This window comes from Bombus bifarius, unplaced genomic scaffold, assembly GCF_011952205.1.
Source record: "Bombus bifarius isolate JDL3187 unplaced genomic scaffold, Bbif_JDL3187 scf7180000007966, whole genome shotgun sequence".
NCBI lineage: Eukaryota > Metazoa > Arthropoda > Insecta > Hymenoptera > Apidae > Bombus > Bombus bifarius.
Genome location: NW_022884352.1, coordinates 6,167,735 through 6,239,823, shown reverse-complemented (window position 1 = coordinate 6,239,823; position 72,089 = coordinate 6,167,735). Strand labels below are relative to the sequence as shown.

The 72,089-nt window shown below is 40.5% G+C and overlaps 1 protein-coding gene across 2 annotated transcripts; it reads right to left on the bottom strand.

The window, feature by feature from the left end:
- Nucleotides 1-34,960: 34,960 nt before the first annotated feature.
- On the bottom strand, nucleotides 34,961-69,435 carry LOC117205209. Of its 2 annotated transcripts, none has more exons than XM_033443396.1 (8): nucleotides 69,074-69,435; nucleotides 63,172-66,045; nucleotides 62,598-62,828; nucleotides 49,420-49,533; nucleotides 48,439-48,525; nucleotides 37,971-38,171; nucleotides 37,067-37,252; nucleotides 34,961-36,407 (listed from the first exon to the last, which is right to left on the bottom strand). In XM_033443396.1, exons 2-8 carry the CDS (start codon nucleotides 63,479-63,481, stop codon nucleotides 35,701-35,703), a joined length of 1,836 nt encoding a protein of 611 aa, XP_033299287.1. In that variant the 5' UTR covers nucleotides 63,482-66,045; nucleotides 69,074-69,435; the 3' UTR covers nucleotides 34,961-35,700. The 2 variants fall into 2 exon arrangements, with proteins under 2 accessions (XP_033299287.1, XP_033299294.1); XM_033443403.1 differs by lacking the exon at nucleotides 69,074-69,435 and adding an exon at nucleotides 68,810-68,897.
- Nucleotides 69,436-72,089: the final 2,654 nt, after the last annotated feature.

The window sequence follows — 72,089 nt, the reverse complement described above, 5'->3', positions numbered from 1 at the left end:
CTGGTTTAGAAGATTGCCAGGTTTATCGAATATTTATGGAATTAGAGAACATTTCTACTGATATAGCTGTAACATTAATTTTGCATTACAATAGTAACAAAATTAATAAGATGTTCGATATAGGTACGATGGAGGAAGCGATAACAAATTTTTAACTGCTATGCAATAATTTTCAACTCTCTCAATTATGCTCAATAATAAATATACGTGTAACTATTTTCAAAGTTCCATCATGCTATATCTTGAAAAATAAAATTCTAAAAGATCCCTTATCGAATTTCGAACCTACGATACTGCGTATTATAAAGAAAATTCTAAAAGATCATTTACTGCACATTTCTTTCCAATGCATTCTATTATGTATATTTGAAAGCCTGCAATATCTCTTACTGAACTTCGTAATGTATAATCTATAAAATTTAATTTTCGAAAATCCTCCAAAAATTTAAGAGAAATCACAATGTTCCTTCGTGCGTCGAAAATTTTGTTCGCTTCCAATTTTGTTTGCATCTCATGTCAAATATGGAAAAATATTTCACGACGGGGAAACAAAATTATTCCGGTCGTCGAGGTGATTCTTCGGTCGTTCCACTGATGGAGAATGGCTGACCGCTTCGAGGCGGAGATTTCGGCGGTTTCGCGGAATATTTCTAGGAAGAAGGAACGTTTCATTCTACGAGGCAGCACCGACGCTTTGAGATTAAAGGTTGGCCTGCGCCGAGCAACCACCGAAACGCGGAAAGACTGCGGATGCAGTTGCAGCGAGAAAATTAATTGCGCTGCACTTGTGCGGCCACGAATTACGACCATGTGTATCCGTTTCCGGCACACGTTGATGCAACAAGATTTGTTCATCCCGTTCAAAAGCATCTGCAGTTGCATATACGATATTTCACGAATCGCGAATTTTTCAAACACAGAGAATGGAGTTACAACCATGAAGATCATAGGTGAACACACGATGAGTCCGTTTTTATTCATTCGTTGGTATTGATGTTGTTTTACGATTAAACAGGAGGATTTTAACATAACACGATTAAAAACCAAAACAACTGTTAAGTTTAAGAATTTGGTCTTAAAAATTGCTAATGAATGGACGAAGTTTCGTGAAGGTCAAAGATTATTAATATAAGTTATATTAATACTTATACAAAACTTATTAATATAAGCAATGTTTTAATACATTTGATATTCTTGTATTTTGACGTGCAATATTTTAAACATTTTGAAAAGAAGGGAAAGGCATGTAGCACCATAACCAAATATAAATATAATTTTGGGAACAGGGGGATGATTAACAACATATTGAATTTTAACATAATTTTTAAGATATAGAAAATATCAATTATTGTGTTCTTCCTCTGTAATCTTCGTATCTGACGTGGTTTCTAATCTTTTCATGGAACACTACATGGAACATATTTTATAATGAAATATTCAGTTATTAATATTCCAACTACTGTTCGTAAGATGAATTATATCTCTTATCGATATTAACTCGTACTATGTAAATGTATTTCACGACGCGAGTATTGGCAAATAATTTGTTTAAATACATCATATAATAAATAGCATAAAGCGAGATACGTGGAGTATCCATTTCAATTTCAATATTGAATATATTAAACATACAAAACAATGTGCAGAAGTTGAACAAAATTCTTTGAGAAATATACAAATTACATTAGACTGATTTTCCAATATAAACAAATCAAATGTTTCCTACAATTTTGTGCAAAATCCAGATATCAAAAGTATTCGATACTTGATTTTCCTAAAAAATAAAGGAACAAGGATTGTGAAAGCGAAGTTCGAAATTGCAATCGGAGAAGAGAATGAGAAATTTTTCGCAGGAAAAAGCCGCGAAATGAAGGATCGGAAGGGTAAACAGAAGGGGAAGAATTTAACAAACTGATTATACAATCAACATCCGCTGGTGATTCAATAAGTCAGAGAACCACTGGGTATTGATGCTCGATCAGCTCAGCCCCTGGAGGTTTAATTAAATACAACCCCCACCCCCTCGACTCTAACGTAGCCTCGCTGTGTAGCGCGTGTAAAACGAGCGATATTTTTCACGAAAACCACCTCGCCAGACGATCTCGTATCTAGCCTCGGATATCACGAGTCAGACGTCCAGACTCGATCGAATTATTAAGTCTTTTCGTCTGGATATTCCTCCATTTCGTAGTTACTTTGTGTACTTTGAAATTCGTTGGTGAAAAGGAAGCTTTATTCTGCTGCTTTATTTCTGCAGATTCATAATGTCGATAAAAATGTAAATTGTAAAGAAGAACGCATAAAAAATAAGACAAATTTCGGAGGATGTTTTTCTGAATATTCTGAGTACTGCTGATAAACTCATGATCGAACTTTCGTCTTTCTGCGTGTGTTTCCATCGCGTATAATAATTCCCACCTTCTCATATGAACTATGACATCCTCGATTTATTTGCACTTTGCTTTATTTGCACTATTATTGAACATTATTCGAAAGAGAAGCAATAATAATCGTAGTAGCTGTGTAATAGTATTAGCGAAAAACGTTTCATACTGCATATTGGCAAATCTCTTATTTCCATTTGAAAATAACGAATAATTTATTCCATGGGGTGTTAAATATAAATCCTTTAATCCCAAATAAATTATTTAAAATTTTGCATAAAATACTGCATGAGATATTTGTGCTATTTAAAGATATACATACATGTATCTGAAACATTGCTTAAGAATTAAGACATTGCTTAAAAATATATTTCTCAGAATGTCCAATTCACTTTTCCGCGACCAGTTACATATATGTGTCATTAAGAAAGTAGTCTGTTTCTCAAACGACGTTAAAAAGTAACTCCAAAGTGACATTTTTCGAAAATTTTAATACATGAACATCGACTATAGCTTTCCACGACCACCGATACGATAAAGCTACCCTATAATGGAACCTATACCAAATCAACGAGGCAAACAGTAACATACCGATATAGGAAGGGAGTTTTTCCATAACGGAAGGTGTGATGGGCAAATTAAGCTGATCGTGTTACGATACAATCCTGTCGTACCTATGGACGCGTGACGTCGGTAGCAATGTTGCTGGCGATATGACAGGCGCGCATGGCACGGAGTGTTGCAACACCCCCCGCGTCAAGAATTCATGCAGCTCCGATGGGGGACCATAATTAACCGAATACCGATACTCACCAGCTTACCCGACTCCATCTGCGACATACGCCGCCTATATATATATACACACACCTATATATACATATAGACTCGTGCGTGCATCTATATACATATGCGGCCGGACGCGTAATTCTGCGTGCACCTGTTCGCGCGCGCCAACTATGCACCTGAACGCGCGCCACCGCTGGAAAAGTGCCGAGCCTATAGCCACTCGATCACTACCACAGCTTACTGTACCTATATCGAATTATTTCGATCACTTTAAATAATTTATATAATAGTTTAGGATTATATACGATGGCTATAAACGGTATCCGATAAAGTGTCTTTCTTTTTTTTTTTTTTTTATTGGGTTCTACGTATTTTATTTTCATCGTATCAAATTTTTGTGGCGATATGAAAGTACTGGTAGGTGATAATATATTAATATACTTGGAGCTAATTAATTAGTACGTAAATGATATAATAGGTACAACGGCGAGTCAATGTGTTCTGTAGTCACTGTATTACTAATTTTAAAATTATATATAGGATTATAACAGTCGTCTCAGTGTATCGATCTTAGTTCTTTCTTTGTCTATGACATTTTCAAGAATGTTACTACAATAAAACACGCGTCAAAAAACCTCGAATCTTTAAAATACCGAATATACCCCTGCTTTTACCCTCGCAAATCAATCTGCGATTGCTAATCTTAAAACCGCCCTAATCCTCGTTATTCACCCTCATCCACCCTAATCGCTGGCAAAGTCCAAACACAAAGTCCCAATTGCACCTTCTCGAAGCAGGAACGAGGACGAGAAACGAGGGAGAAAAATGGAGAGCCTAGACACCGATTAAAAATTCCGTTTGCCCTCCCTAGGCAACGCGTTTTTCCGCCGGTGTGTAACATCTGCCGAGTTACAAATAGAAGAAGCAACCACCCTTTGAACGAGAGAAGAAGAAAGGGAGAGCGAAGCGTCTTTCTCTGATGCGCTTCCTCGAAAGGAAAGAGGACCGAGTTTCTCACCCCCCGGGAACGTTCCTTCACTCACCCCCTCGTGGAAAGCCTCGCCACTCGGCGACCAAACGGAAAGAGAAGCTTTCTATCGGCGAGACGGAGAAGGGTGAAAACCCCCGCCCCTTTACGGGTCTGCCGGCGGTGGCGGCGGTGTCGTATCTTGGCCTCCGTGGCGCGCCGCTCTATCGACGTACAGCCACCCTCGACTCGCTTCCTCTTCGCCTCTCTCTCCTTGTCTTCCAACCCTCCCCCCGACCCGACTCCTCGCTATCTAGCCACCTTTCTACCACCCTTGCCTACACCTTGTGTGCAACCCGCGATCGAGATAGAAAACAACTCTAGGGTCCCTGGACCTTGCAAGTTTCTTGCGAGGATTATCAGCATATATGAATATACATATCCTATAGGATTTTTAATTGATTTTTGTGGGACACGATGAGTTAGTGATTCTTTACGTGCGTTGTTGAGTCTTTTCAAATGTGCATGTTGACAGACGTTGTAATAGCAGTGGTATAAGAAATATGACTTTCTGCAATCGAGAAAGTAAATAGGTTCAAACGAATAGCAAATAAATGGATGTTAAGAATTTTTAAAGAGAAACGGTATATAAGTAAGTCGTTGACTTGTTCTCAAGTGTGGATCTTAAGGGAGGTTTTATGATAGTACCGCCATAAGAATGTATGTTTTTAAGTATCATAGGTTTTTGATAATTGAAAAACAAAGTAGGTTTATTACGTTTTTAAGACGCGACAATTGGACGTTAAGGGATTTTCCTATTTTGGTGGTTTGAGGTTGTTGAGAGATGCATGCGGAAGAAATAGAGAAAATGGTGTATGATACAGGTGTTTACTGGTGTGTGGGAAATTTAAAAATGTAAAATCCCGCTGTAATACTTGGAACAAATCTCTGTGTAGGTTCCAAATCTACAAAATGGATTTTCTAAAACCTTTAACAAGTCTACTAAAGGTAAAAAGCAGTTAACTACTGTACATTGCTTGTAAGTTTCTCTCCCATAAACTGTGACCGTAAACTTTTGGCTAATAATGTAAATGAATATCAAAGTGACAAACGAAAATTTTGTTCACCCCATGTATCGAAGTGATTGAACAATAATAAAGATGAAGTACGAGCGAGGATGAACGGCGATAAACGGAAGTCACGAGAGCAAGATCAACGGTAGATGAAGAGAAAGAGAGACAGAAAGGGAGAGAGAAAGAGAGATTGCCGGTTGAATTGGTGAATGGAAATGTGGCGAGATGAGATGTATTATCATGAAATCGCGTTATTGAGATCTCTGTGGGTGAATTAGCCTCCCTCGATAGTTTGCGATGCACGGAGCAACGTCTGTATACATTCCCGAACATCGGGGATTTCCTGTCGGTTAGTTTGACACGACGGAAAATAGGTATCGCGGAATGTGGGAACCAAGGAAGACTGTTGCACCTACCAATCTACGATTAGGCTACGTTATATCTCCGACGAGTCTATTATCCATCGCTTCGTATCTTCTATATAATTAATTAATTAGGGGATAGAGGTGTTACGAGTCCAACTTCAGTGCTAAGTACGCTAATTAGAAAATATTTTGATAAATGTTTAGGAATTATAGTATTGGATAATTCCATTTTATTCTTTTTCTTTATTTTTAGAGAAAAAGTAGTTTAAAGAATTTTATTTCTTAATTATCTGATTACAATGGTATATTGAAGGGAACTTAATTGTATCTCGAACCTCATTCGTTATAAAAATAATAAAAGTCATGTGAAATTAACTTATTTAACTTTTATGCGCCGTGTACTTTAAGCCGTGAACAAATTCTCCCTAATTAGTAGTATGAGCACTTGCAAAAAGGGTGGACTATAACCCTTGTAAAAGCTTTCGTCACACGATTCTAATTTCACTGATGAGAACTATTTGCCATAGCCTACCTTGTTGCATATTAATGTAAAAATAGAAATCTTGGACGAGCGATCTTGGCAATTAATTTTCGACGACGAAACAAACGTGTTCTCAGTTCGAAAATCACCACCGCGTCTTAAGAAAGGCTGACACCCTGATTATTATAATCATAATCGTCCCTCTAAACTGTCAATTGCTAACAGGACATTTAAATATCAATTTACAGATCTTTTCATTGTCGTTTAACAATAAGCATAGTTAGAACTTAGAAAAAAGAATTACGCTTTCATTACTTTGAAACTACCAATATCTAATACAAGAACTAAATTGTATATCTTCGAACTATCTTCTAAGAATATTTCGAGTTTAAATACACCTTTGATACAAAGAATGTAAGCGAGCACCGTTTCCTGAAACAGATTCACACCGTCATTGCTAAAATCCCATAATCAACCACCGACTTCCACCAAAAGAATTAAATATCGATATATAGATTGCTGGATTGTCGTCTAAATGTAGTTAGAAGCCATCGACAAAGGCGAATGCACGTAGAATGGTATCGATATAAGCAACACCTAAGCGAGTACGTGGAGCGAAAGGGTTTCGCCCTTCGGCTAGGTCCAGCCACCTAGAGCGTGTCGTGGGCTTTCAGGGGCCGAGGATTCGAAAGAGGAGGAAGACAGGGTGGAAAGGACGGGGTTAGCTGTCAGGGAGATAAATCGGTCCCGGCTTAATTAAATCTTCTTCCGTGCTACCCGGCCAAGCCAGTGCCTGCTGCCGGACACCATCCTCGGAGGGTCCAATTGTTTCGAGGATATCAACCCTGATTTAGGAGCACGCGTATTCCCCAAGTACATCGCGAGTACTACCTGACCAGCACTCGTGATCCTTATGGAACCAAGCTACTCTTTTCTCTCGACAAACGTCCGCCTGTGTACTGCGTTTAAACGACGTTTAGTTTCTACCATGCGTAAGCTTGATCCCTGATTACGAGATTAAAGAGAAGCCAAAGGGATTAAAATGAAGATAGTACGAACAGAAACTAAATTCTTTACGTGACGTTTGGTTAAATCAAGGCGGTAGTGTGCTGTTGCGATTTTCTTTGGAAGAATTCGGTAGTACGAGTCCAATAGCTTTCGCTACACGAGTCAAGTACCTACCAGGAATGAAAATTCGCATTGAAAGTTACGTTTTATCGAATTAGAATCTTACAATTATATAGTTATATAAAAGTGACGAGTCTGGGAAATGATTCAGTAGTATAGATCAATAATGTCTAATCTAGGAAAGTAACATTTGATAGGAATGAAACGTGAGTTTTTGCAAGTTGTATTTACAATTATTTATATTGGATTTACTTAATAGTATGAATCAGTCGTGTCTATTTCAGGAGGAAACTAACAGCGTGATGCGAATTAAGATCAGCAAGTTACTGAAGGTATTTAAAGAGAAATCAGTAGTACAAATCAGTCACGCCTGATCCATGAGTAGAATAACAAATGACACGAATGAAAATTAATCTTCAAAATTATGTTCGAGTTCATTGGAATCTTCATTAAGCTACTGAAGAGTGTTGGAAAGAATATTGGTAATACTAATCAATCTTGCTTGATCCAGGAGCAAAATATCAGCTGACACAAATAATAATCAATCTTCTGAGTTACATGCATTTGATGAGCAAAATAATAACCGGCACAAATAATAATCAATCTTGGTTAAATTACAGAAAGAACTAGAAGATAATCCAATAATATGAATCAATTATATCTGATTCACGAACTAACTAACCCTTGGCATTAGTAAAAATTAACATCCCAAATAATACCTAATGATATTAGATTTCAATCAAATTGAAACTGAAGCACCTTGAAGAAAATTTAGTAGTATGAATCAATCATACCTCTGCCACAAACAAAAATCCACTTTTATGTGTAACGGCATCGAGTATAATGTTATGTTTACCTGCATCGAATACGAATTAAAGAAGCTTTTAAAAAAATGAAGTAGTGCGAGTCAATCGTTTCCGGCTCTCAAAAAGCCTGGCTACTTTTTCCATCGATAGAAGCTGAAAACAGGTGAAAGACGAGGGTTTCCCGGATGACAGGTAATAAGTTCACGCGTCTTAGGTAACGCGGTTCATCTCTTTGTGGAACAAAGTCGTCGAAGAGGTGGAGGTTTGACCTCCTCGAAGCGTGTCGTTCCATAGGCAAGGTGTATCGTTACTTGGCGACGCTTTGAGCCAGTAGCAAGGGGTTGGAGGAGGTCGACACAGGCGGCAGAGATGCAAAGGGGGTTGCTCTTAGCCGCGTTAATGCCTTGAGAGGGGAGCGTTAATTAATAATTGCTCGAGGGTGCCACCAGGTCCCTGAGGAGCGACCTAGACGAAGATAGAATCAAGCACGAGGATCATACGTGTTGGAAATCATCGTTCCTGAATTCAGATTACCGATCGTTTGTCGATCGATCTTTTACCTTTTGTCGATTGAGTCTTATGCTTTGGTATCTTCCAACTTTGTAATTTGATATTTCTTATACCGCGAAGACTAAAAATTTGAGGGCTGTTCAGTTTTATTCCAGTTCTTGTCCTAAGATTAAATTGTAGGTTTCGGTATCGAGAAATCATTTTCGTTTGGAAAGAAAGAAGTTTTCCTTTCTACTAGAAAAAAAGATAAAAGAAAAAAAAATAAGATTGGTAAATAATTCCCAAACACAATTTATACAAATATCTCTACAAAATACTATTGCAGGACTAATATCAATAAAAGAATTCCATGTCGAGTATGAAAAATTCACTAAGAAATAAGAAAACAGAGAAAACAATTTCTCGATGAACGAATAAACTCCTCCAAATATTCTACCCCCAGATCGTCTAAATCTTCAAGAACTTACACCCCCGCCAATAACTTCGATTCCTGGAAGCTAAACAGCTAGATTTCTGTTTTATTTGTCGGTTCCAGGACACGGCTTCTCCAGTGTCCATGAATTCTGCCCACGGCACTTTATATCCGCGAGCTTCCAATAAACCGCGTCTTCCCGCTCGTTTCTCCTTTTTTTCTTTCCTCCTCCCTTCAGGAAAGAAACCGTTTCTTTTTCCTCTCTCATGCCTCGTGCACACGTTTTCCAATCTAACGAGCGCGTTTACACGTCTAAACGGCCCCATCAAACCGAAACAAATCTTCCTTGGAATCCTGACTCGGTAATCCTCGCCACGACTAGAAAGGGCAGAGGGACAAACGCGAGCCACGATTGTGTGCGAGTCTTCTCTCTGGGCCTACGAGCGCGAATCCGTAAAAGGGGTGGCTTGCCGAGAGACAGAGAGACAGAGCGACGAAGAGGCAAAAGGACAGAGAAACAAAGAGAGAGAGAGAGAGAGAGAGAGGGTGGCTTCGTGTATAGTTTCTCTCGGGGCTTGAAAATGTGACGACGACCCAGCCGGCCGAGATATTAAACTATAAATCCTTATCCCGCTACGCGGACCCGGACCACCCCACACGCTCGACCAGCAAAGTTATCCTCTGTGTCGCGGTACTCTTGCGTGTTCACCGGTGGATTCGTGCACAATGGATAACGCCTTTAAGTCTTTTATGTTAGAAGATTTTTTATTTTGGACGATTTGGAAAGATTTTTTTATCGGAGAGTAACAGCCTCGGTTCTAAAGTGATCTCTAGCGGAATTACTATGGATCTACGCGTGATAGGTAGATTTTTGGAGGTTCCAAGGCAAGAAAGCATTTTGGCTTTGAATAGTTTGAGAAGATTTTTCGGTTTTAAAAGAAAAGACTGGAATAGAAAGTCATGTCACAACTCATTTCATTCTTGTTGTCCAATATTTAAATATACCAATTTTTCAATACTATAGCCATACAATAATAATGCACTGTATAATTATTATTTATCGATGGATAATATTTACCTGTAACCCTAAGATTAAATTATATTTTGTCCAAAAATGAATTCTAGTACATTTGAACTTGATAAATGTAACATTTCGTTGCGAAGTCTCTCGATCGGTCGTGTAGCAACATACATTTCAAAAGGGCTAGATCTCCCCGATTGGTCGACAAAAGTGTTAACAACGAAACGAGGACGAAGTTATTTCGAAAAGGTGAATCTTCCTTGTGGACATTTTCATTTTAATCCAGGCAGCACCCTTTCGATCCTGGCGTTTATTGGCCAAATCTCTGGCAGCACACGCACGTCATTAAACCGCGCTCGGACTATCGATATCTATGCCGGACTCTAGTGCGTGGATCGTGTTAAGCGAATAAAAAGCCTATTGCTCTGAAATAGTCCGCCCGGTAATGGAGGAAGTAATGTCCGTGACGAAATGGTTTCATTCCGCATCCGGCAGGGACGCTTTATTCTCGTTACAAAATTGTGCGTTCCTTCGACGGGACGGATCTAAAATTGACGTTGACGATATTCGAGTAATTGTTCCGGGATATTTCTTTTTTATGACACGAGGTCTCCTTGGATCGAGGAAAAAATATCGCTGGACTGCGGATGCTTATGTATTTACGAAAAATCTGAAGTTATAAATTTATTAAAATCTTCGAAATTGTTACTTCGTCTCGAATCTTGGAATATAAAGGAGTTACATGTTGTATATCGTCGTACGAAAGTCTCGTGAATTGTGAATAATAAAATATGAAAATGTATGCATCAGGACATTTACCGAAGACGAGGAATTTATTGATTTCATTGATTTCATTTGGAAATTTGAGATATAAGAATTTATGTATTCCCATAGTTTAAGAATCTCGTAAATCACAATTAATAGAATTAAATATTCTTCTTATCTATATTTTTTACTTTCCATCAATAATGAATGCTTGCATTTTGTATTATTACATTCCCATCTTTGCTTAAGTACCATCGTTTGCTTGTATTTAGAGAAATATGAATTTGTATAATCTACTATCTAATAATAACGTTTATTTCTAAATTTTCCATAACGAAAAAGTTTCTTCGTTTGCAAGGAGCTTACTTAAGAAGATAGACGATGCTTTAACATACAAGTGAATGTTAAAATACTTCTAAAATCATCAAATGTTGCACGAAATTCAAAGGCCAAGAATAGTTTAAGTTTCATAAATAGAGACAATTTATTTACGATGATTAATGATCCAGAATACTTTAGATCGTCATTTCGAATTTGTTTGGTCGACCAGGTCTCAAACTCTGAAAGCGTGGGAGTTGAAACATTTAGACGCCGGATGCGAGGCTCTCGTCGACGGTATAATCTCACCGGAAGTCCCTAAGACTCGCAAGAGTGCCGCAGTACGGTTCGGTAGGGTGGCCATCTGCGGATATTAAAGGAAATGGCGGTATGATTAGTCGAATACGTGCGCTGGTTTCGTTTTAAGGAAACACCGTGTAACCTCTTCGATATAATTTTCCCTATTCCACGAAACCTTCTAATTCTCCAACTACGAGAGATACATCCTGATCTACACATTCTAACTTCTGCTACAAATAAATTAAGACAGCCTAATATCTTTGGCTGATAGTAAAAAGTCACGATAATTTCTGTTTTTGTCACATCTATACAGACTGGAAGATACAGACCAGATAAGAAGGATTTTTGAAACTCACAAAAAGTTACGTTACAAGAGTAGTAACATTTAAAATATTTGAATAAAAATCAGTGAATTATATTTATAAACAGCGTATTCAAGCTTAGACTGCCGGCTAATTTTTCATCGTACAGTGAAAATTTATATTCGTTGATTCTATAGGAATATGAAAGTGTAAAAATACACAGAATGCATGTAACATCGAACGATATATAAAATATCAAAAAAATTTCTATTTGGTTTCCATCTTTTCACCTGTGATTACAAAAAGTTGAATTCGCACGAATATCGGCAGTCTAACAATGAGTATCGCTTTTAGCCATTAGTTTCTCGCTAATTCACATATCTGTCTGATATCCATATGCTGTTGCTAGAAATCGAAAAAAGTGTTTAGATACTTATGCAAGTCTGAAGGATTTCCCAAGTTTGAAAATAGCAAATCGTCACTATGAAATCCGCTTCTGATTTAACGGGACACGCGAACGAAAAGAGGAAGCTCTCGCTAGTCAACGGAGCGAGGGAGACATATTCGTGTGTATGCTCGATTAAAAGTTTCGTCACGCGGCGGTCGAGTACTCGTGAATCGAACTAGCCACCCACCTCGACGCTTTAAAATTCGATGGCTAGAAATTCAGGCCTGACTGTCAAACAATTTACCCTAGCGCAATTTTAGTCAAACGCAATGGTCGGAGAATCTAAAATTCATTCGATTAAATTCAGTCGATATAACGAACACGAATCGGGTGCCTCGATCCTAGTTAAAACATTGATCGCATGAATCTGCTATACATATACATATTTCTCGCATGGCGTATCTGTACGTCACCTCCAGGCAATTACGTAAATAACTCTTGCGTCATATTTGTCGCAACAAATCTTTCGTAGATGAATGTATTCAGAAATAGACAATTTGTAAATGCATTTGTTAGGTTGAATAATAAATCCATTCGCGTTTCTTTAAAAAAATGCGTCAAGCGTTACTACTATCATATGAAATGTATATACAACGAAGTAGCAATTCGTTTAACTGATCACCGTATAAATATAATATATCTGTCATTAAAAAATTCAGTCGTATGTACATTTATATTCTTGCTACATACGAGTATATTATATTTTATATATTATTGTTATATCTTTATACGAATGGTCCGAAAGTTACATCAATCAACCTGATAAATCGTAAAATACAGGAAAATGACGATGGAAATAAAATATTTGTTTCCTGAGACTTGAACCTTAATCGTGTACTTATGTAATGAAATTAAGGAATTAATGATGTTATCTTCATGATGGTATCTTACTGTTATAGCTGCATATTATATTTATATTCTTTAAACGATCTTTATAACATTCTTTAATACGCATACACTATCGAGAAGCGAAGGAACTTGTTACTTAAAATCTGATCGCTGTGTTATAGTTTGAGTTCGGTACTTGACTTTTATAAAAATCAGCTGCTACTTTCAGCAACTTTTCTTATATCTCAACGCTAGGATGTTTATAATGGCGATTATCGGAACGCTGGACGTAAAATTTATTTGGAGGGGATAAATATGAAAAGTTAGGCGACAGAGAGTCGGAAGAATCGCGACATCGTAATCCTGGGCATTGCCGGGACCGCAAATGACCAGCCGGCTGTGTAACTGCTCGGCCTCTCCCATTTTCAGAGGGTTGTTTGCTTGATTTAGAGGCTTGAACGTAGCTCGACTCGACCGAGGAACAAGCCTTTCTTCCTGCTCGTCAGCGGTAACTGCGCTTCGAACGAAAATACCATTCTCGATATCTACTAAAAATGTCCAGCCTAACGATAAATTTCCTCTTACGACCAGCTACCAAATAAAACACCCCGAACCAACGATGTTTTTTCGCTCTAAGGGTTGTTCTCTGGAAGGGTTGTAACTTGAAAAAGTTGCAGTGTGTAACAGAGTATATTATAATTGAAGGTATAGAAAAAATAATGATTTGGAATTTATACTCATTTGTGTCATCTGCTTCAATAAATAAATATTCGTGGAAATTAGATTTTTTCTAAAGAAAAATACTAATTTCTTATTTAGGCAATATAGACCCTACAGACAGACACCTGGTCATCGAATTAGGATCATTAAAATATTCCAAAATTTTCCGTCTCTTTCGTAGCATTTATTAACTTCTTAACCTGTATTGGTTATAGTTCGTATGCTTAATCTTGTATGCTGCAATAATCTTAAATTTGTATCGTCAAATTGGGTAATACAAGAGCCAAGAGTGAATTCGATACGTATGATTCGAGCAGGCTTTTGATATTTTTATTAGCATTCAAATCAAGTGAATTACGCGTTTATGAAAGTATTAGGTTACTTTTTGATAAAAGTAACTCTGTAATTTGACTCTGTCACATAGTATATTATGCAAATTGAATAATTGCTATGCATACATAATTGTCCACAGTCTACGTATTTAATAATAACTTGAATAATTATAGCACGGTGCAATCATTGGAGAAGTAGATACAATTTTCCCGTATAATCGTAATTCGATGATCACATTGCTTCAAAATTAAAAAGCTTGCAAAAAAATGGAATTAGTCTCCCTAATTTTCTCAATGATAGTTCCCAGGTAATTTTCGAAAGGAATTCGCAAATGTTCTATGGAAAGCGCGTTTTCCACGGAACGTACACAAGGAAAATGGATCGACGTGCAAACATTTCGGTTATTTACAAACGGATAGGTTCCCGGACCAGTTCTCCCCTCTCCTTTGGTTTGTCTTATAATATTAATAAGGGTAGTTTCCGGACTGGCGTGCTGCGGAATCGTGGAAGGGGCCTGGTAAGAGCTATGCTCGCTATGTCCGGCAAGGGTGGTATGTTGTAGATAGTCGTCCGCGTAGCCCCCTAAGGGATGAAGTCTGGACCTTGTTAGAACGAGAATGCTAATTTATTAGGGCGCGCCTGGAGAACGGGGAATGCTTGGTGCCGGCGATTTTCACATGCTTCTTCGAAAGAAAATCAAACGATTCTCACCCACGAACGAGAGCAACAAGCACATTCGATAGATCTCGCCTCATTGAAACTTGGAACTACTTATGATACCACATGATTAGTTAAAAAATTGAATTTCGATTGTTGAACAAAATAGGTGTCCCGCGAGGGATGTTAAATAAATGAAAATTAAAGAAAAATATGTGTGCACTTGCTTCGAATACAATGGAGTAATTTAAAATGTTAATTAGTGGAATAACAATAATGTCGATCTTATGATGATTTAAGTAAATGCTCAACGTGATATAACAAGCTACACTGTCGTTAAATAATGTAGGATACAAGATGATTCTAAATTGATCCACCAGTAGACTGTAATCTGCTACCTTTGTAAGAATTAAGACTAGGGTATAAGAATATTTCATAAGAATATTTCGAAGATTTCGTTTGCATATTTTGGTAAAATTCATACAGCGTTGCGACAAACAGTACCATACTCATAACATAAAACATAGAAGAATAAACGTACTAAATTCTAATATCAGAATTCTACTAATAACAGCCTTTTATACCCAACACACCACTTCAACTCTTGTCGATCCCCACGATACTCAAGCTCTAAAAGAAGAACGAAGAAAAACCAAAAAGCAAAGTCGAGTAACAGAAACTTAAGCCACGATCGATGTTGATGGGCCCAAAGTTCACTAAACCTGAACTTAAGAAACCTACTAATAACCGAATATCCAAGTTTCCCACTTTTAATAAACCGTCTCGCGTCAGCTCCTCTCGACCCTAACAATATTCCAGACTCCCTAAAAAAAAAAAAGTGAAGGAAAAGCAGGAGGCAAAAAGAAGTAAAAGAAACTAACAATAAGACAGGATCGATTTCGTTGAGCCTAGAACCCGGTAAACCCACAAACGCTCAAGAATCCCCTTGATAACTAAGAGTTTCCAGTCAGCGAAGTTCAGCTCGCATCAACGCCGATGATAGCCAACTTGCCGAAAGAAAAATCAAACAAAAAAAAAAGCAAGAAAGAAATACGGAAGAAAAGAAAGTAAGCCACAATCAATGGTGATGGGCAGGATATCGGAAGTTATACTTTTAATAAAGAGCGATCCTCGCATCCGAGAACAGCATTCACCGACATCAGCAGTCTCTCGGCATCAGCGATCCCTGGCTCGGTGCTTGCGGGGGTGGGGGATGCGCGAGCGAGCGCCACACGTGTCTTGAGGGTGGTAATTACGCGGCATCTGCAGCCAGCCCACACCAGCCTGCCGTCCGCCAGTTCTGCCTCCACCTCCACCGCCTCCTCCACCTCCGCCTCCGACTTACTCCGCAACCTTAGGTGGGCTGCCGGGTGGATTTGGCCGGAGAGGCGTCGAGGGGGGTGACTGGAGGGATGAGGCGAAGGGGTGGCGAGGGATGGGTGGCCACAGTATTGATTTTGTCCAAGACAGCCGACGCCGCCGCCGCCGACGCCGCGGCCAACCAGACCCACCTCTGGTGGTACCCACTCGGCTACAACACCAATCCCCACCCCACATTCCACCCCCGACTACTCTCTCTCTTTCTCTCTCTCCCTCTCTTTCTTCCTCTCTCTCTCTCTCTCTCTCTCACTCTTTCTCTCTCTCTCCCTCTCTTCTCTCTCTCTCTCTCTCTCTCTCGTATTCCTTCTCCTTCGAGCCACCCTCCGACGATTCTGTCTCACCCTCCTCCGAGCTGTCTCTCGACAGGGCTCGCCTACGACTCCGCGTCGACTACGTATGTACGTGTACGTCTGTCTCTTCCGTGTTCCAACTAGATGCTGGATGTAAGATGCGAGCTCGGTCGCCTGGCTGACTGTCTTCGTGGAACAGTACCTGCGGTGAATGGCGAAAAGGTAGCGACGCAAGCGATCAGAAAGGTGTCCTTTCTTTAGGTACCACTTTTATACTGCTCTTGGAGAAAAGTATCTACTACTCGTGGTAGCTTGGCACGGCTCTCATCGGATACATTCTTCGGTTATCACGGCGCATATCAAGTATCAATCACAATGGAATAAATCACAATGATTTTTCTCGTTATATTATTACGATGCTTTGTGTTCATAATTATATTGATAGATAAGCTTAAAGACTGTGAAGCGCTCGTCACGCTTCTTATACTTGTTTATTCAAGTTGCTAAGATATAAGGAGAAGAATTCGGGGTGGAAATTTACTTGGATTTTTGAGGCTAGCTGGGGAGCGACGGGAAAGAGAATTGAAATTATTAGTCACGTAGATTGGATGTCTCTCGCCGATGAAGGATTTTCTCCGTGACAGGTCTTCGAATTTCTATGCATCGATCTCGCTCTTCTTTGAATAAACAGAAATTGTTCGAACGCTTTAAGAAAGACTAGGATAAGATTGTAACGAGAGATTGCACATATAAAGAAGAATTTTTTCATGTTTTTCTGAAACTCAAGATATCCCCTGCCAGTTACTTTGAAATTTAAGAAAATGAATGAGAGGAAAAGATGTTTAGCTCGAGGATGATTTAAAACACGTGTAATATTCCACGTTCTCTCCTCTGTTACGAGGCAAACCTCCTTAAGATTGTTATCTACATGTGACATCGGATGCAGACACAATGCACCCTAATCGCCTCACAACGTGATAAAGTTTTTGAAACTAAACAATTACTACGTTCCAAAGGTATCTGGAAGCGATGGAAAGAGAAAAGAGGTAGAGAAGCTGACGAATGTCTTTAGAATTTACGAGCCCTCCACCCTTGGTCCAAGTAACGATAGTTTAGAAACTTGACGATGGCTGGGCGACGGGGCAGCGTGAGAGCCGCGGCATCTGGACGGTAGTTAAAATGCATGTAGTCCTCCGAGAGTCTCGTATTCAAATACAGGATCAGTCCTTCTTCGACCTCTCCGTAACTGATCCCGATCCCGATCTCGATCCCGTGTGCCTCAGGAGAAGAAGAACTTTTCGTCTTGTTGGGAGGGTTCCAGGATCCGCTGCCTCGACTTGGATTTTCCCACACGGGTCCGGCGTAACCCGTCCCTTCGCTTTCTTTGGTCTTTGTGCATCGCTCGTAAAAAATCAATCTCGACCTGTAAAACAACGACCCTCGAAATTAGTATCTATTCTAAACGTCACTTTTACAATTTATTACGTATATATCGGAATTTGTTTATAAAAGGACAAAGGCTTGGAAGAAGTAAAGTACGTGAATTATTGAATCCGTTTACTGAAGATGATCGTCGATGAAATCAATCTTATACCAATGAAGCTAGTACCTTTCATATAGTAGAATTATAGTTTTCCATTGTCCATCAAAGAACAAGTTAACTAAAATTCTTTAATAAATACTTTATAGCGATAATCGAAAATGTATGTAGACACTCCTGTCCATATATTGTGGGATTTGACTTGCTGATTTTAAACGTAAGTCTTACTAAAGCGTGTAAGTCTGTAACAAAATCTTTAGAACACAGTATAATTTAATATTGCGGTTAACAAGTGTCAATTTCATTTTGCCTTGCGATTTATGATCAATAGTATATATGTCACAGTTCAAAATTGATTAATTTAATTTAAACCATAATACAAGTGTCGAATATATACAGCGACTCCAAAAAGTATTAGCAGGCACCCTTATTTTCCAATAAGCCGTTTCTTTTTTCATATCGAATTCCATATCTCATTAGCGTCAAATTTTTGTAATATATGAGTGCTATCGAATGATACGAAATTTAATCTACTTGAACTTAATTAACATGTAAATGGTCTCGTCAATAGATACAATGGCGTGTTAATACTTTTTATAGCCACTGTATATCTCACGGGACAGAATGTCGCTTTATTTTTTTACTTAGATGCTTGATCCTCGATAAATTAAATAAATGAAGACCTCGATATCCTTGCGATGACATCAGAAACGAACCCTTACAATCGAATTTCTCTCACGTCCAGCGTTTTTACTTTCTGAACAACTGGAATCATCACCGTATCCCTATCCGACCAGCACGTAAATCCGTAAAAGGAAAATAAAAAAAGAGACGTATGCGAAAGACAGTGACTGGACACGATCGAAATAGCGGGCGAAGGGGACGAAGGAAAGCAGCGAGAGCTGTTTCGTCGCTGCCCGTTTTTATCGTCGATTCCCGACTTCATCCCATCCGGTCGGGTCACCCTCTCCTTACCATTCGATATTGTATTCATAGGCGGCGTTAAGAGACAGAGATATCGGGGTGATTCACGAGCGCGGAACCGGTGGAATTCATATTAGGAGAAAAATGTCACCCTTCTTTCTGGTGCCGTTTCGCCACCCTCCGGAACTAACCAGCTAGATGGCCACCGCGGTGGACATCGTTTCGCTTGTCCTACGCCGCATCGAGATATCCGCGATACAAGCCGGTGTATCGATTGTTCCTCCACCCCTTCCCCCAGCGACGGTAAAATAATAAATAGAATCCATGTAGCGGTTGCTCGCGACCAGTCAGTTACGCGGCTCGATGGAAATGGTCCGATGTTGGGATTCGCTGGCTCCTTTGTGCTAGAATTGGCTCTTAATAGAAGGAAATGGTCGCTGGAATGCGCCTCTTTTTAGAATTCCTATGGACAGTTTTTTATAGGATTCTATTTACAGGACTTTTTCGAAGGAAGGCCGGAGATTGGAGAATCACGAAACTCGGAAAATAACTGGAATTTCAAAATTCCTGCAAAAATACTCGACGTACAGGCTCGAGATGCTTTGGATAAACTTGACCAATGTGATTTTTTTGCCTCTACTTAACACGAAATATTCTTTCCGGTCTCGAATATAATTCATCTCTACAGTTTCTAAGATTCTATTCTTCGTTAGAGTTTCACACATTTACTCTCATACCTCACGGCAAAAAAAAAAGATTGAGAATTAGAGAATTCTGAATCTCAACAAAATAACCGAGACTCAAACATTTTTTCAACGCGCCGAACTATTTAAAACACACTAATCTTTGCCTCAGAAAATTCCAAATAGTTCGTCCGAACTTCGTTCATAGAAATCGCTTATTTTTACTTCGTTTCTAACGTCACTTGAACTTTCAAATAAAATCTACCTCTATAGTCTTTTCTGACCTATTCTGCTACTGAGTAACAAGGACCAAAGACAGAGAAATCAAACGAAGGAAAGACACCTTAGAACACGGAATTGGAATGACTGGAAGGCGGAAACGCAGGTAGAGGGTGGCTCGAGGCACACGGCTCGTGAAATAAACGAAACATAAATGTCCCCGAGGCTTTCAGTCGTATCGAGTTGTTGTTACGTCGGGGAGTTCATGAGGAGCAAAGAGGATCACGCGATCCAGATAAAAGAGCAACGCCAGTCCACAGGACCCTCGCATGTATCCAGCTTAGCCGAGACCGCAGTTTAAGGAGCTTTGGCTTTTGTTTAATCCGGAGTGAGTAAAAACGAGATGAGGAGATCCAACGGCCCTCCAGTCACTTCTGGTCCTTGATTCGCGGCGAAATCCCTCTCATTGAACGACGCCGCCGGTTTAAGGATCAAGAACCGGAAGTTGACAGCACCTCTCCATTCAAAGATCCGTTTTTCTCATCTTTTCTTCTTTCTTCTGTAATCCAGGAATAAATCAGACTCGAGCCTTTATAGATTTTCATGAATAATCGATTAACGATATATAATACAAATGAATAATATAAATAATCGTAGATTATTGATTGATATAGATTATTTTTTTATAGTTACCTAAGTCACATTTATATAAAATATTTTTTCGTTTTGAATGGAAATTTTGTTTCGTGTAATGGAGCGGTGCAGTTGGTATTTAAATGTATTCGGCATCTACGCCAGCCAACTTTACTTACATCTATTTAATTCTCACAGCTATAATCCCCATGGCTACGTGATATGCCAATTTTACTCAGCTTGCTGATTAATAAACTTTTCCATGTCTTGCTCTATCATCTGTTCCATCACCTGTTCTGTCTTCTACGGAACGTCGTCAACATTTTTTTTACCTGTATATCACGTATACGCTATACATATGTTACAAATATGAAATGTTCTGTGTAATAGTATCGAATGGATGATGAAAAATTTGAGGAATAGTTATGCAAGTTAAAGCGAAACGATAATAAAGATTAAAATTATCAGGGTCAAGAAATGATAGCATTATCAAACAGGATCTGTGGCCTGTAACTTATAACTTGTCAATTATAATTAACATTATTAGTCGATAAATTGTTGTGCAGGAGGAGTTAATATTTACCTCCTATCGTGATAACGAAGATTGACAGCAAGGGAGAAAATCGACGAAGCGATAGATTAGACCGTGTCCATCGTAATATCTCTATTTATTGCGGCATCCTAATTGTATTCGTAATCGGCGCAGCTTCCAAAATTCCATAGCCTATTGCTAGCTCAACGAGCCAAAGCTCTCAAGCAACAAAAAAGTCCGCGATTACCTTAAAAATCGTGAAAGACACTTGGCGGTCGTCGGGTTGGTCTGATTAATCGCGGTGGAAAGGGTGGCTCGGTCGAATATTCCGTGACATGACGGCTCGCGTCGTGTTTTCTCCTCAATTACGTCAATCCACTCACGACCCCCGCGTAACGGAGCGACTACTCGAATCGAAGCCCTCCGGTTCGGTCCTTAATCGGTCAAGTGATCGTAGACTCCGCCCGACAACCGGCTGCTCGGCTGGCTGACCGACGGTTAGACGAAGACAGAACGAGCAGAGGCAAGGGGTGTGCACCCTGGACTGGGTGAACGCCGGCGAAACGGAGGCAGAAAGAGAGAGAGAGGTCAGGAGAAATGGCTAATTCCGGATATTTATGTAGGGGGTAAAGTAGGGGTTGTTACGGGCCTCGAGATCGCCGCTATAACCCTGGAGAGCCAGAAGCGACCAACTGACCAGAAAATTAACCCTCCAGTCGATCGGATGGAGTCGAACCAGCGGAACAGGCCGATGCCTTGACTATCTCGCGTCAAGCCTTCGACTTTTTCCACTTTCCACGCGAAACCTCGTGGTCCCTTTGAATTATCGACCAAACCCCCCTTTTGGATGGCGGCAGCCTTCCTTCTGGTTCCGCTATCAGGCCATCGTTTGTCCAGCAAAATGCTATCGTGTCCCCCTTGCTGCCATGGGGACTCCTTCGATTCTACTGATTTCTTGATAGGCTGTTGGGGTTGGTGCGCTCGTCGAAACGTGGAAACGGCGCTTGTGGCTTTCGCTGTACGATTTTATAGAGCGAGAGAGAGAGAGAGAGATGAGTTTCGAGGAGTTCAAGATGCAGCAGAGTTTTGGGAGGATGGATTTCTCGGAAGTTTCTGTTGGTTATACGAATTGTTCTTGTTGAGAAGATAAATCGTTTTTCGATCAAGTTGTTGGTACTACTGCATTTATCGCGTTCGTTTAATCATCTTGCTGATCGATACTGTTAGATTTTAGTAAAAAGCAAGATTTAGATCACCAATGTTGTATGGTACGTTTCAAAATATTTCCATGTACCTGTCAGGTTTAGGGTTTCAACAAGCAGTTGATACGATAGAATTCACTGATTCTCCGCAATATTTATCAGGCTCGTGTCCAGACAAATGAATCGAACGAGCACAAGTTTTAGAGTATTAACTAAAATTTCAAGTACATAGAATTCATATGAACAAAGTTTTACTGTACACATTTTATTCAACTCTTTACACCTTGGACTATTTAATTCTTATATATTTGTGCTTACAGTATTATAAATATATTCGCGACTGATGATACCATTTTAGTAAAAGTATTAGGATGTAACATACGAAATATCCAATTTCTTTTTGTCCCTGTTCCAGACCCTTTTTCCTATCGAATCTTGATATTCCTTCATAGATCGTTTGAAATAAATTTTCTAATTTTTTCTAATTTCCTAATTTTCGAAGTTTCTAATTTTCAAACACAATGCATCTTCGAACTCGGTGGTTTTAGATTACAACCTAATACCGCCTTAATATAGCTTCAAGGCACAGCTTGATTAAAATAAAGATCTTTATGATAGAAAAAAACATGAACAAGCGGCAACTATCGCGCAGAAAATCGAACTAGTCGCGGAACAGCGTATATAAGGCAAAACAGAATTCATTGAGACAAAAGGAAGAACAGAACGATTACTACCGAAAACCGAAGGAAAAGCAGACACGGGTTAATCGGAGGCAGACAGTGCGAATCAAGCGGATCGTCCGGATAAACCAAGGCGACTCGCGCGCAGACACGACCGTGCCAGACCAGCGTTCCCCAATAAAAGTCAACAAAAGACTAACGATTCATTCGGCTAATGGAAAAGTCCGAAAACAGAAGCGTACCACCCACCCCCTCGCTTTGCCCCTTTTCTCGGCCGCCGCCCCTTGTCGCCCTCCACCCCGTTTCTACCGTTCATAATTAAGCAGACTTTTAGCAGATTAGATCCGCGATTTCGCGCACGCCTCGCTGGCCGTTCCGTAAGTTGTCACGACGAGAGCCGCGGATTCTTTTTCAATCTCGACGAAATACCATCGCATGATATTCGTTCATCTTCTTCTATCATCTTCGCGCCAGTTTCTGACGTGATTTTTCTTGTTATCTATTTCCTTCGAACCAGGAACTTTCCTTATTAAGGAATTTGGAGATTTTTTACATTTTTTTGTTGAAAAATTAAGGTATTTTTTGCAAGCAATTTAGCACATTCTTTTGTTAAAGAATTTGGCGATTTTCGTTCGTAAATAAAAATTTTATTATTTCGGGAGTTTCTCAAAGGCTGGAAACTCTTTTTAGAACGAGCAATATTTTGAACAATTTTTCGAATCTACCGGATTAAACATTGTCTAAGTCTTCTTCAATTATTTAATATTAAAATACTTCTTCTCAGCTATCGAGAAGTATAGAAATCAGCGAAGATGAACTTCATATCTTTCCCGTATCGCTGCTTCGAATTGATACTGGCACAACGAGAAGAAAGTTCTACGCTATCGATGCCAAGCAACGATATAGTTCTCATATGTTAAACCCTACCATAACCTTCTTAAAAATTCCGCAAAAATCGCCCAATAATTCCACCGTCTCTTCGAGGGGTTTCAAGACGTGTAGAATGTTCCATCCTCCGTTCTCTACCCCATAGAATTAATTACCGCTGCCTGGAAGAAGGGGCCATTTGAAGGAGGAACCAAATCTCGAAGAGGAGTTGTGGAATCGTTGTCCCGCAGTCGCGAGATCTGTCTTAGTCGACCTTAATCCGTTCGACTATCCGCTGTAAGACACTAGACGAGGAAGAGGAGCGAGAAGAAGAGAAAAGAAAGCAGGAAAAAGAGGCGTTTGCATCCCCTTAATCTGCCCTCGAGTTCTCTCGAAGCGAGCTAAGCCCCTTGTCGGCATATTGCGACGATTCGCGGCTATAAAAACGCGCGAGAGGGTCTCGCGAGAGGGTGTCGGCGAAACGAAAGGGGTTGTCGGCTTGGCCGAGTGACAAATGGCTCGGAATAATACCAGCCAGCCCGAACGAGTCGGCACCCAACGCCCAACATCCGCCGCGCTGGTTCCCCTCAAGCTCGTCTCGGAGGAACCGTGGCTGGCCCTCCGGGGCTTACTCTGACAATATCGTTAAACGATCTTCTTTGTTTTCGTTCCGTTTCACCGACACCCTACACCCCGCCATCGATCTATAACCGTGTTGAATGCTGATGAACTTTCTTGTCTTTTGGAAATTGATTTCAGTCTTTGACGATAAATAGAGGTTGGCGAACTTTGCGGATGTTTGGTATGTGAAAGGATGGTACATTAACTCTTTTTCGCTGTGGATTGAAAACGATGGTGGTCTGTGATAAATATGTTGCAAGATTTTAGAAAAGTTATTTCATCTTGGATATAATTATTTACCTATTGTCAATATATGCTTCTCGTATGAAAAATAGGAAATGCCATAATAATTTATGTATCGCCGTGACGATTATAAATTTCAACGATTTGTAAATATGAAATTGGGGAAAATAACTAGAAATTGATTTCGCCCTCTAAGCATGTGCAATTACCACTCACTGCCTATACACCAATTTGCTAATTAATTAAAAATTAAATCCAACAGTAAAAAGAATTTAAAAAATAGGAGAGGTAAATAAAATATCATATTTACTTAATTAGCAGAGTTTTCCAAGCAGAGAGTTGTATTTTGAAGATATTCTGAGACGTTGGAGGATTTCTGAGCTGTGATCGAGATAGAGAGGATTTTTCAGTAGATCCATCCCTGCCGCATCACCGTTTTTTCATTAACTTCCCCTTAAAGAAATTCGATTCTTCGAGGGAAAGGGACAGAATGGACGATCCAGATTCGACTGCACGGCGGCTGGACGGAGGGGAAGAAGAGGTCGGCGAGGACACAAAGCTACTTTAAATAAAGGAACGCTCCATCCATTGAACCTATTGTCAACCTCTGACGTTGACTGAGCGAACGGCAGGTCCACAGAATCCATCATCTCCATAGAAAACCTTAATTATTTTCTGATGAAAGAAACCCTCTCTCTGCTTCGATTGCTCTTTTGCCTTCTTCTTCTCCTCCGCCCTTCCCTCTTCCTTTTTTCGTTCATCTTGAACTTGGAATCTCTCCGTTGAAGTATCGAAAAAGTCATGAATTGTTTATAATATTATTTCACCTTGTATTCCTCTGCAGACGTCTCTTCGGTTGAAAATTCTTGCAATTGCCTCTCTGACCGTCATAGAGAATCTAATTCGTCTTTTCTAAGATCTCCTGCACTTTTGAAAAATCAGCCTTATTATTCGAACTGGTCCACCAATTGCTCTAAAAGTATTTTTCTGTTAACAGTAAATATATCTTTCATGTAGTTATTTTCTTACCTCCTAAGAAAATTGTTTCCCTGTAGAAAATAATTCCATTATTGAATTGATTTATAAACTACTGAGAAATATCGAAGGAAATTGTAAGATTGTTAAAGGGTAGAATTATGAAATTTGAAAATTGTAAAAGACAAGTCTGCACCTTAAACCGCGTAACTCATCAATTAACCAATATTATCAATCGCTGCATTACTATACAAGATATTTTTAAAATTCTTTTTCTTCCTTACAAACGCTGTTTCAAAAACGATTCCTTCCACAAATCCACCACAGAATCTCCTCTAAGTCATACATCCGTCAACGCGATAGTAGAACAACGTTGACTTTCCCTCGGCGATAAAAATTTCTCGGCGCAACATTTCCCGGATCCGGCCTTTGGATCGAAAGTTTGAGGTCCCATCGTGGCTCTGGAGTGTTCGCGGGTCGTGCGTAGGTGGCACGACAAAGCAGAGATGAAAGAGCGCTCAGCCCCTTTCCGGTGGCATTCAAATGTGGCCTTTCTAACCATGCAACCCCATATCTCCCGCATCCTTTCCCTTCTCTCGGTGGAAAACGTTTCGGGGAAAGCAGGGGCACGTCGACCAGCAACAGCAGCCCATCTCCACCGGTCCGCCAAACAAATGACGCTTGAAACAAACGAAAGACGGCGACGGCGTTTGTCTTTTGTCCGTGCTGGCACGCACGGAATCCAACCGTGCCTTCGCCGGAGGGGGCGGAGAATAAAAAAATATCGCCGCCGGATTTTTGTCTCGGTTAGCCAAACGATTCTGCTTAATGGTTCGCGCAAAGCTTTCCAAGAGGGAGATACCAGCCTATGGATTCTTCGATGCCACCCCCTTACGTTCGGGTTTCTAATTTTTGACGGAGCACTCGTGTGTTGCAGATGAGACGTGAGATTTTCAGAGAGAAGCGTGACTTTTCATTGAACAAATTTTTGGTCTTCTTTTCTTACCGTTAGAAATTTTTCTTCAAATCTCTTCTATGTGCGTTTCCAATAAAACCTGAATTTTTCAGGGAAAAGGGATTTTTGTTACATACGGCTTACAATTAAACTTCCAGCGAATCTTTTTTATTTTGGTGATCTACAAGTTATTTCTTCAATCTACTCTCTCAATCTTGACAGAGGATTTATGTATCGATTCGCAGCACTCTGAGAACAACAGAGTTAATAAGTCAACATACACTGACCGTACTTTTCAATGTTTGAGAAAACCCTTTTTGAAGATTGAAAAAAAGATTGATTTCTTCTACTACTATTCCAGTACATCTACTATAAATATATATTCACAAATGAGAAACTACGAAACAGTTGGTAGTAAATCTTTAAAAGCATTTTTATATAAAATTGTCACTTTCAGGTCGTTTAGTTGCATCCAGAATAGCCGCGAATTCAAGAATGAAGTTTCGTAGTAGCAACGATTAACAAACGAAAGACTGAAATTTGCCTATTCGTTGGATAGTTAAGACGTCAGCCTGGAACGTCTTGGGTAGCAAAACGATCGGAGACGTTGATCGTTTGAGAAGGGTGAACGGAGACACCGTTCACAACGGGCTTCTCCCTTTCTTTCAATACCTTAATGTCAGCGAACGTTACGAGCTTTTGTCTCCAACTCCCCCGCCGCCGGTGCAAAGGGGTTTTCACCACCGCTTGAATCCTACTCGAGGATGAAGCTTTATTTAGCAGATGATATTTACGACTTCCAATCCCGCGCGACCCTCCCAACTTTTATATTGTCTTTGGCGAAGTTTCGACGCTGTTGCCTCGGTCCATCCCCCCATTCCTCTCGTTCATCGATTCGTCTTCGGGCTTCGATCCCTCTTTGTCCGACTTCGTGCTGCTTCACGATTCGAGAGCTGTGTCAGACTATGACGTGAAAGTAGTCACACTTTGTGGATGGAAAAAAATTCGAACACTATGGAACTTTGCTGGAATATGTACGCCAAGGGTTGAAGCATTCTGTGTTTTTGCACAATGGACGTTAGATCATTTCTCGAGTATCGCGGTGGAGTTGCACGATAACCGATTACAGTTTTAACTCTGTACACGCTTTTCAATACTTGAGAAATTTCTGTGATAGTTCTCTTAAGTCCGAAAGTGAGCTTGATACTTATTCTCTGCTACATTTTTAAACTGAATCATCTTTCAATAATAAATAAAGAATTCATTCACTGTTCGAGATTTATACAGTGAGAAACACAGGTAGGAAAAGTTATCCTACCAAATTAAGCTTAATTCGTTTAGAATTATTATCTGAAGTAATAATTTTGAAAGGGGGGAACGTATTTGATTTTTAAACAAAATCTCCGATTTTCGATTCGACTATAATGCTTTCTTTATGTTTTTTATATTCTATATTTTCCTATTTCATCGTGTTTCTGACGTTAGCAATTGATCGAAACCCTACTATTTCGATATGTTGTCAGCTAGCTAGTCAAAACGATGCGAAGCCTCGAAAAAGCACGACAGAACCGTCATCCGATCCTCCATTTCCGTGAAGCGTTTCCAGCACTCGGGCTGGAAACAAATATGCGTGCACGTCTGTCTTATCGTCGAGCCACCCTTCATCCGAGATTGTCATCCGGGTTACGAGCAGCTGTAAACACCAGTAGCAAACATAATATAACGAACGCTTCGGGCTATGCGTGAAACAAACCTTCTCTCTTATAGTTATTCCTGCGTACGGATTAATCCCTTTCGAAAAAGGCTCCTGTGCCTTCCTGAACAATTGTCGATGAAACTTGTCGAAGAAACTTCAGTAACCTTCGTCTCTCGATTTGTAATACTTGAAAAATCACTTGGGGAATTTTGACGAGCGAAGAGAATAATATTTTAGACTAGCAATTATATAGAATTCAATTGTTTATATAGATTCCACAGTTGAAGTATTGGAAATATACATATACTATGGAATACATAGTAGTAGTGGAATATAAAATTTATAAGATATATGTAGTGTAATGATAGTGCGACAATTTTCGAAATGGGACACGCGTATTGTCGTTATTGACTAAGATAATTAAAATAAAAGATCACGGAAGAAACGAGCAAAGTAAGTCATTGGTCCCTGTATCGTCTCATTAGTCATATTTTCTGCTTCGTATGCTAGAAACGCGTATGTAGTAACAGCCGGCATTAGTCAGACGCGCCATAAATCCTGATACGAAGAAAAAACTATTAGTAGCATGAATAGAAGAATTATTTGTATTTACTAGTTATGTTTCCAACCATTCATGATGGAAACTAGTAAGTAGTAACAGATTATTCGGGCCAGACACAGTACTAAGCAAATCTACCTTCCTAAAACGAATTAGAAACACGATAAACGCGGCGAATGGATAGGAAACTTCCACAAGAAAAATCGTTTGCTAGCCATCTTTCCAACCACACGTGGTAGAAACTCGCAAGTAGTATCATATAACACAGGGCAGGCGCGTTACACAGTAAATCCACCATACTAAAGCGAATTGAAAATACAACGGATAGCACAAATAGATAGAAAACTTCTACAAGAGGAATTATTCGGTAGCCATACTTGCAACCACGCGTGGTACGAAGAACTCGAAAGTAGTAACGGGCGGCACTGATCAGACACTATGCTTCGCCTACACTGAATCACTCTCTTTTAAACGAATTAAACACACAACAAATGGCACGAATACGTATAAAACTTTTATAGGACCGTTTGCACTTTTACGCGCACTGTGGAAGGTCGTAAGTCGTAAGTAGTAACAGGTGGCACTAATCAGACGCGTCACTTAATTTATTGGGTTCTCCAGAAAAACCGGACAATGAATCGACCTTTCCAAAATGAATTAAAAAGCAAACATACAAACCCGAACAAGAAGAACGTGTTTGTACTTTTGATCTGTAAAACAAAGCTACATTTCTGCATTGTAAACGGAGAATGAATTAACAATCCTGGCAAATGAACAGCGAACCTATCGAAAAATCAACAGAACCGAATCCAAATTCCGGAACCTTTAACATTTCATACCGGATGGTAAAATCGCGTTGGAACGCTGATCCCTTTCTTGCTGAAACACCCACAGATCCCGCCACCCCCGATAAATTATATGTCGATAAATTAAAGCGTGCCGGACGTCCGCCGATAAAAATCGAAGATGCGAACCGACCAAGCCGATGGAGGAGAGAGCAAAAGGCCGGTGGTAACAGCGATTCATTTTTCATCGACCTAACCGAATTTGTCGAACTCGGGAGCCGCGCCAAGGGTGGGATCTAATTTCAGGGCCATTACGATGTATACGAGCTTCACCACGCTCCACCGACATACTCTACCCCTGTGATCGCCGTGAACTATCATTTGTACGAATTACATCGACCTGCCTCCACTATATCTGCGATCGTTTATTATTATTAGCATCGAGCCAACGCGTCACGCTTCCGGGACCAAAGGATCCTCCATTAATCCTTCCGGAAATCTTTGAGGAAACTTGGAGATATAGGAAATCGAAGTTTCCTTGTTATAATGCAGCTTTCGCGCAGGTGAAACGTAGAAAATTATTGGGGTTGTTGGAATATGATACTTAGAAGATCTCTGGGAAATATTTGGAAAATAATTGACCTTCTTGGAAAATAATTTTTAAAAGACTTTTAGGGAAAATATGTTCGGTGATGTTGAAATACATCGAATTCGATAGTTTCGACGATATTTCGTCTTTTTATAAAGAATTTTTTATACGATGAAAGTATTCCGATATTCCGATATTCCGATATTTAAATATTAGGTCATAAATTATTAAAAGTATGTAAATATTAAGTAATATATAAAATACATATGTCTGTGTCTTTTTTTAATTAAGATAAACATACTTCCACACGTCATCAGAATAGATTTAGTTTTAATGGAAATAACGTTTCGCTGAGATTGATGCACTAAAATTTATAAAATTTTCAAGGCTAGTGCGATCGAAAGAAGATTTCGAAAACTAGCGGTAAACAGTACATTCATTGGTAGTATCCTTGGGAAATTCCATTTTTCTCATCTCTGTAGGCAATATATCATCCTGTATCATACGTGCATACAAACCTAAGAACCACATCGGCATTAATTTAAAAAACCAGCAAAGCCTCGAGATCGAAAGATCTGCCCTTTTACATTTCAGGAAAGTAGAGCATCCGGAAGAAAATAACTCCGGCGTGAATAAATGATAGGAGCCGAAAAAAGTTGGCGGGCATCCCTTCAGCCGACCAGTTGGTTGTACGTTCGCGAGGAGGAACTGTCCTTTTAATACTTTTTGTCCTTGCAAACCCAGCAGCAGCGCTCTCCTTGCCGTCAGAAGGGTGCATGTTCTTTTTCTTTTTCTCTTTCCCTCCTTCTTTCCTCTTTTTTTTATCCCTTGCCTGTTCGTTCGTTGTCAGCCTCTCGCAGCCCGAGCACTTTAGATAATAAGGCCAGGATGCTCGGGCTCGGACGAAAGGGTAAATTGGGTATTCGTCCGAGGAATTATCTCTCTAATTTCTTTAACGTAGCAGTCTCTCACCTTGCTCTTATGTATGCGTATAATTTTCATCGTCGCGGATCGGGGCTTGCCTCGAATCCCCGCCATCGCCAGCCAACCCACCCTACGATGCTCTCTCCTCAGGATGAAAGGGTTCATCTACCTGATGGAAAAGATCAGAAGAAGTCGAGAAGCCGCGTTAAATAATTCCTGATCCCTCCTTCGCTGACCCTTCCTGTACGCCTTTTGCACCCTTTAATCAGGCGCAACTGTCTCGTCTGCATCACTAGCGATCGGAAATCTTTAGCCGTCTTGAAAATGTATGAGGTACTGCGATTAGAAGAACTGATGGCTAATCGATTCTGTCTTGATCAGTGTTTCTGCTAGATTTTGATAGTGGTGGATCGCTTCAGTACATAGTTTATGTAAAGTTAAATATCGAAATCAGTGGGAATGAACAAATTAACCAATGTTAGGTTAACATTAACATTTCTAGGATCATCCAACTTTTATATTTTATTCTCACTCCTGTTTCAGCCAGTAAAAAGAATTTCCGATATTTTAAGAAACTTAACGTAAAATTGAACCGAGTAATCATGCACACTTTTCATATTTTGTCCAAACTGTGAAAATATTTCTTAACGTTAATAAAATAGAATTCAGTCGAAAATGATAGAGAAAACGAAGCAGAGTTATGACGATAAAATCCTAATATTCCGTTAGAAATAAAAGATATCCTAACGCATCCAGACAACGGATCTACGTACAGCTTCAATTGCACACTCTACAACAAACAGTATCTTTCGAATGCCCAGATACCGACCAATTTATCAAAGTCTCCCAACTTTCGTCACCTCGTCGCATTTTACAGTATACAATCCACAAAGGGCTCATTGCCAGTAGCTACAGTCTTCCATATGGAACAAAGACAAAGTTTAGTACCTCTGAAGCGGAAAACCCTGACCAGTCACGGTTTCTCTCGTCTGGATCGAGATCGGTGAAAGAGAGCCGGCCGAGAGCCGCAGGCGGCCACACCGCGATTGAAAGAACGGCCCCAATCATCGACTCTGGAAATGCATTTTCCGTCTCTCTGGCTTCTGTGCCCGACGCCGTGGCGGCGGTTTTCGGGCATAGCTTCATACGGGCTAGCTCCGGTCCGCACACCGGGCAAGAGGAGAGGGCCAGTCTTTGTCGCTATTTCGGGGGGATGAACGAGCCGGGGACACGAATACGTGTTCGATCGATGAATCACTCGGCGTGCACCGTTGACGTTGACGCGGAACGAGAGCGCGACACGCAAACACACAGAGTGAAAGGGAAAGAGAGCGAGAGAGCGAGATCGAGCACTCGTGACGAACGATGCAGCAGCACCAAACCGGTAGCTGAAGGAGAAAGAGAGAAAGAGAGAAAGAGAGAGAGAGAGAGAGGAAGGAAGAGGAGCAGAGCTACTAGTGGGTGGTAGTAGAACGGGGGGACGGGTTAGGGGGGGTTGGATGCACCCTCTCTGGTGTATGTACGGTGGCAGCTCACCGGTTGCGGGTGTGGAGTATGCAGGTGCGGGTGTATTAAAAAGCGGGGGTGGCTGCGGTCGCGTACCAATCACCCGACGGGGATGAGGGGGTGGCTCCGTGAGCGAGAGGGGGATCGAAAGGTGGTCTGGTCCGGCTCGATGGACGGGGTAGGCACGGCAGAGAGAGGGATCATACAGAGAGACGGTTTGTTCCGAGAGAGAGAACACGCCCGTGCCACGCAACCCCCGTGAAATTTTAATCGTGTCGTCATTGGGGTAGTTTGTTACGATAACCCGACCAGCATGGACGTGTACGCTAGGGTCTTTCGACGAAGGGAGAAAAAAAGAAAAAAAGAAATAAAACGTCCTGAAAAGATCGAGAGAAGAGGACCAGAGTTTCTGTATTAGTCTCTTTTTACAGATGGATGGAAAATAGTTGAGACTGTGTCGTAGTTTTCGGGAATGTGATAGAAATCTTTAAAGGTAAGATTTCTTTTTACATAAAATTGTCGTTTCTTGTGTTACATATTAGGCGTTAAGTATCGTTTAAGAGATTTTGTAAAAAAATCTGTATCACGCATCTCTATGATACTCGCGCCATTTTTATGCGTGCATATAATTTACACTTCTTATTCATTAATGGGACTTCATCCTATATGTGAAATAAATAATGTGGAATATAGAAACCATTGCTGGGTGTCCAAATTATTTCATCATGCATACATAGCAATTATTTAATTTAATTCATTTATTATTAACTCATGTCACAGAGCCAAATTCGTCAGGAAATTCCTTTTATGAAAGAATATTCGCATATTTCCATAATCAGGTAATTCGCTCAACTTCAATGTTACTGGAAATTTCTATAGACTCGTCCCCAACCATATTACTTGATTTGCAGATAAAAATTCAAAATGTTTGATAAAATAATCAGATCATAAGATGCATACAATGCATAAACATGTAGATAAAAATACGAACTATAACCAAGGAATAGGAAGGCGAGACACAAATATGTATAATACCTTAGCAATTAGTAAAATTTCATATACATGTATATGTATGTAGGATTCTAACAAAAATACGTCGTACTTTTATATGCATTACAACATAAGTAATACAGCGTGTAAATAGTACGGTAAATAATAAGTGCATTAAAACACGAAAAATCCATACTAAAACTCAAAGTTAAAAAGCTAGATGGTCCTAATTCGATGGCCAATTGACTATTGAAAACTAAGTAACTCTAATGACTTTTCACCGTTCCATTTCGAATCTCCGTGCTATTTTTACCGGGCTCGTTGCGGATATTTACCTGTATCGTAATTAGCAACGTGGACGAGCGACGTTTTCATCGTTTGGGAACGCGTCGCTGCACCAACGCCGCTCACGGTTGAATACATCGTTTGAAAGATTCATGGCAATGCGGTGTGCCGGGCATTATTGCTCATTTGATCGGGCGGCGCATCCGAAAATAATGTAGAAAATTGTTTTGCGGTCTTTTTATCTCGATTTCAACCACGTGACACGGACACACAGAGAGAGAGAGACAAGGGTTGGAAGCGAAGGGCGTGTTGGTGAATGTTGAAGCTATATGCAGAGAGGGACAGAAACAGAGAAAGAGAGAGAGGGTGAGAGAGAGGAAGGGGTCGCTTTGTGTGTCCCATCAATCACGCGGACCTTTTCACCGAGCGGATATCGGGCCTGGCCGTTTTTGCGTGCGGTGCATCCCGCTCGATTGCAATCGTGGCGAATTATTGAATCTGCTGCATATCTCGTCCGTCCGGATTAGGTTGGGTTAGTTGGCGCGCGTCCGCGACTTCGCCGATTTTGCCCCCGCGAATCGGCCAATTCTCACCCTTCCACTGGAAAGGATATCGATCCGCGAAACGTGACGGGTGTTTGCGAAATTTTCCTGTCCTAATCAAGAATCTTCCAATAAATCGATAGAGTTGCCAAACGACCCGGTTCGTTTTCCTTTCCTCGAGTTTTCGAAGAGTTCGAATTTCTAAAATTTCCTCTGTGATGGAACTAACGAATTTTCTCTATCCCAAAACCTCGTGAAAGTAAAGACATCTGCTAAAACTTACTAGGAACCAATTATCCTTTCCCCTTCTCTTTAAGTTTCCGAGGAATTCGAGATTTTTTGAAACTCTGAAAGTTTCCTTCGTAGTACTGTGTAAGAAACATTAACAGAAACTAATTTTTATAGATCACTGTGTCCTACGAACGGTAATTGTCAAAGACGTTTTAAAAGTAATCTCTAAAAAGTAAATAGATTTCCTATGTTCCAAAACTTGGCCGAAACAAGAAAATATTTAAGAAGTTAATAAACACGAACTGTTATGTAACGTTGTTCCTTGCTAGCAAAACAGTCCTACAATAATAAAAATCACGATCTCAAATCTAAAAAATGTATCTTGTAAAATCAACGAGTTATTACGTAAAATATCAAAGCTTAACAGATAAAAGCAGTACTTACTATTTGAAGACCAGGCCAGGCTGGTGTCGAAGAGAATGCTGCGTAAGAAGATGGTCATTCATGGAACGGATGATATTACTTTATTTGATGATGTACTTAAACAGTGAAAGAAACTCATCGTCGAGGCCAGTCACATCGACTCGTACTTGATCTTCGTTACGTACACTTTCTGACGGTCGATTAATGTCTCTCATAAAAAGAGGCGAAAAACAAAAAGGAGATGGGGTAGCCTAGAGGCACGTGACTCTGGCCTGGACTCTTTAAGTCAGTGATATTTACAATGTCACGGATTCACAGTTACCGCGACGAGAAAAAATCGAACGATATCTATCACACACAGACCTTGATAATAACCTAACTCGTCGGAGTTGAAGTTTCGCGAGATTCTATCAACCTTGTGTCCATTGAAATGAAAATCAGAACTGGTGTGATAAAGATCGTTCGAAAAAATCGATTAATCTCACTCGAAATGACAATGGGTAGCGTTTCACACGTACGCGAAATAGTAACCTAAATAATAATTGGACGCCGCTTATATATTTACATACTATACGAACGTAAACCCTGGTTAGTCCTCGAGTCCATGATAATTCCTGGTTCCAGGACCAGGCTCTGAGCTTTCCACGAACCTTGTTCAGGCTCATCTACATCGATACAAATCTCTCTTATAATCACCTGGCCGTACGACTGTCTAATATTAAAACAGACCCTAAATTAATCGAGGCAGATCTGGTTGAAATTTACAACAAGACCATCACGTAAAATTTCGATATTTATCTATCGAATGAAGAATATCCTCGTTTAATACGGTCTCCAGACTTGTCTAGGCTTAGGGCTTCTCTCTCTTCTGCTTCGCACGCCTTCCCTCTCCACGTCGGTATCGTCTTCTTTCTTCCTGATGGTAAGATCTTGTCCTACGTTCTCTTTATCCTGTCCTTTCTTTGTACTGAGATCCACAGTGCCTTCCAGACGGATCTTCAGATCTCTGCGAGGAATCTCATCGTTCGTGATCTCTTGATCGTTCGAATTTTCTATACTAGGTCTTAGGTGAACGGAGGCATCTTGAAATGTGACGTCAGTAGTGTCTTCCAGGTCGCTTCTAATGGGAGAGATCCTTGGAGAATCCTGTTCCGGAAGAGACTCGTCGCTCCTCACGCGATCTCTGTTTGCATCATTCTCGTTCCTATCGTCCACTTCTATGCTTCCGTCAGGACTGTCCAGACCTGATCTACGAAGAACATCTTGATCGTCGTCTCGACGTTTTTCTTCCTTCAACGCGGATTCTGGACTGCTACTGCTGCCACGAAGTTTCCTCATTTCTTCCACTCGCGCCTGGTCAGGTCTCTGGAGCCGTTGCTGGGCCATTCTTAACGCTAGAGCATGCCATTCCGGCTCTAAGACGTACTGCTGCGTGTGGTAGAGTGGATTGTAGAGCCAAGAGGATTGTGGCAGCAACGGAGCGAATATCGATCCGAAGATAGACCCAGTGGCCCCCAGAAGATGAAGACCTATCATTAAAGTGATTATATCAGTTCTATGAATTCTTCATTTTTTTGTTAATTTATCGAGATGAATTAGAGATTGAAGTTCAGGCATAAGATTTAAATTGGAGATCGAAGTTTAAGATAAGAGGTGATATTTGAGTTGCGTAAGTATATTTTAATAGGCAGTTGTAATCCTCGACTTGTGTAAAACAGATCAAATCGCTAACAGAGAAGATATCTTCTTTTCGACACGATTTCTCGGCATGTTGCTCTTTTCATACTGTTATAATGGAATTTGTTGTTAAATCCGAACTCTTTATTATATTATTATATAATTGACATATTTTTGGTTGATCGAATTTCGATCGTATCTTTAATAGTACGTTGCGCTTTAAGGTACACCTTTTTAGGTGTACCTTGAAGAAGTAATTTGGAATGTCCAGCAAACTCAACTTCTTCGGGACTCTGAGGAAGTGAACTGAAGCATTCGAAAATACGATCGAAACCCGAAGAACCACCAATGTGCCATCACCGTGATCGTCTAATCATCGTGAAAGTTTAAAATCTAAAACTATATGACTTTTTATTTATTCCCTGTTTATTAGCGATTTAAAGGGTTAAAAGAATAATTTTCGTTAGTTTTATAATGTTAATTTAAAGATTTGGTTGAAGCGAATCGATACCTTGAAAATGTGAATGATGTCCAGAGGGGCTAGGCGTAGTAGTGGTGGTGGTAGGTTCCGCCGGAGGCGTTGGTGCCGCAACAGTAGCCGTCGTGAGTAATCCAGGTCCAGGATTACCAGGTGACGTGGTCGGGGTCACCTCCCTGACGGATACGCTGATTGGACCCAAATCATTCCTGGACGGTTCTTTAAGAAACCCATTGACCAATCAGTTTTCATCTCTTTGCCAAACATCTATAAATCATCTGACACTATTACCAAGGTCTGATATCCTTTTTACAGATCGTACAAACAAGATCATTGGAAGAAATAATTTGATCAAATCTAATTCTTTCTATCATTTGAGGGTAATTCTTTTTTTTTTTTCTTTTGCAGCATGCCATGGCCTTTTATGTAAACTACGGATGTTTATGCAAATTTATGAATTTATCATCATATACAAGGATTTATACGAGCTATTCAAAAAAGTCAAATAATTGATATAATCGATATTAATATAAACTATTACGAATAATCATACAAAATATATAATGAGTGATCCCATCATCCATATAGTTTACCAAAATCATTGCAATCTTGAAAAGTCTTTAAAAGTACCCTTTAGAATACCACGAATTGATCATTTAAATCGCGCTGCTAATTTCAGTGCTAAAACAATTAAAAGAACACGCAGGCAAAGATAGTTCGTATAAAAATCAGAATCACACGGAGCAAACTATCTCCTAATTATTTCGCGCAGTATATTTTTGTACATTACGCGTTGTCGCGTTAAATATTCCATAAATATATAAAGATGCGCTTTATGTTTTCGCATATTATGTACATCGCTGCAGCTTGCAACAATCCACAAACACATAAAGATCCGCAGTTTATTTATAAGACGATAAAGTTAAAAACGGCTTACCAGAGTTAGGTCCAGGAAGTCTAGGAGATCTTTGCTCGATGCTGTGGTGGAAGGGATTGAAGGCCGACGCACCAGCTGCCGGAGGATGTGTATGCGAATGGTGACCGGGAGGCGGCGGAAGACAGTGCGGCGGAAGAGAGCCCCGAGGTAATCCACCCCACCCTTGGCTGGCTCCTTGCTCCAGACCCAGGTGTTGCAAGCCTGTGCAATCCAAGAGATCTAAAATAATGTCTGTCAGTCGCTTGGCTTTTTGGCCAGCACCTTGGCCACCGTTTCTTCGATCGATAAAGACCAAAGTCGTTCTCAAAACGAGAAAAAGCTGTTTTCTTTTTTTGTAAATTATTCTTCAATTTTGTAGTTTTCCAGACGTATTTGGTTGTGTAATAAATTCATTCATATTTCCTTAGACGAACCTGAGAAAACGTATCTATGTATTATTTTGTTCTATTATCCTCTGCAAGTAGATTAAGCGAATTATAAACTGCGCTCATTTTAGTTCGCAAAGATTTTGTCCTTTTACGAATTTTGGTATTCTTTAAATTATTCGACGATTATTCGCGAACAATATTTCTGCAAATATTAGGATAATTGATGTTCCGATATTTATAGTACAGTAAATATTCCATTATTATAATTTGGAACATTGTAAACGTGCACTGTGTACCACGAAGGAGATGTTCATATTATCATATGTTCGTAGGCCGCGGCTAAAAATATAGATTAGATAGTGAACGAATTTATTACGCAACGTAATTACCATGTTATACTTTTATTTTCAAACTATATCAATTAAAGGTTTTTGTATTTTCAAAGAGACAATTTCGTATCCAATAAAAAATTGAACGCCACTTTTAAAAGGAATCAATCTTGGCCCAGGATGAATATAGAACGTGAGGAACGACCGCAATAAATAGCAACGAGACTGAAAAAGAAACGCACTCTGGAGGAGATGTGGAAATGTTATATAATGTCAGGTGGATAAACGATCGGCGGATGACAGATAGAGGTACAGAAACGCTTCTCTTTGACGTAGCGAACGTTTGACGTGGATGGACAGTTAAATTTATCCAACAGAGAATAGAGAAACGATCGATCACCTTTCTTTTTTATTTCAATTCTAGCCGATACCGGGTGACCATGGGAATCGTTCACATATGCAGCTATACAATTAAATTCAGGACATCACAAAGCTTAACCTGTTCCAACGCAATTACCCTTCCTCCAAACTTCCATTGCCTTCTTCTTAAACAGACGAAAACCAAGGTAAAAGAAAAAAGAAGAAATTAATCCTAATTATATCTATTACATCGAATCATCGAAAAACTCATCCCCCAGAGGATATAAAAATAGATAAATATTCGATCTTGGAACTAACACGATAAAAACGAGGAGAAGTGGAAGCGTTAACAGAAACGATCGAGTAAAGAAGTTAGGAAACCGCGGCGGAACGAGTTGTAGCTCGCGAGCAGGGGTGGCGGACGTTTGGGGGTGGAAAGGAGTAAAAGTGAAGCCCGTAGTCATCGGTATGGTATCGGTTTTTCGAAACACCTTGATCAATAGCAGATTATACCGTCATCTGTGCGGGGCAGTTTAAAAATTCCGTGAAAGCTCCGAAGCCACCGGCTTCAGGGGTAGGGATCACAACGGGGGTGACAAGTAGGGGAAGTCTGTTAAAGAGTGGGGAGGGTTGTCTGGTCACTGGAACGTGGGCGTGGCGTACATAGCTCGCGACCATCGCTATTGGCTGCCATTGAATCCCCTCCAACAGTTGTATGGTTGGTAGAAGGGATGGAAAAAGCTCGGTAGGGGTTGAAGGGGTGATTTTTAAGCTCTCTTTAAGCCGAGCTTGCCAGAGAGGACACCACTATCTCGCGTTCTACCACATCGTCGTGGAACTACGAGCAACCCAGCTGGAAACTCACAGAGGAAAAGAGAGACGGAGAGACAGAGAGGGGGGTGGAAGGTTGTAGGATGCAGCTACTTTATGAGGGGATTAAGAAAACGATAAGAGGCGCGCGAAAGCTACGCTGTGAGCGAGCTTAAGGAGGCCAAGGGTTTCCTGTACCTGATGCGCCGTAAGTGACGACTTTGCTTGCCTATTCTCTGAAAATCCACCCTCGAGTCTTCGCACAGGAATTCATATTTATTTTAAACGAAGATATCCTTAAACCTTCGAACGTATTAATAGAAACTTTCATACCGAGGAATGTATTTCTGTATGCCAAAAGGTTCCACAATCGTATACTTGAGAGTTTGTAAACTTTTATACTTGAAATTTTCCAAATCTTTATATTCCTAATATTTTCCTAATCTTCTGTGTTCGAGACTCCGCAAAATTTTATTTTTTTTTTTTTATATTTGAGACTTTGCAAAATTTTATACTCGAAAGTTTCCAAATTTTTATATGTGACACTTTGGAAGATTTCGTATTTGAAAATTCGCAAAATCGTCTCATCCCTTAGAATTGAGGGAATTTCGGTTCTCCTAATCGCTGATAGAACGGAACTGGAGAGTTTCGGTATTTGACAGCGGCGCGTATCTGTTTCAACCAGCTCGTAACATACTTTCAATTTAATAAACCCCCAAAACGGCTGGCACCCTTTTCGGAGGGGGAGAGAGTTCGCGTGCCAGGTTGGAGGGTGGCGGGCGATAATTCCGAAAACAAATGAAGACTAATGAGGGGAGAAGCCAGGCGAGAGCCTCTGAAAGAGTCGGAGGGAAAGAGACACAACCACGCCAGAGAGCTGAAAGGGTTCAAGGAGCCGCTACCCTTTAAGGGGTGAGAAATGTTAAGCTTAAACGTTACGGCCCTAGGGTTAGTTGCCTTTATGTGTACCTTCCACCGGGGTACAGAAGCTTTAAGGGATGATGTATTATCGAGCAGCATGTTCAAAATGTGCTCCGCTGTTTTAACCACCCCACACGTCGGGTTACGCGTTCGTGTTATTTCTCGATACTTGTCGTGTTTGAAACTTGGCCAGAGAAGCTTGTGGTTAACTAATTTTTAGAGCTATAATATCGTCTAATGATTTTAATAAAAGATGTAATTGAAAACATTACGATAATCTTTGCAAAAAGTAGCTTATATTGGCAGCTAGTAGTATGAGTCAATGGTATGGCAGACAATCGTTGAAAGTAACGATTAGAGATAATTAGTCGGAATAAATTATTGTATAATAAGGACAGGTAACGCAGACAGTCTCATTAAAGTGAATCGTGAATGAAATATACTGATCGAGTCAATTTCGTTAAAATTGAAAATGGTAGAATTATGATAATCTTGGTAAAAAGTAATTTCTACCGCGAATTAGTAGTACGAATCAATGATATTGAAAATCAGATATTGAAAGTCGGATATTGGAAATATTAATACAGAAAATAGCTATGCGTAATAAATTACTAAATAATAAGAACGGCTTGCGCAGCTTTGTTGTAGTCTATCGCGTATGAAGTATCCAGGGAACTAGTAGTATGTATCGGTGATACGTAAGACACTCATTGGAAATAACCTTGTTATACCAATTTCCGAAATGTTTCCCTTTCTCAAAATAAATGTAAACATATCTAATATATCATTTCGAAATACAATAATGGTAATTTTAACCCCTTAACACTTACATAAACATCTACATGTGTTCTTTCCAGAACTCAGTAAAATATGAATCCTTAAGAATGGGACATTTCATATGTTCCTACCTGAACGTACGATTAAAATCTACCCACATAGAACATACGCTATGACTGAAAATACAATAGAAAACGTTAAATCTCCTTCTTTCCTTAATTGCACAGCGATTAAGAAAACAGAAAACGAACAAGAAAAAAAAAGTACGTCACCCGCCTCCAGATTCTTTCCATCTTCCCTGAAACTCTAAGCCGGGAGATTCAGAAGCGAATTACGTTTGTCATAGCTAGAAGAAAGAGAAAGAGAGCGGAGGAAAGGAGAGTGAGAGCCGTCGGGAAACTTAGGGGGGCGGCGTTTAAAGACGTTGGGCTAAAGGGTGACGGGCAGGCTCGAAAGTAAAGAGTAAAGCCGGTTCCGTTCGGGTTGCTCGCTTAAAACCCCTCCGGGCGGCAACCAGCCAGAGATACATAATAAATTAATTCGCGTATTTTCCTGTCCTCCTTATCTATTCAAATCTATGCAAAACAGGAGTTAAAACGCCCTTCTTACTGCTAAGGCGTTAACCCTTGTGTAGCTTGCTCGCTCAACCTCCCCCCTCTCTCTCTCTCTTTTCAGCTTCTTCTCTAACTACCCCCGCCGTCCCTCTAACCTGCCGCCGACCTACCACCCCCAACCCCCGTTTCCCACGTCCTAGCCTCTCGCTACCGACGGTCGGATGTCTTTGCACACCCACCCTTTGCGCCCGTTCTCATTATCGCGTCGCAGCAACCCCTAAAATGCCACCCTGGAAAGGTCCCTGGCACCGATCTAAGCTCTGCGAGGAGATATTTCGAGAAAGGACGAGAAAATTGCTGTCTCTCTCGCTCTCGCCCTCCGCACACCAACCTTTCATCCCCTCTCACCCTCGGTGCCTGTTTCCTTCTCTTATTTACGCTTGCATCCTCTTTGAAGTTACGGATAAAAACGGCCAACTTTTCGTAACGTTCATTGTACAGGTTTCCTCGCTACCCTTTCGAGTCACGTCTATCCGTCGTATTCTTCGCTCGTTCTTTGACTAGATACGGTTATGTACGAGGAAATAGAAATTGACGAGTTTCGAGATGCCGATTCCATTCCAATACTTTTTCGGGTCACGAGTGACAATCTCTTAGGGGAGCCTCGATATTTTAGGAGGAGAGAGGCGCAAGGTGTTTCTGAAGAAGTTGAGGCTGGCTAAATTTTATATTTTAGTCACTTAATACCGAATTAGAATTATATTTTGAAATATTATAGTATCCAAATTATTTGTCTGCATAAGAAGGAGAGGTTGCAAGTCATTTAAATATAACGAAAGAGTTACAACTCGAAAAAAGGGTGGGTGACGCTGATGTAACCAAATAGCTTTCTTTAGTTGCAATTTGAAAATTAGAAGTGACGTCAAGTAACATGTAAGTCACCAAATATCGAATGAATTAAGAAGTCGTAAGAAATGAAATTATGCAGAAGTAAATTAGAAATTGACAAGGTCGTATGTAAATTCATTAAATTCATTTACCGTCTTTTTGTGTTTACGGGTTCTCGTGTCATTATAAGATAAAAGAGATAGAGGAAACGATAGAAGTTAGGGAACGAAGAAGGACAGAGGGTATCATTAGTTACCGTCGCCGCGACCGAAAGTTCCTGGTCACCAGGGCTGATTAAAAGACGGGACGCCCCAGGAGGCTCTTGCAAGACACGCAGGAGGGTGAAATGTGACGCGAATTTAAAGGATCCGCCGTGATTTGACGCTGGGGTGGACAGAGGCAACCCTTAAAAAGGGAACCTTTAAGGATCCTGCACCGCACTCGTCAAGGGTTACTCGCTTCTCCGTGGACGTGAAAGGATCCTTTAAGAAGGACTCGGGTTCCGTCTGAAAATCGACACCCTGCCTTTCGATTAGGGGTTGGTTTCTTCGCAAACTCGGAACTGAACTAAATAAACTAATTAAGATATTCCATGGAATATTCTATGAGCGATTCTATAATATTCTATAGATTCAACGTAGAAAAGGTGTGTGAAATTTTGTTGGAATTTGTTTCATTGCAAAATTGACAAAATTTAAGTTTACGTTCACACAGTGAATTTTATAAGATTGAAGTTAAAAGGATCATTCCAAATAATCATTTTCGAACACGAGTACAATACAACGAATAAAAGAGATCGTCGATGTTTTCACTTGAAAAAACTGTCGATGGTCTCGAACATTATCTCGAAGGAAAAATATTATTAACTGCAATTCTAGACCGACTAAATTTCTCCACAATTCTTCGTATCAAAACGCACAAGTAACTAAAATATTAATGAACCCAAAATGAACAAAGCTCCTTGTATATTATAACATTCGTTTACGTATATCTACGCTAAACTCCTTGTTTCGTGATTTACGGAGTCATTTATATCAGTTCGTACTGCAAAATCCTGTAAAACGAACTTGACAATCAGATCGTAGATCTAAAACACGATCCACCTTCTGTTTTCTACAATCGATTAAATATTTCTCCGAGAAAATTTACCATATCGAATTTCCAAAAGAAGCACTACATGGGAGAGGAAATGAAGGAAAGAGAAGAAAACGAGCTGTCCTCTTTAAAGAAAGCTCGCGAAGATCTACTGTAAAACGATCCGTGAAACGAAGGCGCGCGACAGTTTTAAACTGAACGCTCCTAACAATCTCCCCCAAATGAGGTAAAGGCCACCTTATTGAAACAGGGGTTGCGATTTTTCCGGCGCAACCCCCAACCCCTGGTAGGCGGTTAATTGACACTGGAGGGTGGAAAGAGGTGGAACAACGGAACTCGGGGTGAGTTGGGAATCGAGCTGCGCGAGCTGTTCTTGTTAACTCGAATCCCTGGCTGCTCTCGCGATTTTTCATCCCCTTAGCTAGATTGACAAAGACGCCCTCCCGGGAGCCACGTGATCGGCCTGTTTTCGTTCTTCGGACAATCTCAACGAGGATCTTCTCGCGTGTTGCCACTCACCGAATACATTAATTTTCCTCGTGTTTCCTCCATCCTGTCGCTGCCCGTTCCGAAATTCAATCGTCCAGCTGTGCAACAACCCGATCGCGAATCGATGATCTTTGAAGATAAAGAGTTTCGAAGAAAAATATCAAAGATAATTACTAGCTAGAAATAAGATGATTATTTTTTAAGAATCCTCTAAAGTTTGGAACGTTCTTCTTGCGTGAAAATTAATTTCAACGATGAAACTTCATCTGACGAATTGATAAATCCTTGAACAAAGACTTTTCGCGTTTTTGCTAATAGTTGCAGGAAAGAGGAATCAATTCAAAGACGAATGAAGAATTAAAAAACACAGTCAGTTACATATATCTCTCGTTTATAAATATACAGACACCTGGTTACATGTGAGATATGATGATTCATCCGAATTAATAAGAATTAACAAAAATTTGCATTTATACAATATAACCGCCCAGAAATTTGAAAAAGTTGTTTATTACGATTTATATTGCAAAATCTAGTAGTATAAGAGGCAGATGAATAGTTTAACAATCGTACGTTGATCTTCACGATCCTCTAATCGCATTGAATAAATATTGAACGAATTAGATGAGGAACACAGAGAAGTTCTCTTAAAAATCAAACTAGAATCTCGGCTCAAGTAACAACAAATACAACAGAAAAATTGACAGTATGGATGACAGGATCGGTTAACCAAGAGCAGTAATCAAGGAATGTAGTGGATATAAATGAAAGAAAGAATTCGATCTTAGCACGCATGAAGGTAGAAAAGAGGTTTGATCGCAACATCCAATATACGAATTCTTCATTTGTCTGACATTCTATAATCTCAAGCAAGTAATAATTACTTTGCGAGCTTTTAATCATTTTCTAGCAGTTTAGAACTAATTTAGATAATAGTTCTCAAAGTTTTTAACAATTAAAAAGCGAGATAACAATCCCAAAGCTTTTGATAATTTTCTAGTAACTTCTAAAGTTAACCTCACTCTTCATAAGCGTTCTGATACTTATAAGCGAGAGTTAAATTCAAACACAGTTGCTATACAAGTATCCAGATACCGACGAACAATAGTATACGTCGCTTCTTGAACACCTTCAAAGAAACAGGACAAAAGAAGAGAAAATTCAAGGATAAAATAAAGACAGACTCTGTACCGGACTTCGATGGTCCTCAGGGATAGCATAAAATTCGAGCCTCCCCTCGAGCTAGGCCCGAACGAAATTTAATAACATCCCCCTAGTTACACCTCAATGGGCACCTTAACAACCCCTGGCTCGCCGTGTAGCCAGCCGTCTCTCGCTTCTTCTCTTTCCCCTTTCCTCTCCTTATCAACCCCCGGACGCGGATATCTAATAAACCAGCTCTTGAAACGCGTCTTTATCCGAACAACGATAGGCTATAGCCCCTTTGGTGTTGCAAAGGGTGGGCGAAAGTTGAAACGCTTGTCCGACTGACCCCAGCGGCGAACTGGACAGAGGCGCAACCTATGCGCTGACCGTCGAACTACCAGCGAAAGGGTTGAAAAAGTGGTGGACACGAGCTTGGAATAAACCGATCGATATGAGGGTGATGTCGGTCGCGACTGCGACCCAGTTACGCGACAGCGCGTTTCCTTCGAAGGAGAATTGAATTTGTCGTGGAAGGGTGGTTAAGGAACTAGCGAACGAACATTCTTCCTCGTGGTACGTAAGGGTTGTGCTTGAAGTACAAGGGTGAAAACTCTGTTGGTTAGAAATCGAAGAAATATTTTTCTAGAAGCGGGAGATCGAGACTTTGGAAGCTGGATATCGAGTGTGACGAGATTTTCGACAAAAGTACAATTTTTTTCACGCATAGTTGGTTGTCGAGTTTTGTCGCAAAAGAATAAAAACACTCGCGTGTAATCGTGTTTTCAGATGATGACAATTTTCCTGTAGAAGATTACTACTGCGAACAACTTTTGGGTAAAAGTGGAACTTCTACATGGTGGATTATGAAGCTCCACTTCAAAAGAAATGCAAAGACTCGTAGCTATACTCTATTTTCGGATGAGAATATCTTTAATATAGGACGACGCTAAAACCAGCACACGTGATAAAGTGGTCGTTGAAACTGTTCCTCGCGTCCGTCATGTGCATTTCGATACTCAAATGTGTTTTTATAAAAAGAATATTGAAACAAGTACGAAGATAGACCAGAGAACAGCGATCCTATCATAAAACCTTAAATACAAGCACGACCAACCTTACCAAGAGTAATTCCAACAAAGTTGATTCTACCTAGGGCAAGCAAGTTCGACAATGGCAAAAATAGAACTGACGAAGTCGTTGTTCCTGCACGTCGTACCCTATCCTCTTCTATTTTCCTGCCACAGCCGGCGTTCTCCGCAAAATATCCAACGCGGCGAACTTCCATCGCGCAGCTCGGTAATTCGATTTAGCCGTGCTGTATAGCCGCGTTACGACACGAGACTGTGCGACACTTCCGCTCAGCGATTACCGTGGAACAATTTTATGCAGCCGACCTGGAAATTGTTGCGTCCGTCCTCGTTAGCTGAAATTACTATGGGAAATCTGAAGGAAAGAAGAAGAGGAGAAAGTCGACGGGGGCGCGGTCCTTGATTGAGTAGACCACGGGGGTGGTAGGACAAAAGGGAGGGTTGGAAAGGGTGGATAGAGAGAAAGAGAGGGAGAGGAAGAGAGAGAGAAGGGGGTGGATAGGAGCGCAGAGACGAGAAATCGACGGCAGGACTGCTACTCCGCACTACCCCCGGGGGCAGGCAGGGGAGAGAAGCTCCGTTAAGCCGCTTATCATGCCGAAACAATACACTGTCGGTGCACCAGTATCAGTAGCCGACCCTCGCTGCTCGAGGCTAGTCCCATCAAAATTTCGAGCTTCGAACGAATTTGAATTGGAATCCGCGCCGCCAAACTAGCTCGTCGAATGCGCCGCCACCGGAAATCGCCGCTGCAACCGGCCGCTCGCTCTGGCTTTCTCGTGTGGTAATAAATCGACAAAAATGGATGCTTCAGAGATGAAACTTTTTGTGTTTGAGGTAATAGAGACTTGTGGTATCAAGACGTTAATCATATTCGATCTTTTAAAGATCGGGATAGAAGCCTGTGATGCGGTTGCTCGTGTGATGATAAATTGACAAAAATGGATGCTTCAGAGATGGAACCTTCTAGTGTTGAAAATAACGAAGACCTGTGGTACCCGGGATTAACCATATTCGATTTTTTGGAGGCCCAAGATGACAGAGGTCTGGAAATATATGGATTTTAGTAATTCGTTAGAAAATCAAGTTTGATAGTTCCAATATTAATTTTAGTCGTTTGCTGATAGCCACTGGCGAATTTCACCACAATTTACCAAAACGAATCTAAACCTAGAGAATCCTCGTGACGATGAAACCACCGAATGTTCCTTCCGTTCCTCTCCAACTGCCAAGGAAAGTCAAAGTATGGGCCTAGCGGCTGTTTCCCTCGAAGACGATCGGAAATTTCAGTAGCGCGAGAAGTCGCTCGTCAAACGAGGCGCAAAGTTTCGGCGAAGAGTGGCGTCGACAAACGAAAGGCCGGGGCTTAATCAGAGTCTTCTCCACTTAGACGCCCCGTGGCAAAACTCAATTTTGAGTCGGCGCCTGCCGACGCTCAATTTTGACACCCTTCGTAGCCACCAAGCAAGCCAAGACTGAGTGGAGCAAGCTTGCCTTCGCGACATCGGCAAAGGGGATGATGCAGGGTTGTAAACTTAGTTATCCGGTTGGAGCTGGAGACGAGCTACGAGGTGGATGCTGTACTATGTGCCATACCGGCAGGTAGCAGATCTGGACGGAGTGTTCTATCGGCAGACACTTACCGGACAACTTGAATCCCAGAGGATCCTGAGGGTGGCCGAAAGGGAACGGCCTGGGCCCGAAGTGGAAGGGATGAAAGGCCTGGTGTCCTGAAACGCAACGTGAATTCGTGTGGTATATTACAACGTGTGTTCTTTTTCTAATCTGAAGTGATATGGGGTCAGACAAATCACTGACTTTCGTCTCTCATATTTTTTTACAAACTTCACAACAGCGTTTGAACATCGTGCGATGTAAATTGTCCACTTGTTAGCTGAGCTCTTTATTAATCATTACTACAGTTTGTTAACATTTTTAATTGACCAGTGACTTGCATTCTTTGTATTCTCTTCGTAGATTATTACTGTTCTCAATATCTCTGTCAAATTTGATATGATGTAAGCTATTCGATAATTGTTACTTGAGTTCTCTATGAGTTTAGTACAATTTATTATAACTATTACATAATTAGTTATCAGTATATGTTCATCCAGTGATTTGACCCGTACTATATTAGTTGAAGTTGGAAAGTATTAGCTAAAGAAATTGTAAGGCAACGGGTTAAGGTTTGATGGAGTTTTAGTGAATATCAGTGATTTCGGAAGATGATTTCTATTTTTCTTTTCCTCTTCTTTTTAGAAATTTTGCGTCTAAAAATGAATGGCGTTAAAAAGAAATACAACTATTAGGTATGCTCAGTAATAGAAAGAAGGAGGATAGTTTGTTAGTTGGTGAGTTAACTGTCAGTTGCGTTTGTAAATTATTTGCATCTAATTAAGTGCAGATGTTCCATCCAACTAAATTCATATTTATATATTTAGGAGAATAGAAGTATTCGAAAACGTAATTAAATTTTTTTCAAACAATTAGCTTCTTTAAATTTCTACTTCGTAATAATCCACTCCAAATTTTCAAAAATATAAGCAGATGATTAAACATCTATTGTGTCTGTTCAAGTTTAAAAGCTGAGTTACCTACTGCTGGTAAAACCCTGTAACACTTACTTGTCTTTGATCTGGGTTCTCTTGGTCCATCGACGGTGACCTTGATCGCCTTCGACAGAGTGGCTATTTGAGGTGGCGATGTTTGTAGCATAATCGTCAAGGTGAAGCTCTTCCCTGGAACAAAAGTAGAAACTTAAAACAGGATGTTGACGGAATTATCGCCAGGCGGTAAAACGAGATCACATCTCAGTTTCCTAGCAAATTCTTTCGAACCTAAAGATAATAAAAAACTCATGTAGTACTATTATTTACGATAAGAAACGTAAAAAGGACAAAAGCGAAATCCAATAAACTTTCTGAAGCTGAGAATTCTCGGAATGTAAAGCGAATTATTGAAAACAAAGATTTGTCTGTTCTGTAAGTCTGATTCTACTTACACCGATTCTTCGCACGCTTTCACACTATTTCGTTGTTATAAATACAAGAAACCTCGTTTACAGTAGATAGATAATTAGTACAAGAAATTACAAGTACAAGTAGATACAAGAGTACAAGAATTTAAATATAAGAATAAAGATATAAAAATGTTGTACAAAATGGATGTACTTCACTTGAAGTTTATAAAAAATGATTCGCAATTAAATGAGTATATAAAACTACAAACTCACTTTAAAGTATATGATAATATACCTCTGCAAAACACATTCTCACTAAAAAACATATTTACCTTGAAATAAGAAGAACAATCACCAAAAATTAGCACACAACCAAACCAAATTCTCCGACGAGGAGAAATGCTCAGAAAAAAAGCTAGGAATACTCTTGTACGACTTTCGTCGACGCGCAACAAACATCCCTAACGACAAAACCACCCCTAGCACGCGCCTTGCCAACGCGTTTTTCGCGAGAAACGCGGCCAACTGTTCGCGAAAACGGCGACGCGCGTTCGCGGGGTGCGTTCGCTGGAAACAAAACACAAATGTGCCGGAAGTAAGGGGTGAACGAGTGGCGCCGCTGCGTCGATGTTTGCCCTGAATCGGCCGGAATATGTTAATGTCGAGGGGGGAGGGCTAAACGCGAGCCCACCCCCCGACAAATGTACACGGCCGTTTGTTACGCGCGATTTCGTCCTCTCCACCTTTTCCACCGATACCCGGCCTGTCGACCGGTTCGATCGCTCGATCCACGGCCGTGATGCCCCTGTCAAACCTTCGTCGAGATGCAGCCTGTCGCTTCAATCAGAGGCAGCTCGATTTTTCTGCCTCAAATTTTGTCGTCGACATTTCGAATCCGCCGATGCATTAACAGATTATGCTTGTAAAAGGTATCTTTTGTGAGATAGAAAAGATGTACATTTTGAAGTTGAGAAATGCGTGTTCAAAGAGGACTTCATTTTTCCTACTTTTTAATAAGGCGAGATGTGTTGGATAATTCAATTGTTGGATAAAATGAGCAAAGTATAATAGCTTTTATGGAAGTTTAACACTAGAATTACCAAAAGCGTCAAAGTGTTCCCATTGGGGTTTCGGATTTTCCTTTTTTACAATTATTGATAATATACAGGTGATATTGTTAATATTGATATTGATTTTTATTTAGATGATGTTTAGATGATAAATCTATATAATCATGTCGCTAAACTAACTAAAATATCTATTTACTTCGATCAATGTCGCTTGAATTATACCGATTTATGTATGGAACATTTAGTTACATATTAAAAGTTGTTAATCTTTATATTTTTATAATGTTAAAAAGTATCTATAGTTCGTGCGAAACACGAAAGAACTGTTAACAGTATAACATGACTTCTCGTTTCAATCCTATAATAAACCTTTTCTTAAAACGTTAACAATTTTTCTGCTTATTAAAATAAAAATGAGACTGAAGTATAAAAATTCAAATATTGTAACAAGACTAACGAGTCGCCTGTGTTTTTGTAATTACCATGCGAAGACCGCAGATGAGAAACATGATAGTCATATTTTCTTCTTTCGTAGGAAAGCCATTTCGAAGCCAATTCCACGCCAAAACTATTATTTCATTTGATTATGAGATTAAATCCAATTCTAAAGAACGTTTGTGAATCCAAGTTCGAATTTAACATTTTCCACATAAAATTATCGATAGTGAACGCGTATGCATAAAACAGAATCACTGTTAACTATCAACACTGTACCAATATTCACTAATATTCACTAACATTCACTCATAAAAGTATTTTACAAATTAAACACACGAAAGAAGTGATCATCGATTTTCAACTTTCAGCCAAGATTTTTTAACGTCGATTTGACGATCAGCTGGGATACATCGACGGAGGGTCACAGGCTAAACGATGAAATAAAAGCTGGCACTTACGCGAGTTTTCATGCTACGAGCGCCGAGTTATACGGCTTATAATGGGGTCGGCGTGCATACACGCACGCGGTTGCGCAGTTTTATTTTATGGCGGCGTGGCTTGGACGGCAAACGACCGGGTTTTTACGGTGAACCACGACATTTAACCGGCTTACCGCCGTCGTCCAGCGAAATATTCAACTCCGGACGTTTAACGTCACCCAGGAAACGTTCTGCTTCTCCGCGTGTTCCGTTTCGTGATGCGAACATTCTTGTTTCTAACCCTTTGAAATACTTCAATTTCCTTCGTAAAATATTTGTGACCAAGTGACGAGCCTGCATTCGCAACATATTTTTTTTTAATACAATTGGATCGTGATATTTCAAAATAATAAGATCATACAAGTTGGTTCGAATCTCAGAATTAGGATAATTTATTAAGAAAAATTTAGCCAATTTTGATGTTATGGAAATTTCACTCCTTTAGGTATAACGTTATTATAAATGACAAATTGTTACTGGGCATGTAGATTAGATACACATCGATATTATTCAACTTATTTAGTATGTCAGAACTAATTCACATAGTTCGTTTTACAAAAAGATATCTTTATAAATAGCGATGCTGCAAATAAAATTGCTCTTGTGCACATACAATTCTCCTCGCTTAAATGCTATCAAAAATGTCTGAAACCTATACAAAAATCACGTGTACATTCTCGATCGTTATATTTCTCCAATTAGAAATAAAAATTCGATGTAGTTGTTGAAAACATATATTACATGAACAAACTAGTGCATAGAGAAGACGTGGAAAAAGATTAATTAACAAACTCTGCTACTATAGACTTGGTTCATGCCCTTCAATTCCAGTAAAAGAACAAACAACGTTAAAAGCGTTAAGTGAAAGAATTAAAAATAGAAATTAAATTAAAAAGAAAAAAGTTTTCTAGTTGGAGCTCCTCTAATAGTAAAGTAATAAAAATCCACTATACGATACTCTTTCGAATGATTTAACTTTCGACTCGAGTAAAAAGCGATGACAAAAATTCATCGATGCCTTTTAATCCCTGGAATAAAATAGAAAAAACACAGTCGGGGTGAGGAAAAAAATTATTCGAAATAGAATACAGAGATTTCCGAGGGTGGAAGCGGAGGGCTAACAAGGCCAAAGTTTATTGCCGGTGCGGTGTCAGATTCGTGATGGCGGTGGCGGCGCGAATCGAGGGTGATGGCAGGCGTTTTGAGGGTGTTTATGAGGCATTATGTGTAACTCGCTGGAAGAACGATCCTCCCCCTTGAGGTCTGCTGCCCTCCACCTGTCTACGCTCGCCGAAATCGTAATTCGTTACGTGCTAAACGCTGCCTTTCCACGCATCAATCTGCGCCCTGTTGCAGCCTTCTGCATAATTTCTCAATTCAGCCTACATATCCTCCAAGCGTTCAATTTCTCAGGCCATATTGTCTATGAAAATTATCTTCCTTCTTTTTTCGAATTATGTCTGATCGAGTAATAAATTCCATTTCTTTAAAAATCGTGGTATTTTTGATACAAATAATAGTATTTTTAATTCTTAACGAAGTAACAGAAATGGATAAGTCTTCGCGTTTCTGACTCAATGGAAGTAAATATTAATTTTGTAAGTTGATTGAGTTTGGTAAATTACAAAAGAGAGAAGTCAAATATCAGCCAGTTCGAAATCTGAAAAAATATAAAAACTTATCGAACCATATTGTCTTCGCAGCTGTTTTTTAATCTTACGGCTCGTCGACGTGTCGATTAGATCGTTGTTTCTTAAAAACGTCGCAACGTAAACTGCAACGAAAAATGGCATTCCCCTGACTGAAGTGATCGGCGAGACTGAAAAGTCTTCGTTGGGAATATAAAGAGGGCCAGTCGATAGAAGCGCACACGAGCCTCATTTCGCCGCGATTCGGCCAGTCAAAACGTCAGAATCTTAAAACACGACAAACACTCTGAAATAACGATCCGAGCCACCCTCGGCTACGAGCTTCGCCGGTAAACAGGGGAGTTTTTAACACTGCATGATCCCTGGGCAAACTTAGGGTGTACGCGAACGTTCTCTCGTGTCTTCTCGCGGTGTGCAAATCCCTGTCGTGTAAATGGACGTAGACTATCGCGAGCCCGTAAACACGCGGCCATTATGCTTTTTCCTTGCCGTCGGAGGAGAAAAGAATCTGCCGGCGATTCTTTTTATCGCGGTCGAAATACCAAAGCCGAGGGACTCCGTGGAAAGTAATTCCGTCGGGATTATCGAAGTCGAAGCGATCTTTTTTCTCGAACGAAAAATGTCTGGAAAATGAGCTATTGCTAAACCGTTTTGTGAACCAAGCGTTTGAATGTAAATTAACGAAAAATAGCAATTAAAAGTGATTAGAGATAGATATTTGTAAGTATTTACCGTATAAAATTCTTGTGCCCATATTACATGCGTTATGCGAAGCATTTTGAAATTTCATTGTGCATCATAATCATATTAGCAAAATTTAAAACCAGTCTGAAAATTATTGAAATATTCAAATCACTCTAACTATTAAAGATAGTTCTGATTCTAATTTGAAGCTCGAAAAAGATCCTCCAATCCACATATATTATTTCGCATCTATCCACGGAATTCTATCTTCCGACGTTCAAACTTGTAAAGAAGTTTACCTTTAATTACCAACAACGCTACGTAATACACCGGCGTTTGTTAGAAACGATCCGCGAGGAGGGAACGAGCGCAGATATACACCGAGACAAGCTACAAAGGGAAAGAGAAAGAGAGAAAACGAGACGAAGCTGGGCCTCGTTCACGGGTAATCGAAGCGCAACGATAGCGCGAGCGAGGAATCTCTCAGGCAGGACACGTCGACATCGAGTCGAGGATTCATCGGAGCGAGAGCACGGCGCACGGTTGAAAAGGGCCAGGAAAAACGTGGAGAGCGTGGAATTAGCATATGTAAAAAGAAACAGAAGGCCGGGTCCAGGCGCGTACGACGAGAGGAGCGGAGACCAGCAGGAAAAATAATGTTTAATCGGTAGAAAATCTCGGTGCAGTCATCCGCCGTAGAACTGTTTCTCCCTCTCGCTGGCCAAGCCCTCCCATCTCGTGTCTCCTGCGTGATCCTTTACTTGAGAGAGGGCTGGATTTTTTAATTTTTAATTGGGAAAAAACGTCGCTGAGGTGGTCGACGAAATCCACCGAATCTCTCTGTGAATTTCGACGACGTTTCTCCAACCCTTCGCTCCGCGCTGCCGATTTCTTGGTACCAGACAGGTCTTTTCACGGCTTATAAATTTATTCGTTCGATACGAATCTGATTAGGTACACGTCTAAATTCGCGGTGCAAGAGAAATCAGGATGATTCTATGATTCGAAGTAAAACGAAAATCAAGAACGACGTGATTGTATTAGGGGGCTCATCTCCTTGGAAAATTGAGTTTAAAAATTGGAAGGCTCGTTATAAAAAACGATCTCTTGAATATATCTATAAATCTGATCTTGTTCTATAAAAATCTATTCTGTTTGTCGTGGAATCTACAATTTTATGATTTAATGAGGCATAATTCTTCTCCGATATAACTTGCAGAAACATTCATAGAAATCATGTAATACGATGAATACTGTGTTTAAATAAGGACAGAAATACATTAAAGATGCTGAAACTTTATTTAGCTTTCCAGAAAGAAGCTCATAAGAACAACCTTTAACCGATTGTTTAGTCGCATCTAGTTGGAACTATAGCAAATTCGCGTATAGTTGGACCACGAAATTGGGTCTACGGTATATTTCTAACCGTCGGTTACAAGGAGCAAGTTTCTTCGGAGGAATTTACTTTGGCAGCAGGAACGAAGGGCAGGCGATTAATTAGAATAAGAGGGTGAGCGCTGTAAGTCACGCACGATCGAAGCGAAATTTCGGCAACGATGGTCGCAACAGCTGTTCCATGATCGCGGGAGTGGCGAGATTTGGAGGTCTATGAAAAAGAACCTCGACCCTCTTCAACGTCGACCGATCTTTACGACTTATTAAATCATTTCCACGCGTCTCTAACTTCGCTGAAGAGTTGAAAGTTCAGAGAAATATAGTCGAATGAAATGAAAGTTCCGTTCAGCGTGGAATCTTGAGCAACAGGAGTGTTTTACAATTCCACAAAACGATAGTTGAAGGTTGATTGATAAGAGGAATATTTCGTCCACTTTCTTCTTGAAAGAATTTTTGAGAAATGCTGCGATGAATAACAATTGGAAGAAGAATTTATAAAGGAAACTTTAGCCTCTATGAATTATTTGAAAGATCGTCGAGAATAATATGAATCACAATCTGAAATAACAAGTTACAATGAATGACAGTTTAAAAACGAACGTTTAAAAAACATTATCACCCACAAAATCTTTCAGCTTTTTAACAGGAAATAAAGAATCTTTAGAGAACTTAACCATCTACGAATTATACCACGACAGTCATTGAATTAGCCTAAAAATAATTACTGGTAATAATGGAGAACCCTCTACGATGAATGACAATTGTACGAAGAACCTCCAAAAAAGCTTACCACCTTCTAGACATGGAACCAGCTATCCTAAATCACGATCTAAAACATCCCCATAATAATAATAATAGCGAAAAATTTTCTAGAAATACTACTGTGAATTTCTTCGAATTGCAGAATTACTTCAAATTACACGAACCATCTACGACAACATTACGACAATGACAATGACCTCGCCGATACCGATACGAAGAATTTTTTGGAAACGTTCCAATCAATAACAACTGTCCAAAGAAATCTTCAGTAAACTCTAGCACCCACGATCCCTACCACCTTGCACGCAACGAGTCAGCAACCCAGCTCGAAGATGATGATGTCGACGAGTAAGGGTTGTCGAGAATCGCATGAATCACGGGCTAAAACAGCCCCACTAACAACACTAGTGGTATGAGTAGCAGGAGGAAGAGGAAGCAACGAGGACGAATAGCGAATGCAATGCGCGAGGACATCGGTCAGGATCTGGCCTGTCGATAGTTGGAGCTTTGCCTCGGATTCTGCCGCCTCCAGCTCGGGGCCCGAGCACGTCATAAAACACAGGTAACTCCGGTATTTATGTCCGTCGTTTTTACGGGCGTCGCTGGCCACCGGCTCGCAGAGGCAGCCGAATCGCACACACGCGCGCTCGTCTCGCCGCCGCCTCGTGACTCTCTCCTAGGCAACAAGAGAGAGCTTCGCGCTAATCCCTGTCGGGAACGAAAGGGGTGGCCGAGTGATATACGCCTCTGCGCCGCTATGATAATATCCCCCCTGTCTCCACCTGCGAGCGACCGGGACCACCCTTTTGTTTCGCGACTACCATCCCGGGTGCTCGACGAGACTTTTCTCCGCTAGAACTCCCACGTTTTCTGACACTCTAAGATTCGTTTGAGAAGACCTGCAGATTCGAGAATAATCGTGAACCCGCTAAAAGATACGCGAAACTTTGCAAACTATGACGGTGAGATGGAAGAATGTTTGAGAAATATTATGACAGATTTATTTGAGATGCGATCATCGATTTGTCGGTTGGCTTTGATAGTTTTGTTCAATTTTTCCATCGTGCCTGATTAGTAGACTGCGGATATTTGTGCATCCATGGGGAATATGAAAGTGTAAAAGTGTGCAGAATGCACGTATTATGCGAACATATGCGTAATATGTAAAATAATATGGTCGTTATAATATTTTGTGGGTAGAAGAAATTTCTATACAGACTCCAATTTTTTAGTTAAGTTCATGGAAATATGAAATTGCATAAACATTCGCGGTATACTGATTATTTAATGACACGTGTCCTCTATGCTAATTTTTAACTGTGGAAGTTAAGGGATTTCGGGCCCTTTTGAAAGCTCTGGAAATTATGGTGAAAAGATAGAACTCTATCTGAGGTACATTTGTCGATTGTTAAATGGTTTCGAGAACATTGTTACATAGATATTATATGTATACAGGGGTATTATCAACTCTTCTATTTTTTAGGTTGATGATAGTTACTCTGGGATATTAATAGTACACAAAAGTTCACTCTGGCATTCGTTAACATCTCACTTAGGTGCTTCTTTACAAATTTAGTTAGCTTAGAACGATTACGATCGATATTTAAGAGGAACTACATTGTTTTTCATACTTCAATTGACGCGTCGTTTTATTCTCTATAAAGAAGTGCTTGAGTCTAATAAATGTAAGGATTCTTTTTTTAGAAGAATCTATTTCCACCAATTTTACATAATATTAAAGAATCTGAAAGATATCCTGTATATTGTAGTCATTTATTCATCACCACATGTGTGACGTTTTGGAATTACTGTAATTTGGATTCAATTTCAAGCTGCGAAGTATATAACACGCACTTGAGAGATAAGGTTACTCTATAAAGAATCTTTCATATTTTTTAAATTTCAATATCTACATCATCTAGCGTGAAGCTTGAACATTCACAGGCATCTATAGTATCAGGGAATACTAAAATATTAATGGTACTATTAGTTAGGTGTTTCCTGGAGAAACGATTCTTTCTCTATCGATTAAAAGGACTGATTCGAATTTTTGCGAACAATGTTCGGTGGCTCGCCTTGACTAAAATCATTCCTCATCCGCAGTCGCAGTATTAAATTGGCATGGCGAAGCCCGCGAGCGAGCACGGAACAAATATTTACCCCAAAATGGTCAGTGAGCGCGGGCCACGTGCAAAATAACGGAGGCGAAAAAACGGGGAAAAATGTACACGGAATCCGTATATGAAGCGGCCGCTGCGACTCGTCTCTTCGCGGTATTATGCGCGATACACGACGTGACTCGCCTGCAAACATCATAAATTTTCCATTTATTTAGCAAATCTGTTTACCCGACTCCGTAGATGATAACGATTGTTATCGGTGTGTTATCGGTGATCGGTGATCGGTGATCGCATATTTTCCAGCAGACCGCCTGAAAAACGCGTGACCATCGACCGTTTTGTTAAAGTACGACGAACATATCACGGTCACAGGTGGAAATTATTCTGTGGAACAGGAAATTCGAAAATTTTCATTCGTTATACGAGAACGATTATTCGATGAAACCTTGCTTCGTTGTTTCAGATTGAGGTGGAAGTAACGTCTGGTGTTTTTTTACAAATTTTTCATTTCTCTTGCTTTCCCTTTTTTCGTATTTTGTTATCGATTTCCTTTTGAAGATGTAAAAAGCATGATAATATTTGCTTTATCCGGCATCGTGTTCAGTTTTAAAAACACGATAGTGGGAATGCCAGAGGCTCGAGTCTATAACTACATTAGCTACTCGATAAAACAGACTACGGTTCATCTGTTCCTCAATTTTTCCAAATGAATTATTCAAGCCAGATTCTTCAAATCTGACAATTTCAAAATTGCAAAGTTTCATGAAAAATGGAGATACGAACCTGAAGATTTTCTAAGATCCAGTACGATAATATTTTTCTACTTTATTGAAATAGGGACAACGAATTACATTAATAGTAATCTCACAGAAAACCGTTAGAAAAAATTAAATTCGCAGAAGACATCTCTATGACAAAAAGATTTTCCTGAAATTTCATAAAACTGTAGGATCTAAATTGAACAAGAAATAATGATGAAAAAAATGTTGAACGTACTCCTGAAGCTGCCTTACACAATTACAACGCCGGGGAAAAGAATTCAATAACAGGAATTATTTTAAAAAATTGCAAATAATACATTGCGTTAATGCGATCCTAGTTTCAATAAGTTATCGACTTCATTCTTCAATAAGAGGCCAAAGAATATTTATTCTAACCGCCAAAAAATCAGAAAAAAAGATTCACGTATAACTAACATCTTGGACCTGAAGGGAGGAAAATTTGCCTATGTATCGCAGCGTGCACGAAGAGGAACTACGTTAGAAGGGAATATTTCCGGCAGATTGGAATATCGGAGTTTCCCGGACACGCGGAAAACAATCTTGCATGATCCGTCACCCTCATAGAGGTTCTAGAAGCAAATCGTTGCGTTCGGCTGGTAGTTAGGGGCTGCCCGTAATACAGTAATGAGGGCTTACTGCCATGGAAACCAAAGCCGCTTACAGCCAACCACTCTACTCCCAACCACCCCCTGCCACCCCTTTGTCTCTCTCCCGCTCTATCACTCTGACCCGTCCTATTCTCTGATTTCCTATATATCCGCGATATCCTTCTCATCCGACGAGTTTCGCGAAAAAATTGTGAAAACCGTTCATGGACGTCCATTGTTTCTCCACGTTGCGTTGGTTCGTTCATTTTTTTCCCCACGTATCAGAAAAGAAGATCGAGGGAAAAGCAGTAAGAGGTCTCATCTTTCCCGGATGCTGGTTGTCTTCTGAGAAAAGTGAAATTTAGTTCTGCATGCTGGTCGGCTCTGTTGATACAGCTTGTCTTTAATCTGAATTTATCTCGTACCTTTGAGTGTTTCGGCCGTGTCTTGCACACGATATGAACAAGATTTGATGGTAATTGCGTAGTTGGAAAGTAAATTGCAAGAGAAGGAAGATTTTATTATCCGGCTTTAGGTATTCCTCGTTTTAAACTCACTATGTCGGAGGCAATTATCAAAAATTCAAAAAGTTACATAGGTAATAGATAGCAGGGAAAAAATGTTGAATTAATAAAAGGTTATATACATCGAATGGATAAATAGACAGATATATAAGAAGAAAGAAGACTTAAAATTTAATAGAAGACTAATAAAAGAGGTGAAGATATCCTTAAAATACATATATTCCAGACATAAAAGAATATGAACATCGATTTTGATCATTTTAGTGGGCATTCAAATTGTTCAATTTCTTCGAATAAACCGCCTTCAACTTTTATTCGTTCGTACTAAAAACTCATTCCTGAAATAGTCAAAATATCTGTCTTGCTAGTTAACTTCATACTTTCCTTTGTTAATTTCTGTAGTAACAAGAAGATAAAGGAAACGAACTTATGTACCTCTTGTCACGCAGCAAATAGCAAATTTTTGCAAAAACTGCCTCTGTAACGTTTCGTCGTACCTGTAACATCTCGCCACCCTAAGCATCAAACGAGAAACGACTTGATCGTACAAAGTGGCATCAGCCCTCGATCTTTGATTTCCCGAAGGAAGGTGGAAATATTTGGAAATTTACTTGCTCTGCTGGCCGATATCGTCGTCGACGATTCGGGACAGGGGTGATCCATAAAAACGGCTGGCATTTAAACCACCGTTTAAGGACGATCGTCGATGTGTGCGTGTCACGGTGAACGGAAGAGAGTCGATATCGCGCAGACCCCGCAATTTCCTTTCCCAATTTGCCATAAACAAGTCGCCTCCCCTCGTTAACCTACGCTCGTGACTGCTCTCTTGAAAGTTGCTCTCGCGACGGTAAGAAAGAGGATCAGGAAAGAAGAAGACGAGGAAAAGGGACGTCGTTGCGAGTCGGTCGAATTAAAGGAATTAAAGGACGCCTCGTTACTCGTATCTCTCGATTCTCGCCACCCTCTTGGCCGGAAAAAACGGGCCAGGTCCGAAGGGAGAACGACGAAACGCAGGGTGAGCAACTTGCTCGTTCTCCTTTCTTAGCTCGATCCTTGGTCGCGAGAGAGCGTTTGCATTAAGAGACCGTAATGGCAGTGATTATTAGGCTGCATTATTCAACTCCGACCTATGGGCCTCTGATTATTTTTTTCTTTCCCTTCTTATATTTTTTCTCCTACAACCGCCCACCCCCCATCCCGCCTTCTCCACGTTTGTCGAAGGAACGACTGAATTATTGAGTCGCGGGAGGCGAGAATTAAAAAATCTCCGGCGACGACCGGCCGAGATATCGAGAGTCACGGAGACGACGACACTGTTTGCCGGTTGAATTAAAAATGAGGATGAAACGGAGGGGCCAGCTGGCTCTCCTCGCCTCGCGTCCGAGGAAAAACGAGGCCATCAGTCGGCCCACCACCTTAATGTACCGACTACTGAATGATTTAAGACGCCGACCCCCCCTCGAGAAAGATTCGCCGAGCTGCATCGGCTACGGTTGATCGAATTTTTTCAATCGCTCTTCCTCGAGAGGCCCTCGCTTAATTGTCTGCCCGCCTGAAGAACGCTCAACGGAGGGATTCTTAAGGAAAGTTGGAAGAATTAAGAGCTAGATTTCTGAAAATTCTTTCTTTCCACGTCTGTTTCACGAGATCTTTAACTATATTTGTTCTGGGCTATATTTCTTCGACTATGTCCACTTTTTCTTTTTACCATTAGATAATATGACTCACTCGTGCCGATCAACCCCATAAATCAGAATGCATAAAAGAAATGAAAATTGATAGAACTATTTTTCTTCAATTGACTTTAAAATTTGCGATTATTCATGCTGTGCCTTTACGATAAAAAAATTCATGAAAGTGAGAATTCTTTTTTAACGTGTTGAATATCGATTATGTGTCTGGATACAGTGAAACTGATAACTATATGAAAGAGTTTATCGATTTGACTTCTACGTCGTTCATACATGAGATGCCCAATTTTTACGGGTTCCTACAATACTTCACTGAGCCGTAAAAAATATTCAAAGGTAACTTCCAAAGGAGGATTTAAATTGTATACGAATTCTTACCTTTACAATAGTGTACGATAATACAGATTTATCTACAAAGATAAGAAAATTTATCGAGAAAGAATATCAGAAAGTCGTAACAAAATTGAACATTTTACGCGTTATAATCTAATATATCTATAACATAACATATGTGAATTTATTAAGAAAGGGTAAGTCGAAGATGTAGAGAATTAAATTCCAATAATCATTTTGCGATACCTCTTCGCTTAAGTTATGACGTAAATTTGTTTTTCTTACATGGGGGAAGAAGTAGAGGAGTATAAAATATGGAAATATCTTACCTCTTCCGCTTCTACCGACGAACCTAAGATCGTTGAATTTCGCCACCTGGTTCTTCATAACCGCCGTGGAATTTCGCAATTCCGCGCAGCAATTTTCATCATTTCCGGCACGCACTGTCACCAGAGTCCCATCACCGACCTCGCCCAGAGCTACTACCTTGAACGCTACCGGAAGTGTCTTGTTTGACCGCCAATGTTGCGGTAGCACCGTACAGACCACGTGTGGCGAGCCTGTTGACAATAATCGCCGAATCATCAACAAATGAAATTCTAACACAAAATATAATCGTACATTAATTACTAAATTAATAAATTACTAAATTAAAAAGATCTAGGTTTTCACCGATCTACAGTACTAAAACCCAATGAAATAGAATGCCAAGATTTTTCGAACAAAAATTATATTCAATTTTATCTCTACGCAGAAATTCCCCAGTATGCTCCGAATCTTAAAAACTAACTATTAACCCTTCCGACGAGAAATTAAACAAGAAGTAAAATTAAGAAAGCTAAACACCCACTGGACAACGAATTTGTAAACTTTCCTAAACGAAAATTAATCGATATTTTTTACCTGTTCGCACAAGTTCTCCAGGATGTTCAGCAAACAGGCCATCCAAAGTTCTCTCGGCGAGCAGATCCGCGGTGAGTGCATAATCCGGTATATTATTTCCACCAGTGGATCCTTGTGGAGGGACCTCGTTGGCCAGGTGCATTCTTCTCCTCGATGACGAGGTCCTGGTTCTCCTAATTCTCCCGCCACCGATCTGATGCGTCGAGTTCCCTTGATGGTCCTGATGACCGTTTCGAACCAATCTCGGATCCGGATAATCTAAGCCTAGAGGCCGATCCTCGGGGCGTGCATCTCGTAAAGGATTCGTCATGAGAACAGGCTCATTGGACTCTTTTCCGGAAAGATCCTCCTCGCCGACAAACCTCGATGAATTCGACTCAATTTTTTTCTACTCGATCGGCCAGCCTTTCCTTTATTAACTCCGATCCATCGCACGCTCTATCAAAAATTCGACAGTTTATCTTCTTTATTTTTATTTGTTATTGTCGAAAATGTATCCAACGACTAACGATATCCAATGATAATTAAGTTCCGTGGTAAAATTCAACTAATAAAGCAGCATCTCTTTTCTTCTTTATTTTGACACGTAGCCAAGCCTTTTATCTTTCCTATTTTTGTCTTCTATAATCAAAGTGTGCACGCAATGTATCCAGTGATAATTAAGTTCTTTATTAAGATTGAACTAATAGAGTAGATCGATGGTGGTCATTATTTCGGTAGCAGCTGATTAAAGATAAATTTCCGGTTCCTTCGGTGGCACGCGCACAACTTGGTCGGCCCCGCGTGGCCCAGGATCCTTTGATCCTTATTTCATTATCCCGCGACAGGGCCGAGGCAAGAGCATCCGTTTGCAAATTCTTCCTCTCGTCTCGATTGCCAACTCGCGGGGAAAATTCGTTTTATTGAAATCGACGTCGTCCCTCGTTTCTTCGTTTCTTTGATCGAAATGCACCCCACTACGTGATTCGACGGAAGTGAAACCAACCTTGACTATCTCTTCTGCTACTCGCGTTCATAAATGAATAACAACGATTCACGATAATACACTCACTCTGAAATCTGGCTTCCAGTGTTCCGCGGTCGATCGAAATTACTCCACGTTCATGTCACATCAGCACTTCTGCCCGACCATCTAACAGGTGTTAACTCTGCACCCGGGATCCTCCGAGCCAAACCGCGGCACAAACCTCACGTTCGCACATTATTCTTCCGGAGAATTCTAACTCCCATACACCAGGTTTTATTTCAAACGACAAAAGATTCGGGGATCCACTTTCCGAAGACTTTACGAAAGATTCAGGCATCCATTATTATACATAGGAATCATCAAATCAGTCACTACACAACACGTTTCTCCGAACAATAATAGTCACGAATTTAAAATAAGTTCGAGAGCTTTAATCTCGCCAGATACGTTCCATGTATTCGCCGACGATCATTTCCGCTGTCTCGATAATAATTCAATCCTTTTCTCAACAGCATGACACTTTCTTAACATTTTTCAAGACATAATGACGTGACAGGGGAGAACTATAAATTTCTTCGGTTCTGTTGCCTATCAGCGATGAGGCACAGGACCAGATTTCGAGAGACACCTCTTCGTGGCTGACGATTAATCAATTGTTTCTTCGGTAACGCTTCTTGGACGAGGGAGGTTGCAGTTGGCGCGACGATGGAAAATTGTAAATTCCACCGGTTTCGTTGGCTGTCAGCGATGAAGCACGGGACCAGAAGGCGAATGATACTTCTTCGTGGCTGGTACTTCGGCGGGTGGCAGCGGCAACTTCCACGGGGAAGTAGGATAGGGTGTTTAACTCGCGCGGTCTCGTTTCGGTTCGGCGGTGGAAGATGGCGGCTTCTGCGGTGGAGCCGCGCGGTGTGGTTGCGGTGTATTTTTGAGGCTGCCGCCCCCAGCCACCACCGAGACCACCCTGGCTAACCTACCCCTCCGTGCCTCTCTTCCACGCCGCCGCCACCACCGCCTGGCCGTACTAAGCGACTGGTGGGGGTTGGTTTTTCCAAGCGGTGGGGAAAAATCTCTCTCTCCTGCTGCACCCTCTTCCACGATCCTGATGCTATACTCCTGCTGATCGCGACTACCCGATGACAACACCCGTTGCTTCTCTTTTCCTCTCCTCTGTTTCACCGTTTGTCACGCGTTTCGTAGAACAGTGGAGAAATCCCTTTGGCCCCGAAAAATACCCTCCGATGAACACACAGAATTTCTTTCGCTTTCCAACGGCCTCTCCTCTCAGCGAAATTCGAATTTACTTGGTCATTATAGACGATGATTAGTCACGAGGTCATATTTAATCGCAGCTTCGTCTGTTTCCGCGTGTCTCGATTTATAGGATCCACACCATTGAATTCGCACTGAGAATAATTCCTGTCCTTGAGATCGTTAAAAGGATTCATCTTTGTGAAAATTGACGGCTCTTTAACTGCACATTACCATCTTCGACGTTCTAATCTTTTCATAATATCACCTGCTCGCGTTACAACTTTCCATAATGACACTTGCGTGTAACATCACTCTGTTGCTTATTTCAAAGTCGTCCATAGAGTTCAAGTTCTTTACTTAAGAGTGCCGTAGGTCAGAGCGACAGCGAACGCTTATCCAAAACACCACACGATTGCCAAGCGCGGTTTCGAGGTCCCGAAATGAAGAAACGAAATAAAAAGAAACTCGTTCCCTGGTCTGTAATTACTGCGCGGGTCGGCCGGATCGTTTCCACGTTGCGGTCAGCCGGTACACCGATAACGAGGTTGCCTTTCGGCTTCCTTCTACGCCTCTCGTTCGATTGTCTTTTTTTCCGGCCGTTTCCTCGTCGAGTCTTTCCTGCTTCCGTCGTTCAACGACCTCCCCGCGCGAGACTGCAAAACGACACTGGGAAGAAAGGGAAAACAAAGACGGCAGAAAGGTCCCTCGTGTAGTTGCGTTTAGCACCGAGAAATACGGGGGTTGCGCGATGCTTGGGGGCTCTTCGAGGGAGCAAGGCGAGCAACGAAGACAGGACGGAAGGCTGTATCGAGGAGAAAGAGGGGAATACTTTGTCTTAATGTCCCCGTCATACGTGCACCGACGACCGTTGCAACGAATCTTTCCAGATTGCTAGGGTGGATCTTCGAGTGGTCGCAATTATCGTTATTGCGACGCGAGGATAAAATGACATAGAACCCGAGGAAATTTAAGAATTAATAACAAATTGGAAGAGGGCGAAGTTTACTCTTGGCGGTAGAATCTGTGTGCTTCGAGAATTGGAAATAAATCGACTAAGAAGATTTTGAGAAAGTGAATTTAGGGAAACTTAAGAATCGATGACGAATTGGAATGATGTGTAGTTTATTCTTCGAAGAGAAAAATTTTTGTATTTTTGGAGTAAGAAACAAATTAAGTGGAAAAGACAATTTCGTTTTTTTTCTCTTGTTTAATTAAATTGGAAGTTTAAAGGAAATTTGAAAATCATGAAAAAACAGACTTGAGGAATCGAATACTAGCTGATAGTGTCATAGCATAATTCATAGCTGTTGAAGTAATTACTTCTAGGAAAAGTCTACGTTCTTTTCTTTTTTGTATACCCGTGACCTGGACACCGTCGTTACGAAGAAAATAGAATTTAGTGAAGCAACAATTTAAAAAAGAGAGGCCCATATTATTGTGGCCTTGAATATGAATGTCGTTTTGGGTTACAAGGTCTATAAATAAAAGAGCCATGAGTAGATTTTTATTGCTGTTTCTTGTAACTTTTAGTTAGAGTTACACATCAAAGTTAATTTTTTGGTAATGTCCTTTGTTATAAATGTATCAACATGCTCCCTATCACTTCTATTGTAATGTAACAATGCTAAAGTGAGGATCTAGATCAGCATACACTATAGCTGTACTTATACTTACTTCAATATATATTTCTATTACAAATTCATCCACGCGTTCCTCTATCAGATAACCTGAACGAAAGCAAAAGGCAATTTGTATTTGGTTAACATAGAAAGACAATTTTGTTTTTTCAAAATTAATTCGCGAATTTGCAAGAAATTTAAGGAACCTCGCATATAGATTCGAGGAATTAAATATCAATAGGTGAAAGATAATCTAGAAGAAAAGGAATCTCGTATCTTCTTTTAAAATAAGAAGTAAATTAAACGCAAAAAACAAACGGACACGAGTACACCATCTAAGTTGAAGGATGATCTTCCTTTTTTGAAATTACTTATTTCTTTAACAAAATGAGTTCGAGAAGTTGATTGTAGGTAGATAAGGGATGATTCGGAATAAAATGCAATTTGAATATCTTCTTAAATAAAAAAGATACACGAATGCATCATCCAAGCCGAAAAACAATTTTCTTCTGCCAAAATTAATTACAAGTTTGAAAGGAACTTGAAGATCGTTAAAAAGGAGGTTGAAGAAATGAAATACCAGTAGATAGGGGATGATTCAAAGCAAAAGGCAATCTCACCACTGGAAATTAAACTACGGGCCACGAGAATGGCATCGTGTTTCTCTTTCGACCGACGACAGAAGACTATCGATCATGACGGATCTGTAGCAAGTTACGAGGATCCCTGAACGGGAGAGAGCACCCCATATAATCCTACACCCCTATGGGTAACAATGCAACGCCTCCGCGTCCCTAAATTGTCGAGTTCCCAAGATGCATTTCGTCATACATTTTGGCCCCCCGGGCGATACATCGCCTTTTTTGTGTTCCTACCCGACCCGTTATTTTCGACACCGTATACAGTGAACCGAAAGAAATGCAATAATTTCGCGATCGTCATTTGGTCGACTAATGAGGACGTTCGATCATTTATAAATATATTTCGTAATGATACGCGTATCGTGTAAAATTGAAAATTAATGATCACCGATCGAACGAACAAAAATACAAATTTGTGTGAAAATCAATTTGCGGAAAATATATTATCCTCCTATCCCTTGGAATTATTCAGTTTTCCTTTAAAATTTCCGAGGAAATGTTACTATCGAATAGACGCGTCGTGCGTTGTTCTAAAATAAAATTCTTTGCGCGTTCGACACGCGAGAAACGAAGGAAATATTTCGAAAGGAGAATCGTCGCGTCGAGGGAATTTCAAAGTTGCGTATGATCCTCGTGGAAAAACGTGAATCGAAGATATAAGAGCCGAGTACTGGCGGGATACGCGTGAAACAGGCGATGGATAGGATATTTAGCAGGTTTCGGATATTTCAATAAAATCGTGGCTCGCGCTGCCGTCAGTTTTTCACAAAAAACAGATATTTAATTATATTGTTCGGTTCGACGTGATTTCGTGTAATTAAATCCTGTCTCCATAAAATTACCAGCCGAAACAGCCAAGCGACAATATTTTTCAATTAAAAGAAAAATATATTCGATTACGTGACCGGTGTCCGGTGCGTTTCGACCGGCGTTTCGCACCTCCCTCGTTCTTCATTTTTATGATCCTCTCTCTCTTTTTTTTCCTCTATTTTTTTATTTGTCACGAGTCGCTCTCGGCCTTTTGACGGTAACGATATTCCATAACCCGCATCCGACACGGTCCACATAATCGGTATCGCGGCGGTGAATGCTGGACGATTATCGACGCACTTTTCCGTACAAATTAATTGGCCCAATTATCGACACCGAACAATTACCTACTGGCGACCAATTAGATCAACGCCGGTCGTTGTTCCCGCGCTGCCTGGCAAGAAATAATTGGTGCTCACGATTCCCCTCCCCGCCCCCACTTTTGCTCCCCGAAAAAATGAAAAAGTCGTTAACCAAAAACAAAAAAAAAAAATGAAAGAATAGGGAAAAGTTCGCACTCTCCAAAGCAGAGAGAACAGAGAAAAAAAAGTGGAGGGACGCGTGGAGACCGATACAAACATTTAGGAATCGATCTCGATCGGAAGACTCACACTGTGACGAACCCACCCTCCATTCATCCACTTTCTATCCTTCACTTCTTCCACCAACTACAACTCACGATAAATTTAACACGATCCGCGAACGGTCCACGCAACGATACGATACGATACGATACGATACGATACGATACAAGACATCTTAACTCGATTCTTCGACTAACGAGTGTCGTGACACTTTGATTTTCACGGCCACGAGAATGTTTCTCATGAACCAAGACTGTCGCGTGTTGGAATACGAAGTAAAAGGGGTGGGAAAGGGTAGGAGAAGGTAGGAAGAAGGGTTGAGTTGTAGAACGCTGGTAATCACACACGGTTAGCACATGTTAGACGGGGCCAATTGTCGAAAAAGGCCGCAGCTCGTCCTCCAAGACGGCCACGTCTTGGGGGGACTAGGGGGTCCTTGTAGGTGAGAGGATCGTCGCGGGGGTGGAAAGGGGTTGGAAACGATAGAGGCGGCGCCGGAGGCGGGCCGCAGTTTTTCACGAGTTTGCGCATGCGGCTACTTTTATACCCCACCAACGTTGCCGCCGCCTTGGCGTTCTTAAAGGCTTCTTAGGGTGAGTTTTGTCCCCTACAACCACGCCACCCTCCGCCAAGCCTCGCGCCAGCCACCGCGCCGGGGGGGTGGCCGGGCTTTACGCCGTTTTCCAAAGGGTTGCACCCGCGGACACGATGCTTGCGGACGATGACAGTCTCGGTGAACCTCCGGAAAGTTGAATCTTTTTGTCGATCGCGGACTCGATCGAATCCATTAATCGTGGAACTCGTTTCAGCTCTGGCGCGTGTCGCGAGCTCGAATATACCGGAATATACCGGATGCTCTGGAAAATTAGATTAAAGTAGGACTACAGGTGAGAATCGTGACGAGACTGTGGATTTTTATAAATTTATGGGAAATTTAAAAATGACAGGACATAATATAGGAAAATATGTAAACTACGTATCTAAAATAGAATACTCGTTATACGTTTTAATAAGTAAAACGAATCTCTACTTAACCAGTTAGCTGTTGCGACCTCTTTGAAACGTGTGTACCTAAAATGTGTGGCAAGAAGTAAACGACGACGAGTATACTCGTCGAAAACAGCTAACTGGTTGGTTAAGTACTATTTCCTTGGTCGTATCGATTAAAATATAAATTTGTATAAAAGTCCAGGTGTTAATAATTATGATCTCGTCTTTTATGGAAGAACAATTTTTATGAAGAATGCTGCTCATTCTACGTCAAAACTATCTTTGCATCTGATTTCGTGGTTGAGTATATATTTTACACTCTCGAACGCTTAACAAATATCAATAATACTGATTATGCAGATCAATATTAACATATTATTCGTTCCTCAGAAAGCATCTTTCGCGTTATTCTATAATGGCTTATATTTTCGAATCTATCGAGTTATTTACCTTTTACTTCTTCTTAACCACCAATCATCAAGTGACCATACAAAAAGGATAGAGAATGTTTATGTCACTGTCAATGTATTATGTCACCTTGTATTGCAAAGTAAAATTTAATAAGAGAGAAGAAAAGTGGCATAGTATTTCTGGGATGTGGCTTGTCTTTATATGATTGACAGCGTTCTGGATATTCTGTCTCGAAAGGGTTAAGTCACTCGACCCGAGGGATCACGTGTAAGTATCATCGGCACAAGATTCCGTGCTGCGAACTCGTCGTTTATCCAACGTAACAAGATTGTCGAGAGAAACCAAAGGAGTAGCGCTAAGGAGCTGTTGGTCCGGAGGTGGGTGAAATCACATTAGCTGACAGACGCGTATTCGGGGCTTCTCACCAGGTACCAGTGGACATTGCGTACCTCGCTGAAACTGCATCGTCTGATTATTATCAAGCTATCGGTTGCAGGAACCTCGCAGTTACTAGAAAAATTCTGCAGCCATTGAACTCCATATAAAATTATGAATATTCTTCGGAAATTATATTTCTCAATGTTAGAGAAAAATAATTTCTTAGCATATTTGACATCATACGTCACATACATTGTCAATCGTAAGGTGCGAAGACACTTAGTTACATTTGATCAACTCCACGTTTTATCTATCATAAGGAGATAGCATTAATAATTGTACGTTTCGAAGAAAATGTTAAGAAGCAGTACTTGTAATTCTCGTTCTTCTTTTTACATTTTAATTTACGCAGTTGATCAACATTGTCTCTGAACGACTCGTTCATTGGAGAAGTTAAACGAGTGTTACTTTGATACTTTACGTTCTGACACACGTATACATGCTGCAGACGAAATAACAGATATACAATAACGTAGCTAGACGATATAATAATATAAAAATATAGAAAAATAATAATAAAAATATAGAAAATATCGTCATATGTTCTAAATACTTACCTAAACTACAGTACAATTAAATAAAATATTCTACATTCCTCGAACGATCGACCTGCATTCGACGAAAGTTAATGAAAGTAGCGGTGGAATATTGTTTTACCAAACCATTAAATCTTAGAAGAATCACCCAACACCGTGATTTCTCGGCATAACGCGTTCCTCCTCTGTATCCGGAGGAAAATTGCCAAAGGAAAATGCGGGGTCTCATTTTTCGATAGCTCGAGACGGTGGTGTTTTGGGGTGAGAAACGGAAGGCCGGAGGAAGAAAGACAGCCAGGTCGCGGAGAAAATAAGAAAGCAAATTACCTAGCAGTCACCTACCCCTCGGGGTGAGGTGTCGATATGACATGTAGGGAGACAAGGGACCTACGGCTGGCAACCCCTGGGGTTTATTACAAGGGTGGAATCAAATACACCGGGTGTCAAAAAATGAAACGCCACCCTACCGCGTTCTTTCTGCACCCTCCCATCAGACGCTCGTCGGGGGATGAGGTCACGGTAACTTACGGAATGGTGGCAGGGGCTGCAGTTGTAACGGAGTCAGCCTTGGATGGTTCTTCGCGGGTTAGGGGCTGCGGATACCTTCTTCCTGAATCTTTATCTTGAAGTTCGATGGTGAATTATACTGATGTTTTCGAAGCAAACTG

What these genes read in the sequence shown, in the direction of transcription:
- LOC117205209 (XM_033443396.1), bottom strand. Translation starts at nt 63,481, where the DNA reads ATGACGAATCCTTTACGAGATGCACGCCCCGAGGATCGGCCTCTAGGC. An exon ending in TCTGGGATTCAAGTTGTCCG is followed by an intron (nt 38,172 to 48,438) that starts GTAAGTGTCTGC and finishes TGGATTGCACAG; the next exon opens with GCTTGCAACACCTGGGTCTG. An exon ending in ACTTCCTGGACCTAACTCTG is followed by an intron (nt 37,253 to 37,970) that starts GTAAGCCGTTTT and finishes GGTTTCTTAAAG; the next exon opens with AACCGTCCAGGAATGATTTG.